A 69,199-nucleotide genomic window follows, 5' to 3' on the forward strand; every position below is an offset into this window, starting at 1 on the left:
TACCTGTGCCCCCCCCCCCCCCAAAAAAAGTACTCTTCAGTCTCTTAAATTCCTTTAACAGAACAGTTCATTCAAAAATCAAAATCCAGTCTTTATCTCCCCCACGTGTTGACGGAAAAGATGGTAAAGTTTGGTCGTCTACAAAACATTTCAGGAGCTCATCGCAGTGTTCTACTAAACAACTGAAACATGTTTTAAAATTTTAAAAAAGACAAAGAGAATAAAATGGCTCCATGCAGCTTATCCAGTGTTATCCAAGTCTACAGAAACCCCAATAACACAAAATGATTAGAAATAGACAATATTTACACCCTTAACATGTGGTGGCGCTTCTGTTAGCGTAGCATTCAGTTACGTTTTTTGGCTTTAAAAAAGGTGTAAACAACGTTTAATGGTCCTCGGGAGACTTGGATCAAGCCAGACGAGCTCTGTTGTGTTCTTCTTTGGCTTTTTTTTTTTTTATTATTTTAAAATTTATATTTAAATCAAGTGCCCAGATACCTCAGGTGTTTAAGAGAATGCTGCAACAATGTTTTTCTGTAATGCTCCAGAAATGTTTGTGCTCACCCGACTCTCTATCAGCCTGCGGGTGAGTAGATAACGACTCACTTTCATTTTTGGTTGAACTGTTCCTGTAAAGTCATGTTTTCCCAGTAGAGATAGGAAGCTATTTACACTATCTATGATCACGTTGTACTGAATTGTATTTATCATCTCCGAACAGAAGTAAGCATTCAAAGTACTCCATTGGGGAACCGCCGCTCCAGACTGACCTGTACCCCCAGCTGTCCTCTGACCCACAACCAGACCGCCTACAGGTGGTACCTATCCAAACACCTTTACAAATACTCAGAGAGTCGACACTTCACAGTCGCCACGCTCGACGTCTCCTGTGCTGTAAAAGGCCACGAGGATCTGTCCGCTGTTGGATTCTGTGAGTATGAACCAGCTTAATGTCATGAGCCTGAAGGGCTTTGAAACTATATATTTAACAATGTTTGAACAGTCAAAGCTGTCATTGTACGGAGGACCAGAGAAGCAAAACTGATCTAATTGTTTCCTCTTCTGTTTTCTTCTGATGGGGGAAAAACAGGTTCTTTATTTTTTTATTTGTCTCCGGTGGGAAAAACATTTGGGCAGGTTTTTAATTTTTGTGTGTGTGTTAGCTAGCAAGTAATTTCCTTTATTTTCACCTGTGAAAAATGGTGAAAACCAAAATTTGAGAGGACATTTTTTTTTCTTTTTTGTCTAATTGTTGCTATAATTAATTCATTTTGGCCACAAGAGGCTCACATAATGACTGTCTTTAGCTAGATAGTCTTCAATCAGCCTCTCACGCCTTTTTTCACAGATGAAAATAAGTAAATTAGCAATGTTGTCTCGGCAAAACTGAGTTGTTGTCACACTGCAATTTTTGTCTCTTTAAGGTCATGTTGATAACATTCGTATGTAGACAAATCATTTGGGTTTTTTTTTAAATAATACATCTATAGTGCTTGTAGAAAGGTGAAGAATGACAATCTCTTTTCCTTAAAAACTTTATTATGATTGTGAATTAATAATTTCACAAGGTTTGTCGAGTCTAAAATGATTTCTGACATTTTCGTTTCATTTTCTGATTTCTGTTTGTGAGCCAGTAAATATAACACTGTTGGTGTCATGTGGCGTCTGTGGATCGTCAGCTATCAACAGTCTTGGCTGTTGCCAATTGGTGGAATTTTTTGGATGTGTTTTTAATTTCTGATTTCTACAGTATGTGGCCAACATAGTGTTCGCTATTACGTTAACGTTAGCAACAAACTGGCAGCCACTTGAGGGGAAAGATGATTCGAACAACAGAGGCGTTCTGACGTGAATGCAGTGGTGGAGGGAGATGGGGTGCTGAATGTTACTGACACCTTGAAGTAACAAAGAAAGGAGATAAAACTGTTAAAATCAGGCACAGAATTTTTTTTTAAAGCTGCCATAATCCAAGAACAATTAGTCCAACAGTTAGTGTGTCAAATGGCGATGTGAAATCAACGCGACAGTGTGAAAGGGGTCGCTCGATGAACCGACAGAGAATCATCACTTGAATCTTTATGTTGCTTGATGACGATGTTCAGCTATACGGTTCTCAATTTCGCTGTGCAACATTCGGCCTTTTTGTTTTGTATTTCAGGTGGCGATGATAGCAGCTGCGACACAGAGAGCTACGTCAGCAGGAGGATCTGTGCTGTGGAAGGCTCCTCCGTGAACGTTCCCAGTGAATACCTTCCCTACAGGCAACTTGCATGTAAAAGATTGTTCAAAATGAGGAGAAGCGGAGAGGATGATGCTAAGGAGCTGGGAGACGGCGCCGGTCATCTGGAGTATCAAGACAACGTGGACGGCAGCTGCATCCTCAGGATTAAAAAGCTGAGGAAGGATGACTCAGGGGAATACACGTTCAGAAACCCAGAAAAACACAGACGATGGAAATGGTCTGATTATCCTGGAGTGACTTTGGTCGTCACAGGTGAGACTTTCATCACAGTCCGATCAGCTGAGCTGTCAGCTCCCCACTAAACGACTGGAAGCCACGTTTCAAAGATGTGTTTTTAACATTTCCTGACATGTTAAACCGTCTTTCAGGTCTTAAAGTGACGTTCAGTCCTTCTGCAGTGGTGACAGAGGGTCAGAGAGTCACACTGACCTGCAGCACCAGCTGTCCTCTGAACACAAACTACACCTGGACCTTCAGCAGGCGACCTCTGACCCTGCCGGAGAACCAGAACAACAAACACCTGGTTCTGGACCCAATAACAAGTCAGCATGCAGGAAACTACTCCTGTGCTGTGACTAGTGAGAACAGCAACATGTCTCCTGAAGCGACTCTCACTGTTCTAGGTGGGCATTTCCTTTTTCATTGTCACTGGAACGCTTTAAGATCTTCAACTCAGGCATTTTGTGAGGAAATCTCTACAACCTCATGTCTGCTTTTAATGTGTCCAAACACAAACAGAACTCTCACCGTCAATGGCAACGATTAACGCAGTGAGACTGGCGGTCGTGCCGCTGATCCCGACCCCTCTACTCGTCTTCCACCTGTGGACGAGGTAACACACTTGATATCACTCAGTTTTGTAGTTTGTCTCTCTGCACAGGAGATCTTTGAATTCTTTGAACACTTACAAACTGTTTGACGACTGAAATGGTGACAGGTGAGTAAAAAACTAGAAACTTTCTGTGTCTGTGTGTCTCCGTCATGTAAATTATTACATTTCAGGGTGAAAACTTCACGCGTCTGTGTTTCCCTCCGTCCATCATCTTCTCTGTTTATCCGCCCTGCAGATGTACTCGGCCATGAATCCTGCAGCGCGGTCAGAACCAGCAGAAAACCAGAGAGCGGGGAACACACTATGCTGTGTTCAGTGTGTGTATTGACGCGAGGTGTGCAAAAAATCTCCTCATCATCAAGTCGGCGAGAGATGACCCGAGCGCTGCAAAAGCATCTCTCACATCAGAACTATTGTGACACACAGCATGTACAGTATATTTTGTTGTTTTTAGATTTTGCAAGTGAATAATGGATTTTAATTTGTCAAGTGAACAGAAACACGGTAACACTTCATTCTACAGGTCTGGAAATGTCATGGTAAGAAGGTGATAATAACAAGTAATACAACTGAAATTCAAACAATAATCACCTGAAAGTCTTGTGACATGATTTGATTATAATATTAGTTGGAAACTTCCAACTGGTTTCTGTCTAGTTTCACTCAACAGGCCACCAAAATTCAAGTGAGTGGACTTTCCAGCTTGTTTCTACACAAGTCCCTGCAGGTCTGTAAACTGAGGCACATTTTTTAACCAGTTATTTTGACATATTCACCTGTGTGCTTCAATTCACTGACCCGTGGTTCTGCAGAAATGTGGAAATTGGGCTGCAACAACTCATTTTAATCTGAAACAAGTTGGAAATATAAGTGGCATGATCAGCAGAAGTGAAGCAGAACCAGTCCAAAGTTTTTTTAGGAAATGTATAAATAAAATTAGGAGTTATTTACTGGGACAAATAATGATAATAATATTATTTTATGATTTTAAGTCATTTTGGATACATTTTTGACGTAGTAATTATGTGATTTGGGTGTAGTCTTAAAGAGATTCTTCAAATGTGTGTTCAATTAAGTTTGTGTTTTGATGTTGTCATTGTGTTGTGCAGTTTGTCTTTCCTAGAGAGTCCAGAACAATAATGTCACTTAAAGCTAACAAGGAACTTTCTATTTTTTGTTGAATCTGGCGACCCCTGTAGACAGAAATATGATGATTCTGAAACAAAGTGTACTTTTTTGTCCTTCGACACTCCTCTGTTGAAATAGATTTACTTCTGTGACTTATACAACCCAGAACAGGCTCTAAGAAATACTATAATACCGACACAAAAGTAGCTGCACACAATCTTCTGCTGATTGACTCTTTACATTTATCATACAGGGGCTTCAATTTTAAATTGAGAACGTTTCATCACCAGCTAAAAGTTCCTTACAGGCTCGTTGTCATGTTAGAATTGTAATAAAGCTGTACAAATAAAAATGTCTTTTAAATCCAAATAAACATTTATAATAATCTTTATTGAAATCTACAGGTTGTTCAGTGTTGACCTCTTGTCGAGCCGGGTAGACATATTAATCTCATACGTCGAGTAAAGTCACATCCAGCAGAATCCATTAAGACCAAGGTTTCGTAGTGAAAAACAAGTCACGACAGGGATCTTTTATTGTATTGTACTGGGATCTTGTTGTTGTCATTGCTCTGATTGGGAATAAAGGTGCAGACCACTGGAACGAGTCATCTCGTAGGTGCATGTGGTAAATTTGATGCAACAGCCTGCAGCTAGCGAGCTTAGAATAGCATGAAGACTGAAAAAAAAACAGAGGGGGGGAAAAGAGCTCACTTGGCACAGGAAACCTAGCAGGTCGACCAACTGTGTGACAAAAACCAAAGCGTAAAAAACAGCTTTGGGCCTGAGCTGTTGCCCCGGCAACCAGCAGCGGCTGCAGGAAGTCACTGGTTTCGGCCAAGAAGCATCTCAATGTGTGAACCGTTTTGGGGGGGTCCTTACCCAACACATGTCAGAGTTGTAGGCCGTGGCATTTCTGCAGCCGTGCGGTGCTTCTTCATGATGCTGTTATGTCACACATTTACCTCTCTCAACGTAGATGCTGTGATTCTGAAAGTATTTTGATTAGTCTCGTCATCTCGCTTCGACAAATACATCATGACATCAGTATCAAGGCGTTGCTGTGTTACATGAACACACACAGGAGTGTTTGCTGCTTCCTCTTCACGGGTTTGACACCTTTCAACAGCAAACCGTCCGTTAACACACATCGTTGTCACCTTTGCAGCTCTGTGTGGACAAGACGTTTGCGGTACCTAATTATAACAATGACATCAAGAGGAAGTTCTGCATGTTCAGTGGTCCGTTCCGTCCTCCTCAGACTTTATTATATGTAGACTGCGGTTGATTTCAAGATCAGAAGCTGAGTGACTACGAAACAGCCATGTTGTCGACAGAAGTTAGATGTACGCTCATGTGGTTGATCCTCTACATCTCAGGTACGACTGTTGTTCTTTAATAATGATGAATTCACAGATTAAGTGTTACACATAATATTTAACCACAGACCGATTAAAAAAATGTTTAGCTGATGAAGGTCTCTGGGGACGAGCGAACAGCATCTGTGCCTTGAAAGGCTCGTGGGTGGATCTGCCCTGCTCTGCTGGAAAACACACCTCGGTCAAGGTCTGGTACACCGAGGAGCAGGTCGACTACCAAGTCGACCAGAAGGAGATCTCTGCTCATGGTGAACGTGTGACGTACAACACGTCTGAAGGGAGCAACTTCACTCTAACCATCAGAGATCTCACTGAGAGTGATGAGGATGTTTACTTCTGCAGAGAGAATTCAGGAGAGAGGACAGAAAACTCGCGGCCCGGAAGAGTTCAGCTCCATGTTGCAGGTACAGTGGCAGATATTCATCTTCATCTCAGGTGAACAACTGACAGCCATCATAATGAAACTCCTCCAGCTGATTACTTACATCAAGACAATTGTTTTTTGGATTATACGTCATCGAAATGAAGCATTATCTATTTGGAAATTAAAACATTTGGATACAGAAATCTGAACGGGGGGAGAAAGTCGGGGTCGGATTTCTTGTTTCGTTCAGCTGACATATTAAATTCACAGAGGGGGTTTAGGATATCTCTTTATATCACTCCATAAATCAGACAATACTGTCAACAGCAATAAAAATATAACTATTTTCACCATGTTTTCAGAAATGAAATGTGATAGAAATCAGGCTTTGATTGATATGTGAACAAACCTTTGGCAAAAGTTGGTAAGTTTATGTAAGTGCTACAGAAGTGGAGACTCTTCAGTCTGAGGAAGGATCTCAAGAAGATGGTCTGTAAAACATAGTGAACTGGGTTCATTAAAACAATTACTTTTTTTATTACACATTTTCTGAATTTCTGAATGAGGCATGATGTCGTAAAAATGCAGAAATTTGGATTTATTTTCAAGATCATCTGAAACAGTCAATGAATACTTGCTTCACCTAGTTGACGTTCATTTTGGACATCTGTTTTTATCAGCCATGAAAAAAAGCTATTTTCTTCAAGTTTCTAGGAATAAAATGTGATATAAATCAGGTTCTGAATGATATATGAACAAACCCCCTTTCGTGAAGCATCTTTTATTCTTTTCCTCCTCATCGTCTCAGACCTGCAGGTGAAGGTGATTCCCTCCACAGAGGGACACACAGTAACACTGATGTGCAGCAGCAGCTGTCCTCTGACTGAAAACCCTGCAGCCTACATCTGGTACAAGAACAGAGAGTTTCTCTATGAGGACTGGTCTCCCTGGTACCAACAGCTGGTCAGCAGTGAGGAAGCAGTCACATACTCCTGTGCTATCAAAGGCTACGAGGATCTCAGAGCCCCTCAAGTCTCAGTGGGTGAGTGACAACCAGTAACTCCTTATCATGTTAGAAAACCTTTGTCAATCATACCCTGGAGCCTTAAATTATAAACCTTTTGAACTAAAGTCGCTGCGTCTCACATGTATTTTTGTCCAGATTCTGTCACATCAGCCTGCTTCAGTGTGACCTATGCTAAAGGGAGAATGTGTTCTTATAAGCAGACATCAGTGGATGAGCCCTGCTCCATCACATATCCAACAGGTGTAGTTTCTGCAAACCTCCACAAACAAACAACTCCTCTCACACCCTGACAGAACAAATTCACTGGGCGGCCATTCTCCTCTGACATCATACTCAGGGCAGGAAGCTCAAATGTTGTGCTGCTGTGTCATGTAAACGTGGGAACTCTTACAAATTGTTAACATCTCACCACTTCCCCACTGATGGCCGCATTTCAAGCTAGTGCAAGATATCTGAAAACCCATTCAACCACTTCCTAGCTAACATTACCATTTGATTACATGCAGTGCATTTCACTCCATGGCTTAAATAAATGCGTACAAGGTGTATGTTGACATTTTAGGATAAATTGATGCCTTACGCATCATTGTCATTTCATTACTTCTTGATTGTTTGACAACAGCTAACGATAGCAGCCACGTCCTAGCACACATCACCTTATGATACGATACCAAAGGCGAAAATTAACTATTAAAAAAACAAAGAATATACATTTAATGTGTCATGTAACACTATCAAACAGTAATGTTAGCTAGGAGGTAGTTGAAGGATAGCGTTAGCTGTTGTCTCACGAAGCTAAGTGGTTATTGAATATGTCGTTTTACTTTGAAATATGGACCGATGTCCCTCCAGCGTTTCACTCTCCATTGTCTTTTCTGCTGCTTATCAATAATAATAAGAAGTGCTGAAATTAAAAATGTTTAAACGACTTTCAACCTGAAAGATTTGAGCTTCCCACCCTGAGCTGTATTCCTACAGAGAAATATGGCCGACATGTAAATATGGTCTATGCCTTTCGGAGTCACAGATTCATTTCGTCGTACAGTTTAACATGTTATAAAAATAGACTTATTGTTTTCTAACAGATGTGCACATTCGACAGACTCCAACAGAGAGCTATGTCACACTGATCTGCAGCACCAGCTGTCCTCTGATTGACCCCCAAACTGCCTACAGGTGGTACAGAGATGGAAACCTGTACAGGTACATTGAGGCTCAACATTTTTCAGTGAACACTTTCTCCGATCCAAGATTCTCCTGTGCTGTAAAAGACCACGAGGATCTGCTGTCTGATGGCATCTGTAAGCATGAACCAATCTGACAGTTATATTCATGCAAAAAGTCAGATATCTTTATTTAAGCTTCGACGTGAATTTATGAGGTTTTTTTAATCTATATTTCAGGTCTTGATGATAAGAACTGTTGGAGTGTGGATTATGTCAGCAGGAGAATCTGCGCTCTGCAAGGCTTGTCCGTGATGATTGCAAGTAAATACTCGCATCCTGACAACCAGCCGCCAAAATCCAAACTATGGTATAAAATAAGTGGGAAGGATGAAGACGGAGAGCTGATTGAGGCTGCGGGTCGCGTGGAATATCGCGACCACGTGAAGAACCGCCACGTCCTGATAATTAGAAACCTGAAGAAGAATGACTCGGCAGAATACAGATTCAGCCTCCGACGAGGTGGAAAACAAAAAAAGGCTGATTTGCCGGGAGTGACTTTGGTTGTCACAGGTACATCTTCAGACTATTATATTTTTAATAAAAGGACGTGCTGCATGTTCAGCACATATTCACCGTCCAACACAGGTGCCAGGTTAGTGAAAACGGTGGATTATGTGCCAGATTATATCTTGGACTTCGCGGAGTCTCCTCGCTGGTCGCTTGACAACAATTCTCAGCCAAGAAATAGTCCAATACACTTCTGCTTTTATACAGATATAAAAACAAAATTAACATGATTAGATAATGATGATTAGATCATTTGTATCACATTAGTGTGTCCATTAGGCTAATTTACTATTCCAAGACGTGTTTCCCCTCAACACGTTGCCATGGCATCGCATCACTAGCAAGACATTTGATTATTTGTGTTTATGTGTTCTCCCCGAACAGCCTAATTACTTTACTGAACATTTGCTTTAACCAAGCAGCACTCGCTGACGGTGAGTGTGTCCAGTGAAATGATTGCAAATAACTGAACTGGTAAGATTTAGGCACCAAACTTTACCTGGCTCGGTTTATAAAATCATCACAGTTCGGGTTGAGAAAAGTCTGTGATGTTGAGTCAGTAAGCTTAAAACAAAAGTGAAAGTAAGTCAGTGTTAGCTTTCGGTTTCACCCGGGACATGAACACTGATCTCCTGAATGAAAGTCCTGTCTGAAGAGTTAATTCTGATATGATGATGTGATCAACTGTGAATGTCTGTTGTCTTATAAATTGGAATAGATGCTGATTATTAAGACCAACTGGGGACATCTCTTATTATAATGTGTACGTGATGTGGGTCAGTTTGGTCAAATGACACAGAAAAGTTTCAAACTTCCAGTGACATCTCTTTTACACTGAGTAAGCTATCAAACCGTCTTTCAGGTCTGAAGGTGATGATCACTCCCTCTGCGGTGGTGACAGAGGGTCAGAGAGTCACACTGACCTGCAGCACCAGCTGTCCTCTGAACACAAACTACACCTGGACCTTCAACAGTCGACCTCTGAACCTGCCAGAGAACCAAAACAAACAGCTGGTTCTGGACCCAGTCGGCAGTCAGCATGCAGGAAACTACTCCTGTGCTGTCAAAACCCACATCAGCTCACGTGAAAGCACTCTCACAGTTCGAGGTGGGCATGGCCTTTTGTTTTATTAGGCGTTAACAGACATTAGAAGCACTTTTGCAATAACAACTCGGGTGTTTCAACAGGAAATAGCACACACACAACCTCCTGTCTCCTTTTTATTTGTCCAACCACTAACACAGATCTGACATCCATCTCTCTGCAGCTCGAGGGAAATCCATGGTGATAATAAACGCAGTAAGACTGACAGTTGTGCTTCTGATCCCGATTCCTTTACTACTCTTCCACCTGTGGATGAGGTAAAACATTTTCTATTTAGGAGCCTTTACCTGTACTTCCTGTAATCGACGTCTTCTTACTGGCTACATGGGTTCACAATAGTCATTTGCATTTGGATTTGTCCGTCCAAAACAAATCCAGGACGAAGACGACGCCGACCTCCACCGCCAGGTCTGATGACAGAAGAAGAAGGTGAGCACAGAATCTGGAATCTAAAAAACAGCCACGTGTGTGTTTTTCTCTGTTTTTTCCTCATCTTCGCTGTTTTCTATGCTCTGCAGATCGACTCGTCAAAGGAGGACATCTCGTTACCGGTCTTGAATCCTGTGAATGCAGCATGGAGGAAAGCTAAAGCAGCAGGAGGCAGTGGCGTGCACAGACTTTTTGAAGGGCAGGGGCGAAAAGAAGGGCACTTTAGCATGCGTTTTGGCTCCATAGAGGGCACTTTAGTGTGTGTTTTGGCTCCCAAGAGGGCACTTTAGCACGCGTTTTGGCTCCATAGAGGGCACTTTAGCGCGTGTTTTGGCTCCCAAGAGGGCACTTTAGCACGCGTTTTGGCTCCCAAGAGGGCACTTTAGCGTGTGTTTTGGCTCCCAAGAGGGCAGTTTATCATGTTTTAACCAGCCAAGGGGGTAATTTGGCATACTTTTTTGGCTCCCAAGAAGGCACTTTAGCGCACGTTTTGGCTCCCAGGAGGGCACTTTAGCGTGCGTTTTTCAACAATTGGGCCACTAGGGGGGGCCACTACCCCCCACCTTGTGCACATCACTGGCAGGAGGACTCTGAGAAATGTCCGTCTTGGTATTAATCTACAAATGGAACTGAACACTTGTTTAGGTCCCTTCTGGCAGAGAACGGTTGAAGCGCTCAAGACCTGAAGAGTCCTTGAGATGTGCAGAAAGGGGTGCAACAAAAAATTAGAAGGTTGGACAAAGTCCTAAAACTAATCACAGTCAACCATTTTTCTTTTTTACCTTCAGTTTCTTGTCGATGTTTTTGAACTTCTTGGGGTTGACTGAATACTGTACATTGTTTTTGATGGTTAGATCTGTGGATGAGCAATCACGTGTTTAAATGTTAACCACAGCGAGATGTTCATCATTTTGAGGCATTTTTTGTGGTCAGTAAGCATCTGCGTCATTGATTCACTGTCAGGTTTGTTTTGCTGAATGGTTTCTATACATGTGAAACAAATAAATAAACACATAAATACATTTGGCTATTGAATTCAAGTGAATTCTGCATAAAGTGTCCTGGTGATCTCTGCGGAGCGATGACACTGAAGATCGTGAGGAGATAACAGCGGTGACTTCAGAGCTTCCTGCCAATGGCATCAAGATTTATACAAGCAGGACCTTAAGTAAACGTTCTCAGAGACGTGTCAGTCACTCAACAGCTAAGAGAGAGGAAGGAAGAGAGATTTCAAAATTAGCCATAGCTGCCTGCTGTGCATCCACCATCTTTACTCCAACCATCCTCCTCAGCCTTCGCTCTGTTAAAAGGTGGTGAGGTGAGTTGCGTATTATAATGTATATGCACGGTATTAACACAAACTGTTGTTAAATAGACGGACGCACACTCTGTTATTGAATCAGTTTTACTGATTAGAAAACTGGAGGACAGCAGCAGCCATGCCGTCGTCAGTGGCTGTATGTGTGCTGCTGGGTTTCATCCTGCGCGCCTCAGGTAGGAGTTACTGCTTTCCCCGTCTCACGCGATGTTGAGCTGTTACCATGTGAGGTTGTTGATCTGATTATTAACTGTAGAAAACATTGCATTTCATCATATCACACTATCTCTAATGAGATTTTAACATTTCATACGTTTACTGCACAGTTTCATCATGCCAACATCAATTATTCAAAGGCATAAATCTGTCCGGATGTTTGCTCATGAAGTCTTCTGTTAAAGGGTTTCGGGGAGAAGAAAACACCACCTGTGCCTTGAGAGGTTCATCAGTGCATCTGTTCTGCTCCGCTGAAGATCCCCCTCACAGGATGAAGTGGTTCACTGTGCACAAGAACGACTCCAGCTACGTCATGAGGAGGCTCTCCACAGACCAAAGTCGTGTAACGTACAACACGTTGGACGAGAGTGACTTCACTCTAACAATCAAAGACCTGAGAGAGACCGATTCTAAAACGTATTGCTGCAAAGAGAACACAGACCAACCAGAACTCTGCTGGAAGCACAGAACTGAACTCCGTGTTGCAGGTACAGTGGCTCTGAAGAAATAACTCACAGAATGACATGACATGAATTCTTACTTTTCTTCCTCATCATCTCAGACCTGCAGGTGAAGGTGATTCCCTCCACAGAGGGACACACAGTAACACTGATGTGCAGCAGCAGCTGTCCTCTGACTGAAAACCCTGCAGCCTACATCTGGTACAAGAACAGAGAGTTTCTCTATGAGGACTGGTCTCCCTGGTACCAACAGCTGGTCAGCAGTGAGGAAGCAGTCACATACTCCTGTGCTATCAAAGGCTACGAGGATCTCAGAGCCCCTCAAGTCTCAGTGGGTGAGTGACTTTACAAAACCTCTTGCTTTACAGTTCAGACTTGTACATGTACATCATGGTGTTTGTGAAGGTGGGGAAGTAAAAAAGCAGGATTTTATCTTCATTCCATGCACTGCGGTGTCAGTTTTGCAGAATTGCATTTTTGCTTCAGTATGCACACTGACTGCATCATGTCCACGTGCAACGTCATTCCAGCGTGATTGTTCATTCGTTCCGCAGACGTTTCAGAAAATCCCTATTTAAAGAGTTTTAAACAAAAACAAACCAACTACGGGATGAATCATGAGCAAAGAATGAAGGACTACTCATCCCATAAACCACTGCAAATGATTCCCTTCAAGTGACTTTAACCCGCCTGTTTGATCACATCTCTGACAAAACGCAGCCTGTCAGAGAGGGAAGTCATGGTCTCTCTGTGGTTTGCGCGATAACAGCGAGCGCCACCAATCAGAGACCTGCGCGTAGTGCAGAGCTCCTCCATGTCGGTGCAGATAAAAACATTTTTCTTAAAATCGAGGGTGACCTTTGTGGCCTTTACAGGAGCACGCGCTGTCCTCTCTCAATCGCATGGCTCATTATAAGTCTATCTTGGATGGTTTTGACATTATGACTGATCATCAGCATCGCTGATTCAAAATATGAGGGGGATATTCATGCTTTTAATCTCTTAAAACTTCATACAGTCCAACATTTTCCTTTCAAATGAGTTAACTTCCCCTTTACTTTGCCCTCATTCATTAAGTGCCACTACAAAAAGTCATGAAGTCACTCTGGTGAGTCAAACTGGCAGGGAAATTCATAGAGAGAGCTTGAATGTTTAAATAAATATATCAATTTAGTGCCAGTGTGTTGATAATATCGTGCAGGAGAAGGTGACTCACTATGTTCCTCTATCGATTCTCCTACTTCTAAGAACATTCAACTGGACAGATCTTATGCCACGTCAAGTTGAACAATGAAGAATACTGAATTCTGCTTCTTTTTGTCCAGATTCTGTCACATCAGGCTGCTTCAGGGTGACCTACGCTAAAGGGAAAATGTGCTCTTACGCGCAGAAATCAGAGGACGAGCCCTGCTCCATCACGTATCCAACAGGTGGAGTTTCCAGAACATTTACAAACGTACAAACACAATCAAATTCATCACAGTGATGGATGAGACGTGTTTTTGTCATCTCCCAACAGAACTACGTGCTCAGAAGACTCCTGGGAAGGACTTTATCACATTGACCTGTAACACCAGCTGTCCTGAGGCGGACCCTCACACTGCCTTCAGGTGGTACTGGAACAGAGAGGCGTACGGTCACTGTGAGAATCAGGATATCACGGTTTTCGGCCCGTCTTTCCAGCGCTACCGCTGTGCTGTGAAAGGCCACGAAGATCTGCGCTCTGAGGAAGCCTGTGAGCATAAAGATCATTAGCCGTTCATATCATTAGTCTGCGTGCTCGAAGGGGGTGTCGTGAAAACAAAGCGCCCAAAAGTTGTACATGAAATATTATAGTAATTTGTTAAAACAGTTGTATCTGATGAATAAATGTAGGTAAGCATCAAAACTAATTTTGGATCAATATTCAACCTTTTTTTCTTTTGACAAATAGAATTTCTTAAGTTTCACAATAAAATGAATTAATCTAAATATCTGATGCAAAAATCTGATGCAGCGTGCGATCTGCAACGTCAGCTAGCAAATACATGTAGTGAGCAAGAAGTAAAATATCAAAACTGGACTAGAACACATGATTCAGGTTATTCTTAACATTATTTCTGAACCTTCAATGTAATGAATGTAAAACTTGTTGTTGTGACTTAAAATTGTTTTGAAAATCAACTTTGTCCACCAGTTATTGCATAGTATGTAACATTTCCGCATTTCGCTCTCAAAACGATCTTTGTTCCATATTTTGTAGAGGTCAGAATCAGAATTCCTCTATTAGTCCCGCAAACTTGTGTGTCACAGCAGCCAAATGACAGTTCAATAAAACAATAAACAATAATAAAATTGTAAAAAAATAAACAATATAATAAAAAGTTAAGAAATAGAAATAAACTTGAGTATACATTGTATGTACAAATATAAACTGTGTCACTATAAACAGTGTGAGCAGTTTATTGTTATGAATAAATAATAACTATGGGTATGAAAATTGCCCATTTAGTTGTGTAAGAAAACATTTTGTGAGTCTTTTCTTCATAGTTAATAAGCTCGTCAACCTTTACTACTTATTCATTCCAGTGTAGTGTGCCACAGAAGGGAACATTTCAAATATGAATACAAAAAAAAAAAAAAAAAGGTGAGACTGGTTAAAATCCCAGACTGCCTTATACTTTCTTTATTTCAGGTGTTGGTGAAAATGATTGCAAGAGTGTGAATTACAACACCAGGAGAAGCTGTAAACTGGAAGGCTCCTCGGTGAGCATGTCAAGTGTGGAGTCAAAATTATCTAGTTCCCTACCATGGAATAAAGTAAAGAGACGTGATGAGAAGCCTGAAATCTTGAAGGAGAAGGACGCCGGTCCTCTGGGGTTCCATGTCCACGCTGAACAACGCAGGCTGACGATCAACAACCTGACGAAGGACGACTCAGCAGAATACATATTGATACATGCATGGAGTCATAGAGATCTGTCTGGTTTATTTGGAGTGACTTTATTCGTCACAGGTAATACTTCAGCTTGAATATACATTCGCAGCATAACACTTCAATACGGTGCATACAAGTGATCTAATGGTGGTGCGCTTCCAGAAATGTTTTTTTTGCACAGTGTTCTCAAAAGTCGAGTTTATCTTAAATTCCCCTCAGCACAATTCACTTCCAAGGATAAATGCTGGTGATGCACGTTTCTGAAAAAGACATGTTGAGGGTTGATATTTGATGCATTGTAATTTTGAAGGTCCTGTTTGTGAGAAAAGCAGATTTTTGAGTCTCATTCACAACTTTTCAAGCGTCCGTACTTGACACGCTCAAAAATCAACTTTTCTTACGATTGGAACCTTTTAGTGTCTTTATGTTCCGCTTTGTGTCGTGACAAAGTTGCGCCTACGGGCTTGCATTGTGCTTTTTATATTGTTTAATTCTACAGAATACATCATGCATATTGTTTTCTCTCTGAAATAATCAGCTGTTTTAATGAGTATGTCGTTTTCATGTGGAGTAAGGAACATGTAGATGCACAACAGCTTCAACAATGTCCGTATCTTTCAAGGCGTGCAGGTGACGTTCACTCCCTCTGCGGTGGTGACAGAGGGTCAGAGAGTCACACTGACCTGCAGCACCAGCTGTCCTCTGAACACAGACTACACCTGGACCTTCAACAGTCGACCTCTGAACCTGCCAGAGAACCAGAACAACAAACACCTGGTTCTGGACCCAGTCAGGAAACAGCATGCGGGAAACTACTCTTGTACTGCCGCTGCCCCCCAAAACGTCACCTCCAGTGAAAGGACTCTCACTGTGCTGCGTGAGTATGGCTTTAAAATAGCAGTGACGTTTTTAAACAACTGGAACGGCCTCAATCTTATTAGAACTGTGTGACTTGAATCTCACCATTAACCCGCTCTTGAATCAACAGAATGTAACTTCCTGGAGAAAAGATATTTGATTGTAAAGTCTGATCCCCAGATCAAATAAAACCTGCGGATGTCACGCAAGAGTCAAATATCTTTATATATATCTCTATCTTTCTCCGGGAAGTTACATTTCGTTGCTTTAATCTGACTTTAATGACATGTATTTGTAAACTTATCTATGTTCTACTGCACAAAAATGATTTCAAAGGATCTATGTTATGCTAGAAACGCGTCAGTTTTTTCATACTGTCCACCACTGCAGCTCTGTAATTCCCCCTCTGTTTGAAAACACTTTGTTTAAGCTCCTGTCCCTTTAAGGCGCCCCCCCCCCCCCCCCAGCAGAATACCAAGCCTCCTCTGATTGGTCAGCTCACACACGCCTGAGCCAGCACTGCTAACAACATCGGCGCGGTGCCAAACTAGTCGCTTGGCATAAATTCTACAAACTATTGACATGGTGACGTAGTGTGATGTCACAAAGTCACGGAAAAGTAAAGGCGGGACGACTGACGAGGCGTTTCAGGAGCAGTGTTTTCTGTGGGAGGGAGGAGCTCCTGTCGGTGTTGGTCTTTTTTAACTTTAAAGCGCTTTTACGCGCACAAGAATTGATGTAAAACACTGAATGAAAAGTTAAAAAAAGAGTCTTACTGTTTTGTAGAATGTTAGTCTCTGTTTCTTCTTCGCTCTCTCCAGCTCTGGAAGCCGTGTTGATAATGAATGCAGTCAAACTGACTCTGTTAGCTCTGATTGTTCTATTTCTCATCTACCTGGCGATCAGGTAAAAAATTCTAAAAGTCTGACGTTTTCATATTTTCAACTTCCATTTCTCATATTCAAAGTCTTACACTGACTCAGTAAGTCAGTATTAACTTGTATAATATGACCAAAATCCAGGAAGAAGAGAACTGGGACTCCCGCTGCTGAGCTCACTGACAAAGTGCCTGAAGAGGTGAGCACAAAACCTGAGACAGAATTTAATGTGTGTATGTGTGTGTTTTTACTTTACTATCATCTACTTTCTCTGCCCTTTCAGACGGATCCGCTGTACGACAACATCGGACTCTCGGCCATGAATCCTGCAGCACAGGCAAAACCAGCGGAGCAGCAGGAAGACGCTGTGTAACATCAGGATGTTCGTTATCTCTGTTGGGTGCAGATACAACGTCTGTCATGTTCATTTAGGTTGAAATTGGCAAGACAGGTGTTTTTAGCACTGCAACTGAAGGTCACAAAAAGCATAAACATGTACAGTTATCCTTTCATATCTAGTCCCTGCTCCAGCAAACACCGGCGGTCGGACGCAAGGATCTTATCTAGCGCAGCTGAATAACACAGTCATGAAGGCCTGAAGCCAATGTTTGTCAGATGATCTTATTAACTTCCTGTGAAACAAATTAGAGAATTGTTGCTCACTCTTGCGACCGTTAGAAAAAACAATCCTCGCGGTTGTTTTTTTGTCATGATCATGTATTTTTCTTGCTATATTTTATATGTTTTAATGGTGTGTTTATCTTGTGATTCTAATTTGTTTTGTCTTTTTCTGATATAATTAAAGTTTTCATATATTTTTATATAGTAGGACTTTGTACAGTGCTTGCTTGCTACCTTACTCCCCTGTATCTCTTTTACCATAATGTTTCAAAAACACACTTTAATATTAAATCAAACAGTGATTTCTTTCTTTGACTTTTTTTTTTTAACTCTCGGCCACTAAAGCTGTGACATCTGTGAGGTTAGACTGACTGTACTGTATATACGACAACTATCTGTACCAAGAGGGGCAGAAGAAAGGCTGAGATGTGAACCTCCAAAAGCGTTTTTTAGTTAGAAGTGCTCAAGTATTATTGACAACTGATCCCGCAAAAAACTGGGCTTTCTTTTTCCGTCCATTACCGATCAAAAAGAACCAATAATGGTCAAAAAGAACACCTAAAACTAAGTACTTACACACTCACAAACACACACATACCACAGACAAAAGGCAGCATGACAGCACATGCTTGTGTTAGACTGGATGACACACACCCTCTGCTACACCGTTCAATCCAGAGTGCTAGATTTGTACACTGTGTTCCCAGAGAGCAAATAACTAATTTACTAACTAGCTTATTGTTTAGATTGAAAAGGCTATTAACAGAAAGAACTGACAATCATATCTTCAGCTGTCAGGAAGCATTCCCCCTGTTACAAAGGCAGTAGTTTAATGACAAAGAACAAATTGTAAATAAAAACAAATGCATGAAGGTTTTTGTAAGACTACAATTTTTTTTTGTACCTTTTCTCAGTGGTGAAAAACATCATATATCATATATATCACAAAAAATAAAAAATATTATCAATACAACAAGGTGTGTTTATGGTCCAATGAAATCAGTTATGTCAGCAAGGACATATTGTTCCAGCAGTCTGCAATGTTCAAAATGAAAACTCATAAATATATGATACTTGGCCTTTGTGGTAGAAGTAAGTAACAGTAACCTAATTATTCTATGGAAAATCATTTCTGCCAAAAATATGGATGAATAAAAACAGGAATGAAAAATAGGAATCCCTTCGAAAAGTCATACTTATGAGATAAAAAGTAAAGTTATACAAAAAGTCAAAATCGTGAGATAATAAATCATAATTCTTAGATTAAAAAAGTTATGATAATGAGTTTAAAAAGTTAGAATATTAGATAAATGTCTTTTTAATTTTCAATCTCATGGTTTTGACTGCTTATCTTATAATCATGACTTTCAGCTATGAATGTAGAGCTTTTTATGTCATTATTTCATAATATTCCGTAATTATGATTATTAATGTCATAACTCGGACTTTCTATTTCGTGATTGTGATTATATATCTTGTAATAATTACTTTGAGGATATAATTTGGACTGTTTTTAATATCATAATTTTTTTATCTAAAGTTTTGACTTTTTTAAAATAATATTTATGACATAGCAAGGGATTTTAATTTTTTTTTAATTTCTATTTATTGATTTATTGATTTTTCTTGTCTTTGATGGCATTAATGAGCTTCCATACTCAAAAAATCTTATTGAAAATCAGTGGCATGATCACGAGCACAGCGTCCCACAGGCGGGCTTTTTCGTGAACGTGCACTTCCGTTGCTGTCTGGAGGGGGGCGGGGCTTAGAGGGAGGCAGAGCTCGCAGTGGAAACAGAGCTCGACACAACACCGGAGCCACCGCTGCTTTCTGCGATCGGATCGTTTCAACAGCGCCCTAATAAACCATGGACGGCAGAGGCTACGGTTCAGGTAGCTATACACTAACTACTTCTCATCGTACTGATGTTTTATACCCTCACCTATGCTGCAAATACAGTAACCATGGCTTCCGTTAATGGTCAGAAATTCCAATTTAGCCACATGCTTTATTAGCGTGAAACATAGGCCCAGTGTGTTAGCTGTTAGCTAGTTCAGGTAGCTAACGTTAGCTTCCCCGTAACGCATAGCCGGCTGTAGCTTGCAACTAGTAAGTGTTAGGTAGTTGACTACACTGTCCTTGTTATCATATATACTGTGTAGGTAATTTCAGTGCAAACTAAGAAAGAAGTAATTGCACGTCAAGCCCGTTTGCTAATAACAACGAACTATAGCTAGCTGGGTTAGCCGTTTCGCCACCAGGCTTTTCCATTGCTAACATGCTAGCATAGCACACTGGGAGGCCCATTGTTTCGGTTGTTAAAGGGCGTGTTAAATGCTTTGCATAAGTTGGCTTCCCAATTCTGTTAAAATGGAGGCAGCGTGGCATTAGCAGACTTTTAATGCAGGTTAATAAAATGGCCGCCTCAACAAATATGCTTCCAAAACTTACGTCGGTTGAACATTAACGTTACCTTCACAAACAAACATAGTTGTGAAATTAGCATCAACATCAAGTGTAGCCAGTAGAACAGATGCACTGACTGAATCTTAAGTTGGAGAAATACCAGCCAGCTTACTATTGAAGAATTGAACACTCATTTGAAATCGTTCACTCATCATTAACCTGCATGTTCAATGGACTCTTCTTGCTATTTCTGAGGAAAATGGTCAAAATCGGCTGTTTGAATAGTTTGAACACCAGCTTCTGTTACACCCCAGGCCGCTTGTACCAATGCATTCTCTCCTTTTGTAGGTTACTCCAGTTGGGGAGGTGGAGGAGGAGGAGGAGGAGGAGGATCAGGCAGCAGAGGTGAGGAAAGACCGAATATTCTCCTGCACTGCACAATGATAAAATGACACCCCACTTTTATGCTCTATTGCAGGGCTGCAGCCAGCACAATGTTGTTGTTGTAATTTCAAGTGAAACCAGAGCTAAGTGATACTGAGTTAAACATGTGACAGTAATTTGGGCCTATTTAAAGCACAGAGGGATAAAACGGTCTTGCTGTGAGGGGACAAAAGAAGAAAATAAACATTGGGGAGATGATGATCAGACACTTTTCTCTTCAGTCACTGTGCAGATTAGCACTTAATAAATTCTGTTCTATTATGAGCAGATGAATTGCTAATTTTTTTAATCTTTCAGATGTTGATTTAATAAGTGTTGGTTTTACTATGATCTGTTACTATAGTTAGTAAGTGATCTGATAGTGATAAGTTTCACATCTTTTAATTTCCCACTTAACCAGGTTCTGGTGGTTTTGACCTGTATGGAGGAGGTTACAAGGACTCGATGTCCGGGCTCGGGGGCTATGGAGGAGGAGGAGGAGGTGGCGGCCACATGAAGAGAGGTCTGTCTGGAGGTTCCCTGTTGTCCTCAACAGGCACACATGCAGATGCAGTCATTGCCAAGATTAACCAGCGCCTGGACATGCTCACTCAGTTGGAGGCTGGAAAAGGGTCTCGGGGTGACAGGTAATAACGTTATATCTTTTACAATTCATCAGTCAGATACAACATCCACACGTCCATGTCAGTGCAAGTGCTACATTTACTAGTAACGTCCTTTCATTCAAAAAGAAATAGTAGGGGTGTCACAATTCTCCAAATCCCCAATCCAAATTGTTATTTTTAATTGTAAGGTCATAGTTTGTTTCAGTTTAAACTTTTTTTTCTCAACCCTGAAGACTATGCCTTTTGTTTATCACATCTGGATTATATTGTAAAAATACTGTTAACCAAAATAAAGATTTGAGGGTTCAACAAAAATACCACCCTTCAGGAATTCAACAAATAAACCAAAAGATTGAAATTTAGTTCTTCACCTGGTCAGGTTTCTCAAATCTGTCTCAGGTAAACACTCTTCCCAAACAGATAACTGCATCTCTAGATAAAATACACCCAGTTATTCAGACGAGAACGATCTGTGCAGCTGCAGGTCACCAGTGTTTGTTTGTACAGCTAGGTTTGGGTGGAAAGGGGGAAAATACTTGCAGAATTACCGATCATGCTTTTGATTTCGATAACTTAAATACAAAACTCATTTTAGATCAGTTTTCAAGTTGGAATTGAAATCGTGACACCCCTAGTAACACAACATCTTATTTGTGGCATGTAGTTGGTTGAGAACATTGGTTGATAAAGTAGCTGTATGCCCGAATAATATCCAACCAATTAAATGTTGTATTTAGAGTCCTCTCAAAAGGTATTGCTGTAAATGTTGATTCATATTTTCGTGTGATATAAAAGATGCTCAGGCCTTTGCATGCTAAAGGTGATTTAAAGTCAAACATGTCTTGAATAGTAGTAGATGGTTCTGTAAAGTACATGTAAACAAAGAGTATAGCGTATGTCCACGTGGTTGGAAACTCAGTATTTGTTTTAGACTTGTCAGGTTGCTAGAGTGAGTTGGACAGTTTTTTTTTAGCCTGCTGTGGCATTAACTTGCACCTACACTCGGCATTGGTGGATATGAGTATGCCTTTATGTCCTGTTTGATGAAAAGGGTGTGAGTTGCTCACCGGCTGCATTTGAATGCCCCAGCATCCGAGGAAGCTTTCATTTGTGCCCATTTGCCATGTTGTGGTTTGTCCAATTGCTGGGAAGAAAATGTTGTTGTGATTCTTCAAAGCCCAAGGCGTCGTGAAAATGCATGGCCACTCATTGGAGGCGTAGACCGACTTTTCCATTCGTAACAGATCGACATCCTTGCGCATGAAGCCAGTCCATCTTTACCCAACACTCGCTGAACGTTGCCTTTGTCTTGACTTGTTTTATTTGTTCATACCACTTTGTTTCTCTCATCCTCCATGTGACCTAACCCTGTGTTCTGGCTTTAGGTTATGCAAGAGAGATGAGTTTGCAGGTGTAAGCTTGATATTACCTTCAAGCCAAACTGTTAATTGAAGGCTGCCTGTGGTATCTGCAAAAAACACTCAATGAAAAAAGGCCCAATTTATGTTTCATCCCCTTTCTAAAGTATTTACCATAATTCAGTCACATCCCAAGATGTTTCACCTCTTGCGTCTGTCTCAAGACATCACTGGTTCCGATGGACCACGCTCATGTCTCAGGTTTCACAGCCCAAGAAACTGCATTTCTTCTAATCTGCAGAACACTGTTTGACCTCCAACAGAGAATGTGGTTGGAAGAGATTCTGTAATAACTTAAAATGATAAGAAAAAATCATGATTTATAAAAGACCACACGCGGGGTGTAAACTTGTTTTGGATCATTCATTTCTGATCTAATGTGGTTTCTGAAATAAAGCTGGGAGTGACAAGAAAAAATGAAAGGAGAAAGCGAGACCATGGAGGAGAAGGAAAAGCAGGTGGAGAAATCCAATCCTGACTGCCCTCCCTGCCTCCCCTGCTCTCTGCTCTTCTCTATCAACCCTCTCCCTCCCTCCCACAGGTATGACCAGTACGAGTCATTCGACTCGCGCTCCTCCGCTCTCACCTCCTCCCGAGATCTCTACAGATCTGGCGGCAGTAGCTATGGTTATGGCGATGGCCGTGGGGACAACATGCTGCTGGGTCAGCGAGGAGGCTCGGGCTTCGGAGGGGGAATTGGGCTAGGGGGAGGAGGAGGCTTTGACAGCCCCTCCTCTTCCTATGGAGTCGCTAAGATGCGACAGAATATCAGGGACTCCTTCAGCAGTGCCCAGGGAGGAGGTTCTGGAGGTGGAGGTGGAGGATGGGCTGGAGCCGGCCGACGTTCCCCCAGAAGGGGTGGAAGTACCGGGGGCCGAGGAGCTGGAGGAGGTTTTGGAAGCCGCAGGTCTGACCCCACTCCATTAGGCGGAGGTGGGCGGGGAAGTGGTAGTGGTGGCCAGTCCCACCGCGGCCACTCTCCAGGAGGTGGTAGAGGCAAGCTCCCATCCCTCCTGTCCAACCGCATGTACCCTGAGAGTGGGGGCTTCCATCAGGGTTCCATTCAAGGGCCTCACGACTTTCCTGGGAGGCATTTTGGAGGGGGCCCACGGGCTGGCCGCCAGCGAGGCCGAAAGAGACCCCTCAACAAAGTAAGTACCTCCAGCCAAATAAGACCTCCTCAGACACTGGGCACACGTTTAGCCCTTTCTGATTCCCTCCTTTTGTGTTTTCAGCCAACTGGCAAGTCAGCCTTAAGTGCTAGTGCCTGCTATGTGCCATTTATAGCAGTTTGTGACAAATATTCCCCAACACATCATACACATATCTTGCCCCTCTTACTCCGCCCAGCCCTTATTTGATGTGGTCAGAAATGCCACCTGGAACTGCCCTTTTTCTACAGTAATGGCAAGTGACAACCCTCCCTGCCCAGCTCTTTGTCTTTGTCTCTTTTTTTTTTTTTTTACCTGTCGGGTTGTTGAATGGTTTCACACCGTGGATTTTATTTTGATTTCTTTTTCTTTTGCCCCAGTCCTGGGTAGTCTTAAGATGAGGCTTACACTACTGATGAGTATACGCCCAGAGAAGGAGGATAATAAGCATTAAGTTTAAAGTTCACTCACATGTTAAGTTCTCGTGTTTTTGTCAGAAAATGTGTTTGAGTGCAAATTGATTTTGTGGACTGTAGCAGGTGAAACCACAACGTGATGTCCAGAAGAAGAGAAAGCAAACACCAACTGCAGGTGATGAGCCAGAGTCAAAGATGAACAAGACTGAAAGTTCAGGTTCAGAAGCTACCCAAGGTACTTAAACAAATTCTTTGTTGTCAGTGGGGGGGGGGGGGACAACATTTCTATGTCTGTCTTGGTCTGATTTGATTGTGTTCTGTTTCCATAGAACAAGCAGAGAAGAATGGCGACAGCAGTGAAACGAAGCCTGATGCTGCTGTAAGTATATCGAGCTCATTGGCAGGAACTCTTGATTTTCTTTTTTATCTGGCCTATGACGTCTTATTTGTGCCCATATTTGGCTACATTATCTCTTTCCCCATGAATAAACCACTTGATTTAATCAAACAGCACTATCTCCTCAAATGTATTCAATGAGTGTTATTTAAATGGAAATGCAAGTAAGGGTGACATCATATTGTTCTGTAACTGCAGCAGTTGTCTAAAAGACTCGCTGACAGAGAAGGCTGAAATAAATACTGTTGTGTGTTTTCCTGTAAAAGGGCGTTTTTCATTTTCAGTCGTTGCTTTGCACAGATTTGACAGGCACAGTCACGATGATTACGTCCAACAGAGGTGCCAACTTAAATGGTAGCCAAGGTTTATGCTGGGATTGATGTGATTGTAGAAACCAGCAAGAGCAAGCTAAATTTGGAAATATCTAACTGAAAAAAAAAATCCCACCCCCTCTCTTCAGGCCTCCCGCCAATGCCACTCTTCCAAATCAAACATGCACACTGCTCCGCTACATTGACTGCCCCGTGGCTCTCACTGGCCAGCTGGGAGATGTTTGCTATGTTTAACAATCTCTTAGAATTACTAGTTTCATAAATGCATAAATAAGAAGTCTGTTAAATGCCTCAATGACATAAATGCAAACAAAACAGCTATCTTGAACGTACCTCAGCTCAAAAAGGTTTTCCACCTTAAACAACATTAACGCGAACTACTAACATGGCTTTTTTTATTCTCACCGATTTCAAGCTAGCATTGTTAGCTTGGGAAACTTTTCAATTCATGTTTGACTACCACGGGGAGAATGCACACAGGTACAGAAAGGTGGGCCATCGAGTCATGTCACACAGGCCAAATAAAATGAGTGGATAGTAATTATAAGAAACCTGTGATAAGATTTTTTTACAAATATATAAAAAAAAAATGCGTCTAAAATATAATATTAAACCAACCACCAGCTTTAATGGCAGAAAACGTGTTGACTCTGTTTCAGGTCTAAGCTGGAGTTAGTCATGTCATTACGCTTGGACAGACGTATCCAAGCATCACCTGTTTTTCATAGTTGATTGGAATATTTTGTTAAAACCAAATAAGAAAGAAATATAACACAATTTTTAGTCCCCAAGAAAATTTAAGAAAAGTTGAGCACCCTTTTCTCAATAACGCAAGTAATTGGATACTTTCTTTTACAGGAGACGAAACCTGCTGCAGATGGAGATAAAGGTAAGCTTAAATACAGTTGCTCTTCTCTAATTTCTTATTTCTTTTTTCTCCTTTCATAACACACTGCTTTGTAAGTCTACCTCACTATTATCCTCCCATGAAAATCTTAGCATACCTAACATTTTCTTCTGTGCTTGTGTTTAGTGTCACCCAAACAGGATGAGAAGAAAAGTCCACAGGGCAAACAGACGCCAACCCAAGGTCAGGACAAGCACCCAAAAATGAGGAAGAGGAGGGGCTTCCTGGAAAGGTGAGAGGAGATTACCCAGATCAAGATTTACTGCAACATCTCATCTCTCTGTCTTGCTTTCTTAATGTTTGTCAGAGCACTTTATTGCCTTTTGTTTTAAAGTGTTCCACGGTGCATTTCATTGTAACTGAGCTCTAACGGAGTAATCAAGTTAGTTTTATATGTAATAGCAGCACCACAATTCCCTATTTTCCCCACGGGGTTCTTCAATCTTGCAGCAGTTATTTGGATTATTTATTATCAGATTGTGTTTCATACACTGATGTTGCACAGTGCTTCTTTCTAATGTGCGTTTTTCTTTTCAGGGTGATGTTTGCCTGCTCTGTGTGCAAGTTCCGTTCGTTCTACAAGGAAGAAATGGAAACTCACCTTGAGAGTCGCTTCCACAAGGACCACTTTAAGTTCCTTTCAGGCCAACTGTCCAAGCCCACTACAGACTTCCTACAGGTGACTTATCACACTTGGACATTCAGTCTATAGATGCATGGGATATGTGTTCTGTCAGTGGAATATGAAATCAAGAAAACGCAAACTGTCAGTCGTATGCTTTTGGACACTTTGTATTTTATAATTTGGGGTTAAATCTCAATGGGTGTGCTCATTGTTAACGCACTGAAATAAGAGTGTAGTTCTTTATGTAACGGGGCTTTACCAAAGTCTTGAATTTCAAGGACAAATCTGATTCAATTTCACTATAATCTTTGTTTATTTGTTCCTTTCTTGTTAATATCGTGCAGCCTTGCTTTTGAGTCTTAAAAGAAATAAGAACATGTTCACAATGGTAGTTTTCTTTCCAGGTTATTGTATAAATTGCATGATATTTTCCATTTTTGTCTTTTTTTACTGCAAAAGCAAACAATATAACTCCTCAGATTGAAGGAGACAAGAGCTGCCCACACAGGCAAAACTGGTTTTAACAGTTCATGTGTGAAATTTAGAGGTTGTGTTTATTTTTACAAGCGCAGCAGGGTCGCCATAGTTACTAATGAAACATTTGTTGCATAAAGTGTGAACCAATAAAAACGTTATGGTTTTGCTTTTTTTTAGGAATATTTGCAGAACAAGTTCAAGAAGACAGATCAGAGGGTTAGCCAGTTGGAGAACCACAGCGCTGCCATCTGCCAGATGTACAAAGAACAGGACCTCACCAGGGGTAAGAAGCAGCCGCAACAGGTGTGTGTAGTAAGAAAAGAGTTAATCTTGTCTTAGTGATCGCTTATCGCTGTTCCTGCTCTTTTCCTTGTGAAGATCTTGGCATGGAGCACTTCATGAGGAAGGTGGAAGCCGCCCACTGCGCAGCGTGTGACCTTTTCATTCCCATGCAGCCCCACCTGATACAGAAGCACATAAAGTCCCCTGACCATAACTACAACCGCAAGGTATGGCAGATAACCCAGAAATATAAAACTAAATGCACTGACATGAGAACCCTCCTCAGCAGTACAAGCAACCTGCCATGTTTTTTTTTCTAAATACATGTTTTGAGTGTGTTTGGCACCAAGTAATGTTGTTTGAGACATCCAGGCCTGGATGTGTAAACATTTGGAGTTTAAAGTGCATCACTGGTTAAAAAACTAATTGCCGTCAGATATTCCTTAAAATGTTGAGCCCTACATTAAACAGTGGCTCGTCAGCTGTGATTCTTTCTGTTAAAATGAAGACGCGTTGTAATTTAATGCTGTCGGGATAAAAACCTGACTTATTACAACATCACCATGTGTCCAATGCTGGATGACTTCCAATAACGATGGTTGGTTGTTGGCTGTTTTGCACTCTGTCCTGTGTTTGACCTGAAACCGTTCTCTCTCTCTGTGTTTCTGTCTCTCAAGGGTATAATGGAGCAGTCGAAGAGGGCCAGTCTTTCAGTTGCTCGCAGCATCCTCAACCACAAACTCATTGGCAAGAAGCTGGAGAGCTACCTCAAGGTATGTACACTGTTTTGTATCTAACCTTGGGCTTTGCAAATCGAAGGAACAGAGTCTGTGGTCACGTTGTAATTGCATGTGTGTAACCACAGTACAAGTGAGACCAGTAAACGCACCATCTTTGAAAGTCATCCTCAGTCGTTCACAAGTATGAATCGGGTCGGATAGGAGGTTCAACAGTTTGTGACCCGCATGATTGTATTTTTTTTTTATTTGGGGTTGTTAATGTTTCAAGGGATCATCAAGTGACAAGTAGAGATGAGCTTTTTGTGCAAAGAACCGTCTGAGACATTCATATGTAGAGACTTAAATCTAGCCGATTTTACTCCAACTGATCATTTAAAACAAAAACAGACAAATGTACTTAGAAATGTTCTCTTTATTGTCAGGGTGAAAACCCATTCACTGGTAACCAAGACGACCAGGATCCAGAGGACTCCATGGTGATGGACGTGTCTGAGCTGGAGTTGACCAGTGAGACGGCAGACAACCAGACGGACGCGAATGCAGACGCAGATGCAGATGCAGACGCAGACGCAGATGCAGATGCAGATGCAGATGCAGACGCAGACGCAGATGCACCAGTCAAGGATGAGCCAGTGGCTGAGGGAGAGACAGGCCAGGAGGCAGTAGAGGGTGAAGCAGCAGCAGAAGCAGAAGCGGTAGCAGCATCAGAGGAGGAGAAGATGGAGGAGGAGCCAGGCATGGAGGGAGAGGAGGAGGAGCAGGAGAATCATGAAGAGGAGGAAGGTTTTGAAGTTGGAGAAGAGGAGGAGGAAGAAGAGGGATATGTGGTGCGTGATGAGATCAACGAAGAGGGATTACAGGCTGAGCTGGATGAGGAGGAGGAGGAGGAGGAGGGAGTGGAGGTAGCAGAGGCTGAGGAGGAAGACAAGAATGATGAATGACTTTTGCACCCCCCGTGTGTGTGACACCTCATCCATAACATCTGTCCGGACCAGTCAGTGACCCCCACAGTCCCATGAACCCCTTTTTCATTTTCAGGCAAACTAAGAAATGTCCATACTTGCTCCCACCATTTTTACTGTTAAATGACTGAGTTTGTATAATTTAATTTTTTTGTTAAAGGAATAGCATTTTGTGATCTTTCTTGCCAAGAGCTACATGTGAAAACTGTTAAAAAGTAGTTGCACTAAGTAACTGTCTTATGACCTGTCTTTGGAGGTTTTGATGGACTTATTTTTGAACTTTGGAGAGAGTCTGTTTGTAGTCTTAATGCCAAGCTAATCACCTCCGTGCTCCAGCTCCATTCTTATTGCAGACATGAGCGATATCGATCTTCTCATTAAAAGTCTGCAAGGCAGCAATTCAGTATTTCCCACAATTTAGAAAAAATTAAAACTATTCCTCTTGATACTTTATTTCTTGTGCCTTTGTTCAAAGTATTCTTGGTTTAGATGAATTTGTTCACAATTGTTTAAGAAATCTTAAGTATTGTTAAGTTGAGAGATATTGTGTACTTATCAGTGCATCAGTCCATTGCCAGTGTTGATGGTGAATGGATGATTTTCCAACCCTTTGGTAAAGTCTGAAAGTTGGTGGGCTTTTATTCTACAGCTGGGGTAATTAAGGGGACTATCTGTAGAATAAGTATGAAATATTCATATCAGTCATGTAACAGTCTTGTTTCACTGAGTATGAAATAAATTTGTTGAATAAATCACTGTTTCGTTGTTTTGTGTTGATTAAAGTCAGTGTAAGAAGAGTTAAAACTGTAGTTTGACTGACCACCAATGATAAAGTCACTGTCTAAATGACAAAAGACAGAAGTTCAGAGCTTGGCTGAATTATAACTAAACACTCTCATTATGTTTAAAAACAGTTTGAACTTAGAAAGGTGGCAGGGTCCGCCAGATATAAGAATGAAATTGGTTTGTCTTTTAAGGCCATTTTATTTATTAAGTTTACTCAGTCCTGAAAACAAGACCATCTGTTTATTCAGTTGGTTCATGCATAGAGCCAGATATTTCCCTTCTGATTAAAATTCCTTCTCCAAAACTACATCGTGCACCTTCAAGTAAATTTAATATCAGATTCTTTAAAACTTAATCTCAAGTACTATTTGTGTGGGTGAAAAAAGTACAATTTAAACACATATTTAATATCTTTACTTCTGCTCATGTATCACCCCTGGATACTTTGTACAACACTGGTTTTATGTGCGTAAATATTAACTGAGGTTAGTTAAGAATTTGGGGATATGGGTTTATACATGCATGTGCATGGATATGCAATGAAAGTCCAATTAAATGTTTTGCATTTTTTTTGTGGACCAAAATTATTCACACAACACAAAATAAAAATTCAGATTAAACAATCAAGTGAAACAATAAAATATGCCAATATTCCTATCTAATTTTGAGCAGTGTGTATTCATCAGCAACATTTTTTTTTCTGCTTTCTGTAAAGAGTGTCAGCAGTAATAAAAAAATAACAATGGAAACTAATAGGAAGGCTGCAAAGTAAAGACGGGCTTTATTGACATTCTTTGTTATACTATTTATTTGTTAAAATAAATAATTTATTCTGATAGTCTTCCCATTTCCTCTTTCCCTTTCGTTCTGAGGACTGTGCAACATTTATACCACACCACACTTATGTGGATAAAAAACATGCGTAAGGACTGAAATTCCTGAATATTTACACGGTTATTCATTTAAAAGCTCTTTATTTGAACAAATGGGTCAAAACCAGACTTCGCCCGATCAACAACGACCTGTTTAATGGTTGAAATCGTTACAAAGTATTGCATGATATCACCCCAGGGGAAAGGGGCGGAGCTCCGGCTGACATTTCGCCTGACAGACTTCGGCCGTCCTCCGTGCGTCTGACGTCATCGACGTCGAACGGGACTGTTTGTTCTGGATTTGGGGCGAGGAAGGTCCGCGAGCGCTGACAACCAACTGAACAAGGTAAAAATAGCATTTTATGCCTCTGTGTGGATGACATTAGTATACCAAACGAAAGCATACACTTCCGAGGATCCGATAAAAGCTTTACAACGGACATCGGGGGCGTATTTCCCGCGCTGTCAGTGTGCGCTTCGGCAAGAGGAGCATGAGCTGTCTTCGCAGGCCTTGCACCGGTTCGGGCACACGAGATAGATGATTTTTTGTCTTTTAAATAAGCGCGATTTGGTGTTTTTGTGCGTATTCCGTGTTGTATTTTTCTTATCTTCGTACTTGTGTTCACGTCGTTTTCGTAGCATAAGGCACTCCGTGTTGTCAGGGTGCACGTTAGCTGCAGGTCGCTCTCATGCTAGCAAGTTAGCTGCTAGGCTGTTTGTTTGTAGCCCCGTAGGCCGTATTCGTGACATAAGTTACGTCCTCTCGGCAGCGTAGTTTACGCACAGTGGCGCAGGAGCTCATGCGAAGTGCGACGTACGTCACTTCAAGAATATCAACCCCGTCCAAGTTGTATTCTGAAAGCCCGTTTACGTGCAGAGCTGTCACTTGCTCTCAGTGGACATGGCGATGCACTGACATTAAAGGTTAGCACGGCGAATGTGTGGCACAAAGTTGTTTTTTGAGTCAGCTGTGTCTTTCAGTTGGCGATAAGTAACGTTATTCACGACCGTTAGCGCCGTTAGCTCCGTTGCTCACCTCACACAATGTCAGGTTACCGGCAGTATGAAGAAGCTAGCTACGTGATGCGAAATAGCAGCAAAATGGCTGATATATTTTGTAGAATTATTGATGTAGGTGTCAAATTACGTTTATTCGCTTCACTGTCTTCACGTTTGGTCTTTTTTTAGTCTAACCTGTTAGCTGCGACGTTGCCTTTAGCCTCATGCTAACTGTATGCTTTGCGAACGCGATTGCACAGTGTAAAGACAGAATAGCTTAGGTTTTTTACGTAGATTTTCGCGATATGGTTGTGTGTTATAAGCCTCAAACATCATACACGGTAGGCTGGTGAGTTAGATTAGATGTAGCATATCTTAATGGCAACGTAGATTGACAGCTAACAATGTAAAATGGCATAAAACACAACACTGTACGTAGTTTATTAAGTCATTTGTTCCCACAGTCCACTTGATTCATTGATGTCTGGAAGCATGTTGTAGTTTTGGTTTCAGTTTAGGAGAAGGTCACAAACATAATGCAGCTGGAAAGCTTTTTAACAGTCCTGTAACATTAAACGAGCACTTGTCTTACTATATTTACCAAGCATTGTATAGATGTATTGTACAACACAAGCTTGGATGAGATAATCGATCTGATTTAAATTTTGCTATGGAAATTTAGGTCTTTGGTGGAAGAAATTAAACAGTTATCGAGGCACAAAACTTGTCTCACAGAGAAACTTCAGAAAGGACCTCAAAGTGCTGCAACATCCACTATCAGCTTACATCTAACAGCTGTCAAAGTTCAAGGTCAGGTCGTCAAAGTCACTGAAACATAAATCCACACAAGATAAACGAAAGCACAAAACCTTTAAATAACAACAAGTCGTTGACGTGAACATGTTGAAATGTGACACACAGGAATTAAAAAACAGTCAAACACTCAAAACTGCTCATTGTACTGTCTAGTTCCCTGAGGAATGAAGAAGAGAATATACCAATACAGTTGATATTAATTGACCATAATGTATGCATGTAGTCCTCTTTATGGAGGAATAAAGTTCTGGAAGACTTGGATTGTCGGCGGAGTAAAAAAAAAAATAAAAATAAATCTGATTAATTAATGGGTGTCTTGCTTGCGGTGCAGATAAATGATGCGCTCACAGGAGGGTAGAAACACTGGAAAGGAAGTAAGGTGAAGGTGTATGCCTGCTCAAAAACCTTTAGTTAAAGGTGTAATGAACTAGGACTAATAGTTGGGCGCTATGTGTATTGTGTAAGATAATTCTGGACAGTTGTATATTGTTATTGTTGTTGTTATTATTATTATTATTATTATTATTATTATTATTATTATTCTATTGCACAGGAGGAATTATCTAAACAGATGCAGCTCCAGATGAAGTGGTTTGATAAAGAGGTGCAGGTGGCATCAAAGAGCCATCAGCACGTCATGAAGGAATGCAGCACTTCTTTGTGCTATTTCTGTCTTTTTTCCAAAAACACAGTTGATTTCTTTCCTGTATTATGGGCAAACGTGTGCCTAGCAGCGCATTTCAACGTATATGGAAACAGCCCGCACGTGGTGACCTTAATTTTGATCAGGCATTCCCCTTTTATGTCTTTCTCTCTCAGGTGTGACATCTGTGTGTTGTGGTTTCCTTGCCCCCCACAGCCTTGTCACAGATAATCCTCCGGTGTTACCTCAGGAAATCGCCGCCTCACCAACTGAGATATGATCACACAATTGGATTAGATAACAGCTGCACGGCAACAAACATGTGAGTCCTCAGAAAATAAATTGTCTTCTTAATATTTAGATTTGTCAGAATGAACCTTCTTTTTTGGTCCATCAGAAACATTGAGCTCCCCAATGACAATATTTTGATCCTTCCTCACCTTTTAGCCAGACACATATATAAGGGTTTGGCTTTAGATATAACAGAATTTTGGCAATATAGAGCAATTACTGCACATTTGTTTTAAATAGCCATGTGACAAGATAAGATAACTTTATTTATCCAAGGAAATTCTTGATGATCTCCTCGGATTTTTCCTACCTGCTCTCTCACAAATGGTGCAGAACATTTTGTTCCATCCACCTTTTTGTGGCTCAGTGGCATGCGTGGTACGCCCGTGGAGCAGGGCAGCGTGCGCACACTGTCTGGTGCAAGATGTGACATCAATGAGAGGTGTCACTCCTAGAACCTCGCTGGAAAGCGGAGAATATTTTAACTTTTATGCACGCCAAAAAACGTGATGTGTACCACGGGGGAAAATAGTTTTTCTGGTGATGCATTTCTAGGAATGCGACCTTGGCGTGATCAGCAGCCAGTTTGAACCTCTCTTCCATTCTGATTTAAAACATATTTATTTTTTAGAGTGTATTTATTTATGTGTCTTTGGGCTGTTCTCGCGTCTACCATTTCTAGAGGAAAAGGAGCTCGACGCTGATGTTTTTTGTGCATCCATAATTGAGCAGGTTGGTTCATTTTGTGTTGGGAATGGTTGATATGAATAGTATTGCAATTCAACAGCAAACACAGGCTTTGACTTTACATGAAAAAACTAAAACTCATTTCCTCTGGTAGTGCCATACCAACATTATTGAACGTTTCTTTACCCTAAATTGTGAAAAGGATTTGTATATCAACAGTATCAGTATATTACCACCTTATTTCTAATAGCTGCTTCAGATTAGCTGTGAACCTTGAGTCAACTATTGACCTACAATACTGCTTCTTGTAGTCAGAATATTTTATTTATTTTGTATTTTGAAAGCTTCACACTGTACCCAGCGTCTCATAGCTTGATTAAATGCTGACCGGGGCTATTTTAAGTGCATAAATCTCTAACGTGTTTACAGCTACCAAGATGAGGCAGAAAGGCTGCAGGCAAACGCTCTTCATTTGATTTGAAGCCATGACTCAATATTTAATATTTAAAGATGTAACAAGTTGTAGCTGGTCTGGATTGCAGATATTAGTATGCGCATTTAAAAGACATCATGCATGATCCCTGCCTTACACAGACCATTTGTTAAGACACACGACAACAAAGGAGAGAATAACAAATGAAGGCCAATTTGATGGCTGTCGGAGCAGTTAGCTGTCAGTGCCAAAGATGAGATGATGCCTTGCCAAGCTGTTGCCCTCTCACACACCGATGCCATTGAAGCCGCTGCTATAGAGCAACGTGCAGACACAGTGGACTGACACCGAGACAGAGGGGGAAGGAAAGTGCTTGATATTGAGTTGGTTTGACAGTACGTTGGTTTCAGATTTGAGGTTTGATAACGACGCTGACTGCATCCTGAGAAAGTTGAATCAGAGTTGAGCTAAATTAAAAGCACGGGAACGGCGACATTAGTGGAGCGATTCATTCTTTAGTGATCGAAAGAAATTACTGTATCGATGATCGATTAATCGCTTCAGACATTTTTCAAGAAAAAATGTCAAACATTTGTTGGTTTCAGCTTCTTAAATCTGAGGATTTGCTTGACAGTTATGATATTGAATGAAACATCGTGGATCACTGGCTGGATAAAATGATTCATTTGAAAACATCACTTTCAGCTTTGGAAAATTGTGATGAGCCTTTTTCACAATATTTTGACATTTTAAGGACTAAACGCTTTATCGCGAAAATAGTCGTATGAATACTGAATATTAAAAATGGTAGTTGCAGCCCGAAACTGTCGCGGCAGCTGTGATGACGCTTTTCTCGATCGTCCCTCCAGAGAGTCGAGTGGGGAGTGTAATGGCCTGAGGGGGCTTCCCCCGGTCCCGCCTGCCCCTGCCAGGTCCAATCTGCATAAACTGTCTGCTCAGCCACTGCAACGCACCTCCGCGATGGGAGACGGACTGGAGGCAGGCAGCAGCCAGAACCCTCCCTCTGCCCCACCGCCTCTCCCCTTCAACCCTCCACCCCCTGAAACATGGAACCCCAACAGGCCCAAACGACAGACCAACCAGCTACAGGTACAGGCGGGTCTCTGTTTGTTTGATCGTATGTCTGAACTGTTTCTGGTGTTTTGGACGTCAGTTTGATTGATTTTTTATGTGATGTTTCTCTTTTTCAGTACCTGCTTAAAGAGGTGTTGAAGCCATTATGGAAACACCACTTTGCATGGCCCTTCCAAGCTCCTGTAGATGCCATCAAACTCAATTTGCCTGTGAGTCACATGTTTGTGTGTGTTCGGGTGCCAGACATAAAAGTGAATAGTCCAAAATAAATCAACAGCATCCAGATAGCTGAAGTATTTATTTAAAGGAACACAGTGTTGCTTTGGGGAAGAAATACATAAATAAAGGTCTTCATTGACTGATTTTTATTGACAAACTAAATAAACAAACTCACCTAGTTTTCATGACTGAATAACCGCAAAAAAACGATTTTAAACCGTTTCACTTTGTTTATATGTGGCGGACCCTGCCACCTCTCTGCCTAGAAACAGTCTCCTGGACCTTATTTTCCTCTGACATCAGCTTTTGACTTCCTCTTTTGGCACAGTGTTATGGCTGATTTGACTTCTTCAGTCAAATGCAAAACACTACTGATTATCGCAGTCAAAGAGGAGAACCTCGCTGAGGTGGAAAATACTTGGTGCTGTAGTCCCATTGGTCTCCGTAGTCCGTCTTTGGTCGTTTATTGTTTATTTATTTGTATCCCCCATTAGTTGTAACCAGAACAGCAGCTAGTCTTCTGAGGTAAACAGTTTGGCTTTTCAGGGGATGAATGTGAAAGTGAAACAACACGCAGAACACTCCAGATTCACTTTGTATGCTCTGAGCTATGTGTCTTTTCATTTTGTGTTTGTGTTTTTCATCATCCTATTAAAGGAAATGGCGTGCGATATGTTGTATTTTAACTGGATTTGGTGCACTAGTAAATATTTACAGCAGTAGAACAACATGTAGAATCGATCTAAAGGGACAGTTCACCCAAAGATCAAAAATTCAAATGTTTCCTCTTACCTGTAGTGCTGTTTATCCATCTAGTTGATTTTGGTTGGAGTTGCAGGTTGCAGGGTTTGGAGATATCAGACATAGAGATGTTCGCCCCCTCTTGAATATAACGGAGCAAGACGGCACTCAGATTGTGGTGCTTAAAGCGCCAAAAGAAAATACATTTGAAAAACTCTGTCTGTTTCCAGAAATCATGACCCGATTAATCAAGATAGTCCCCAGTCCTTGTAGTGAGCATTTTCACGTAGGAACTATTTCTTCCGACCGAACTACACCCACGAACCGTATCAAAGCAGCCTGCGTCTGCTCATGGACGTGAGACTCGTGCTCATGACAGCGCAGGACGTAAACATTAATGGCATCTTCCTCGGCTTACACTAGCTTGTGTATGGCGTTTCTTTAATTAGCTACACGGAGAATTCTTGTTAGTAGAATAAAGTCATTCTTGGTTTTGATTTGATTTATACATTTTCTGGATAACGAGGGTTATTTTAATGTTGACTAATGGCGCAGTTAATATGAATCTTTTTTTGGGGACTGATGAAAGAGGATGAGAGTCATACATACAGTGTCTCTTTGCCTGCTTTTGCTTATAGTGGATACTGATCTAATACTGCTCCCTGTCTCCCTGAAGGACTACTATAAGATCATCAAGACCCCTATGGACATGGGCACGATAAAAAAACGCCTGGAGAACAACTACTACTGGAATGCCCAGGAGTGTATCCAAGACTTCAACACGATGTTCACAAACTGCTACATCTACAACAAGGTCAGCCACTGCGTGGTGTCACTTGAAGTTCAGGTGGAAAAGCCTCCTTCCAAAGAGCGTATGCCTTCTAAACATGTGGGTGTTTGTGTGTTTAGCCTGGAGATGACATCGTCCTAATGGCGGAGGCCTTGGAGAAGCACTTTCTCCAGATGATCACACAGATGCCGCAGGAGGAGACGGAGATTGCTGTTGTCACCAAGGGACGACGAGGGGGCAGACGTGAGCCAGGTATGAATCTCAGATGTTTTATGATGCTGCTTTTGTTACCGCTAGAGCCTCCGTCTTCCTTTCAGTAGCAATGTTGTTTATGTGTGTCCTTCGCGAGACTGTAATCAGGAGGTGCCGTGACTTAATTGCAATGACGAGTAAACTGTACTAACCTAACCAGTCGAGCTTGTAGTTCTTCTTTTGTCTGTTCTGGTTGTTCCTCTTCATCAGCTACACCTATCACGGAGCATTTATTGTTAAATCAAATCTCAATTGCTTCATGCCCGTGGGTGAATCATTCATAATCTGTCCGACAGGTTTAAGTTCCTTCCTGGACACGACAGCACTGTTTTTTTGTTTTTTTTTTATCCTTGATTTAATATTTGTGATCTTCATGTGTTTATTTTTTTTCTTCCAGGTCTGATCAAGTCAGATTCAGGCCATGAGTCATCGTCCCCCTCCACCACCCCGCACACACGAGGCTTCTCGTCCCCTTCGACCACCCCGCAGACCCGCGCTGCACCTGTCCCTCAAGGCCCTCCCGCCCTGTCTCTGGGCCAGCCTCCGCCCCCACGTGTGCCTCCCACACCACCCTCACATGCACCCTTACACGCACCCTCACACGCACCATCACACGCACCCTTACACGCACCCTCACACGCACCCTCCCATGCACCCTCCCATGCACCCTCCCACGCACCCTCCCACGCACCCTCCCACGCACCATCCCACGCACCCTCCCACGCACCCCATCTGGGACCTGCGTTTCCCCTCTCAACACCTGACATCCTGGCCCAGGGCATGACCTCTGTTCCCCCTCCAGCCCCAACGCACCAAGGCCTCCATCCCGCCCCGATGCTGCAGAGCAGCCCTTCCCTCATCAAGGTGAGGAGAAGGCAGCAGGCACTCTTATTAAGGGCGTCTGTAGTTCTTTTACAATGTTTTCAAATATCTCATACTAAAAAGTCACACAATAGTCTTACATTTGAATTTGTGAGATCTTGATGGCCACATTTGGTCTGATTGGATTCATCTCAGCTTTTAATTTTTAGTCAAGCTCCTCTTCGTGAAACATTTCTGATGGTTCATCTTAAATTTGATAACCTTGAAGGGTCTTTGAAAGCATGAAAACTCGCGATAACTGTTGACGCCTTGTTAATGATCACAAGTTGATTTGTTGTCATTTTCTAACCTCTGATCTGTGACGCACCAGCAGCAAAGGAAGAGCCAGAAGAGGAAAGCAGACACCACCACACCCACGGCCAACGACCAGCTCAGTGAATCATCTCCGGTCTCTGCCGAGACTCGGCCGCGCCGAGAGAGCAGTCGTCCGTCTAAGCAACCCAAAAAAGAACCTTTGCAGCCGGACTCTCAGCATCACCTGGGAGGCGGTTTGGAGACGGGAGGGACGGTGACGCAGAAGCGGCAGGATCAGCTGCGTTTCTGCGCGCGCCTCGTCAGAGAAATGCTGTCCAAGAAACACGTATCATACGCCTGGCCCTTCTACAAGCCTGTTGACGTAAGAGCTCTTGGCCTCCACGACTACCACGACATCATCAAGCACCCCATGGATCTCAGCTCTATCAAGGTGATTTCACAAGGATTCGGTAACATGTGTAATTGATCTCGTGTGGCCGCTAATGCAACACCTGGTCTGTATTATATATTGTATGTAAATGATTTGATTTGCTTTACAACAAACCTTTTTGTTTTTTAACAAAATAACTTTCCCATGTGAAATCTTAACCTAAAATGTATCATTTAAAAGAGGTAAAGAAAAACAAGAGTTTCATTAACATTTGTTTATATTAGAATAAAGAATCTGTTTCACTTTTCTGTACTTGTTAGCTCCGAATATTTGTTTTATGAATATAGTGTGGTTGGTACAAATAAAATGGTTTGAAAACTCGCCATTCGCTATACACTAAAACATAAAGAAGGTGATAAAAGTAAAAGAATTTGGATGGGTTCTGATCCAGGCGGTTTAATTGTTTGTCTCCTTCAGAAAAAGATGGACAACAGACAGTACAGAGACGCTCAAGAGTTTGCAGCAGACGTCCGGTTGATGTTCTCTAACTGTTACAAGTACAATCCCCCAGACCACGATGTGGTTGGCATGGCGCGCAAATTACAGGTAAGCAACATAATGATCGGCATGATGATCCACAATACGCAACACCTTGTTGACCGACTTGTTTCTCCCACACTATTGTTTAAGTCTTTAAAAGAATTTTACCCGGGGCCCTTCAACAAGCTATGATAATAATGCAGTTACTTTTATTATTTCAGTGTATTATGTCCTTTAGTTGTGCATACAATCCAAATGTATATGGAGATTTAAAGGATAAATTCATCCAGACAGGAGAATTCAGTCACTATCTGCTCACTCTCATGCTGATGGGAAGTCGGGTGAAGCTTCATTTTTCTTAAATCATTTGTGGAACTTCACACAGCAAACCAGCATTGCACCATTCTCCTAAACAAACAGTAGACAAGTAGATTAGGTTAACTTCAAAACAACAACAGAAAAACACTGAGTGGTTCCATAAAGATCATCCTGCGCAATAGAAAATCTCCATAATCTGCAAAATCCCAAATTGGTTTTTAAAAAGATGCTATTTACACCCCTTCTTCGCTGAAATATTCACTGTAGCTGCTACCCTTTAGCTTTAGTAATAGCTTTAGCATTAGCTTTAGCATTAGCAACACCCCGTCCGAAGTGGGTGCACGAGCTCGACTGCATGCACTGGGTGTAAATAACTTACTTTCTAATCAGTTTATGATCTCAGGTATTCTGGAGATTCATGGTTATGCCAGACGAACTGTATGTAGCCATTTACTTACTTATTCTAAGTCCCCATCTGCTTCAGTTGTTTAGGAGAATTCTGCAACATTGTTTTGCGATGAGGCTCTACAAATGTTTCCTGGACTATAAAACCTCACCCACATATCAATCAGCATGAGGGTGACTGAATTAAACATTTTGGGTGAACTTATCCTTCAAGGGAATCCTTCCCGGCAGGATGGAGGCAGCAGATTGATGCCTGTTATTTAGAAGTAAGATGTTAAACAAGCTCACGTGGGTGTAATGTCGACATAATGTCAGTGGTTTGGCGCTGTTACCTGGCACCATGTGAGATCCAGCTCAGAGTCAGCAAACACCCGAGTTTGTTATTCCCCATGTTAAACAAATCTATCTTTGTTTCTCCCTCTGTTTGTTCACGTGGCCGATAACACAGCCGTTCAGTGTGTTTACTGACTTCTCACAATGCAGAACCGATAAAGTAAAACTCAGTATTGTTGCAACGTCGTGTCAGCTAATGCAGTTTATGATATATGGTGAAAATGCACTTTGTGCACTGTGTGTCAGAAGATATTTGAAAGCAGTTTTGCACAATTTATTGATTTATAGCTTTATTTAAATGTTTTTACATGAAGTTTACTTTTACTAATTTGCTATTGTTTCTATTATTATAATTTGTAGTAGTTGTAGTCATAATAGTAGTAAATGTTTATTAAAAACATGTAATGAGTCTCTTATTTACAAGTATTCAGTTTCAGTCAATGAAACATGGTTAACGTCTCCATGTAGATGCACAAGACTCACGGCTAGACCTTTAAAATATATAAAATATTTAATATGTATGAAGACAAACATTCTGAATGTCATGTTTGTTGTTGCTCTTTGGCGCTGTTTGTGCCTTATGTGGTTTGTGGTTCCGTTTCCTGACATCCTCTGTCCCGACAGGACGTGTTTGAGATGCGTTTTGCCAAAATGCCTGATGAGCCAGAGGAGCCCGTCCCTGTTCCCACCCCGTCGTCGGCCCTCCACCCTGCCCCCTCCAATCGACAAGCCCCGCCTCTTTCTGCTGTCTCGGAAGACGATAGCTCCAGTACCTCCGAGTCGGAGTCCTCCGCGGGAGACTCAGAACACGAAAGGCAACAGCGATTGGCTGAGTTACAGGAACAGGTTAGAGGATGGAAAATGAAGGGGGAGGGAGGCTTATGAGACACGACAGGTGGGTGGGCCACGCAGAACAGCTTTACCGAACGTGGGTGAATGCTGAAACACGGAGAGACAAATGTCCAAGCTGCTGTCTTTCCATCTCCTAAGACCACAACTGTGTGTGTGTTTGTGTCCTGTAGCTCAAAGCTGTCCATGAGCAGCTCGCAGCACTCTCGCAGCCCCAAGCCAGCAAGCCCAAGAAGAAAGAGAGGGACAAGAAGGAGAAGGAGAAGAAGAAAGAAAAGCACAAGAAGAAGATGGGAGCAGAGGAAGCTGTGGAGACACCTCCAACTGTCGTGCTTCAGACTTCTAAGAAAAACAAGAGCAGCAAGGAGCTGAACATTGTTAAGAAGGAGAGGAAGAAGCCCGGGTAGGTGTTGGAGAGGTCATAAGATAAATGATGTTATTGTGGCTGCAATAACTGGAGCTAATCTGAACATTTGTCAATCACAGTAAGAAAGAAGGAGTTAAAAATAGCCGCCCACCTCTGCCGCCTCAGCCTGGGCCAACTCCTCTCGTCCCCTCCGCCTCTCTGGAAGCAGAGGATGACATGGGTATGTATGAGAGAGACATGTTGAGCAGGATTTATTTTCTTTGTTTGAAAGCGGCCCTCCATATCAACCTTCCGACCTGATTTCCTCCTCAGATGCTTTCGGGGGCGTGTCCACTGAGAGGGGCAAGCCGATGTCGTACGAGGAGAAGCGCCAGCTGAGCCTGGACATCAACAAGCTGCCCGGCGACAAACTGGGCCGCGTCGTGCACATAATCCAAACGCGCGAGCCCTCGCTGAAGAACTCCAACCCGGATGAGATCGAGATCGACTTTGAGACTCTGAAGCCCTCCACGCTGAGAGAGCTGGAGAAATACGTGTCCAGCTGCCTCAAGAAGAAGAAAAAGCCATCAGGTGGGTTGTTCGTGTGTGTTCATCCACGCCTCTTTTTAAGGATTGTCATATGACTTTCCAGTAGTGCTGTTGTCCCTGAGTCACAGCACTTGTACAGGATGGTCTTGTTCTGCCACTCGGGATTAAATAATGCGTTTAACCTTTCCTACTGTACATACTGTGTGTCAGTTTTAAAAGTGTCAGTAACAGATAACAGTTGATTTCAGATAATCTCAGTTTTGCTACATTGCATGTAAATATCATGTTTGTTATATTGCGATTAGGACTGCACGATATGAGGAAAATCTGTGATGCTCGAGGTGCATGCATGGAGCATGTAAACAAAATGATTTTTGTTATTTATCCCGTGTCAGGCAGTCTTTTCCGATGTGTTCATCGCACATGTTCATATTGCGATGTCAATGAAAATTCAACTTATCGGGCAGCCCTAATTGTGATACTCAGTGTGTTGATAATATGAAAGGAATAATTCAGTATTTAGCTAAATCGGCTTGTTTGCTTTCTGGCAAGCGAGTTGGATGATACAATCATATATGTCCGTCAAAATCGAGATGAAAAATGTCCCAATCATTTTAGATCACATCCCCAGCCATATTGTCCACCTTTTAAACTATATAAAAAAATCATCCGATTTCAACCAACAATATCGACATCTACTCATCTAGATACTCTCAAAAATGCTGTTTTATCTGGACTTAGCTTAGCATAATGATGTCTTCCACAAGACACTGCAAGCTTGGCTCTGTACAATTGTAAGATAACCAGGCTGCTATAGCCTTTTTATTTGCACATCATGAATCTTCTCGTGTAGTTCTCCACAAGCGTGTTTTTAAAAAACGTTTGCGTTAGTATCACATCCCTGTTTGCAAGTCATCAGGTACATTGTCAAACGTGCAGCTCATTGTTGCTTTTTTTCCCTTCATACTGGCACCATTATTTGTGCCTACACATGTGAGACAGAAGCTGTCAGTCCATCACTTTCTGAATGTTGTTTGTGTGTTTTGTCGCAGCAGAGAAGCCTCTGGAAACAACAAATGTGACAAAGATGAAGACAGGATCCTCATCTTCAGACAGCAGCGACTCCTCTGATAGTGAAGACTCTGAGAATGGTAACGTTAACACACAACAGCTGTCAGCATGTCTTATTTTGGGAAACATAGCTGTAGTTCTTTATAACATCAGCTTTCCTCGTATTTCTACCATGAATTTCATAAACCGTTTGTCTATCAGGGCTGGTTCCCAAGCAGCAGAAGAAGACCTTGTCTAACAAGGACACCAAGAGACCCCACCAGCCCCTCAGTAGCGGAGCGGGCCCAGTCGCTCCTCAGCCTCAGATTCCGCCTCAAGTGGTCCAGTCCAAACCACCCTATGTCCCGCCTCCGCCTGTCCACGTCCCTGTCCCGTCTCTGGACTCGTCCCAGCTGTTGAGCTCTGGATTTGATCCTCTGGCTCAGTTCATGAACCCTCACATGACGCAGTCGAACACAGAGCCAAATCCAACCATTACTACTGTCGGTGCTCCTGTCGTGCCCGGCCTCCTCAACGCGAACACACCCACCGGCCAGACGCCCACTGAGACGCATCCTTTCCTAAACCAACATCCCATCTTACCTTCACCAGGTGTGTATACTTCAGGTATCACATTACAACTTGCATCTTTTGATTATTTTCTTTATCAATCATCGTCAGTGAGCAAATCCTCACGTCTCAGAAGCTCGAAGAGGTACATTTTTGTCAATAAACTGCTAGATAGTCACTTAAAGAATTGTGATCATCAAAATTGCTGTAGATTAAACTTCTACCAGTCAATTGATCAATAAATCAGCTTACTGTGTCAGCGCAAATGTTTTTCATATGTGTAAACTTCTGATCCCAGTACTCATTTTTTTGTTTTTGGGTCTTTTGTTCATCACGTCGTCAAAAAACTTCAAGACAAAGTTGCAGCAAAGATCTTTTGTTTTCTATAAAAATGGAAAAAACTATAACACTGTTTTTTTCTGTTCTCTTCCATCCCTCTCCTCGTACCGTCTGCAGCGATCCACAATGCTCTACCCCAGCAACCTTCGAGACCGAGCAACCGAGCAGCACCACTTCCTCCAAAAATCCTACAGCCTCCCCCGTCCTCACTCCCCACCCTGCCTCCATCCTCCTCACCCCAGCTTCAGCCCTCGCTTCCACTCACCCTCCCCCAGCCTGTCCCGCGCCCCCGCGTCCCTTCACCCCCGTCGCATGGCATTTTGGGCACCCTCTCGGCGCAACCCCCACAAGCCCTGCTGGAGGACGACGAGGAGCCGACGCCCACCAGTGCTGAAATCACGCCCCTCAGTCAAGTTCACACCTTCTTGCAGTCGCTCCAGCCTCGACCCACCCCGCAGACCCAGCCGCTACACGGGCACACCCATTCGCCTGCGCAGGTCGCCTCTCAGCTGGTGCCGTCGCTGCACACGCAGGCTGTGACCACGCCCACCCCGCCCCTGACACAGCGACACAGCTCAGGCCACGCGCACATGCGGCAGCCGTTCCCACATACGCACACGTCGGCGCCGCAGCAGCAGCAGAAGGGGGTGGCCCTGCAGCAGAAGGTACAACAGATGCAACAACATCAACAACATCAACAGCAGCCGTCACCGCGCAGCAAGACGGAGCCTTTCTCAACAGGTAAGATATGTTTTAACTCAACGCTGTGGTGCGCCCAGGCTCTGACCTAATTGGAAAGTGGCAATACAACAGTGGCTTCACAAATTGAGTAAGCCATTCACTGTTGTGCATTCAGATTTGAAACCACTGTAAAAAATTCAGTTATCAAGACAAAAATCTGAAAATACACATGTTGCAGCATGGAGATGTTGGTAATTTGTTTTTAAAAATGATTGATTTGCTCCATAAGTGAATAACTGATGTTTAAAAATGCTGCTTGCATTGACTGCAATTATTCACGAGAGCAGAATTCAAAATGTTCTCAAAAATTCATTTTTTTAGGTAAAATTCTGATATTTGCCAAACATCATCTACCATGACTCTAAAAAATGTTAAATTTTTTCATGAACATTGAAGATTTATTTATCAATTTGCAGGTATATGTTTACAGTAGTGTTCACAGTCAAACATTTTCATGCACTGTGGGCAAAAATTGTGGGAGGAGATAGGTTTTTATAAGTTTTACAGTTTAAAAAAAACAGAGTGATGGACTTCATCATTTTTAATAGGTTTACATGTACAAAAGTTTCTTTAGTATTGGAGTTTCCTGTGTAGCCAGGATATTTGATTTCCGATCAGCGCAGTCTGATTACCAGCTTACTGAATTTGTCATTCAGAACCTTTTGTCATCAGATGATGTCATGGCTGGGTATCACCAGGTACCTCGCGATACGATAGTATCACAATATTTTGCCCACGATGACGATAGTATCACGATACAGCGATTCAGCAATAATCGATATATTGCAAGAAATTTCATCCACGATACATCACGATATCTGTGTCACTGAAGAAATTCAGAATTTATTGACTGCACTGAATCCATTTCACAGGAATTACAAAACATTGTCAATCAATTTCACATGAATGACAGCCAAGTAAAACAAAGTGTATACTGCACAGTGGCTCTTCTTAACACACACACTGACCGCAACTTAAATATTATTAAATATCGATATTTGGTGCCAATGTATCGATAACGTACCTCAAGACGAAATATCGCGATATATCGTAGTATCGATATTTTGGTACACCCCTAGATGATGTGGTGGGTTTCAAGACTGCATCATTTCGGCAATGAGTTCCGCCTTTTGCTCTCCACACAGACTGTTTACCTGCACATAGATTAAAAGCTGCTGGAACATGATTGGTCAGCAGTTGTCAGACTACAGACAGAAACCAGAACACGTCCAATACCACAAGATTCTGCATCCATAAGCAGGTAGCTGTTACCATAGATTACTCGTTCCTAAATTGAGGGTCCAGAAAGAAAAAACATATATTTTTGTTGCACAAAATTAAGTTATAATCACTGCAAAAAGAAAGTACAGTTAGGTCTTCAAAACCAAACCAACAATAAGTCAGAAAATAATATGTTTTTAAAACCCATAATCACAATGGAAACAGGCAAATTAAACAGCAGCTTTGCTTAAAAGGGTCAAAGAAAGTTAACTAATTTTAGTCAAGTCAGACCAGGAATTCAACACAGGAATGTGTTTGTCCTTTTTCATCATCAGTGGGCTGCAGCTAACAGTTATGTTAACCTTCAATTAATCTGTAGATTATTTTATAGATTATATGATTAATTTTACAAATTATAAAATGACAGTCAATAGTGAAACATGTCCATCACAGTCTCAAGTCTGAGGTGATATCTTTAAATGTCCTGTTAATTTAGGTTAAAACCACCGATATTCAGTTTGATATGATAAAAAACAGAGAAAAGCAGGAAATATCCATATTGTCATATGGGACTTGTGCTGAATAGACTGCTCCAATTACATACTGAATTACTGCAATCTGCTGAGCGGTGTTACTTTCAAATCACTCTGATTATTGCGATACTTGTAGTCTGACATTGAGATCATTTTTATGTAGAAAATGTAGCTTTAGACTTGGGAACCACCACACATTAAATATTGTAAACGTTACTGCACATTTGAGTGAAATTCTGTGCTGAATTGAAGACTGAAGAAAAAGCAATATTTCCTCTCCTGTATTTCTAGGTTGCCTGCGTGAGAGCCCCTCTCCCCTGATGATGCACTCTCCTCAGATGCCTCAGTTCCATCCAATGGGACAACAGTCACCCTCACAGACCAAGAAACATGTGAGTCATCCACCTACCTCTGTGCTGTGTGTCTGTGTGTGTCAGCAAAACAAGATATTAAAAAGAAAACTCATCTGTTTTAAGGCTAAAAGACGTTGTGATTCTTGATAAAAGACTCTTTGCATGTCATTGTGACGTGTCTGCCTGTAGGAGCAGAGGTCCAACCTGGTGGCCGTCAAAGAAGAGAAGCCCTCCCAGTCTCCAGTTCTGCCGCCCTCGCCCTTCAGCCCTGCCATGCGTCACGACTCACACAAACCGGACAGCAAACACAGTGAGTACCCTTTTTTTTTTTTTTGGTCAAAGCTGGAGCGGTGTCCGAATCTTAAACAGCAGGATCTCTGTTCCTGCCTGCAGTCACAGCCATGTTATTCCTTCTGTGACTCTGAGTTCAGACAGATTTTGTGCGTCTGTCTCCATCTCATCTCAGGATCCTCTGCCTGGTTATTTAAGTTGTAAATGTGTGTCTCCTGCAGGGTTGGATCTCAAGTCAATGGATGGTTCTCGCCCTGGTTCTCGCCTCCCAGACTCTCCAGCGCCCCCCTGCACCCAGCAAGACATCAAAATCAAACAAGAGCCCAAAACTCCCATTGCTCCCAAGAAAACACAGGTGTGCGAAGAGACGACGGTGCTTTTAGAAACATTACAGCCACACCGCACTTTTGTTTGGTTTGTCTATGATCTCTCCTCTTCCATTTAACCATTTTCTTAACCCCCTCTCTTGTCTTCTCCCAGGATGTGAAGTTAAAGAACATGGGTTCTTGGGCCAGCCTCGCTCAGAGGTCCCAGTCGACGCCGGCCTCCGCCGTGCGCTCCTCCAGCGACAGCTTCGAACAGTTCAGGCGGGCCGCCAGGGAGAAGGAGGAGAGAGAGAGACAGCTGAAAGCTCAGGCAGAGCAGGCGAGGAGGGAGCAGGAAAAGCTTCGGTAGGTGTGAGGAAGATGGAGACGTTCGTAACAGGGAAAGCTGAAGTTAATGTAATGGCAGACACAGAGGGATGTAATGAGGAGTTATTAAAGGTTGTAGAATCGTATTATGTTCTTACTGCATGTTAAATACATTATAGCCTTTGATCAGTGGATGTTAGAGCTCACAGACCTGCTGAAGACACAGAACCCTGAAATTTTTAATTTTTTTTCCAGGAGCCGCGACGATGATGACACCATCGAGCAGGCGCGTCGAGCACAAGAAGACGCCCGCCGTCGCCAGGAGCAACAGTCACCGCTTGCTCCGACACCTCCGGCTTCCACCCCTCCCACTCACTCCCCACAGGCCCCACCTGTACAGCAACAGGCCCCGCCCCCGCCCTCCGCGGCTGCACAGAACACTCCCGACCAGCAGAGGGAGATGGCCCGCCGCCGCGAGCAGGAGAGGCGCAGGAGAGAGGCGGTACGCACCAAACTACCTATTAAAAGAAACGCCGATTTCTGTTTCGTGACGACTCTCTTTAACGCTCCTCGTTGTTCTCGTCTCCTCTGCAGATGGCCGACACCATCGACATCAACTTCCAGAGCGACCTGATGGCCATCTTTGAAGAGAATCTGTTCTGAGAGGGAAAAAGCAGACGACGGGAGTGAGAGAGGGACCTATAGACACACATACACAGTTTAACACAAGCATATAAACCACAAAGCTCTGATGCACCTGGTCGCTGCTCACACACACACACACACAAACATAAATAAACACACACACACACACACACACGACTTGATAGTAACTGTCCCTTTCTCTCAGTAGTTGAAACAGCTGGCTTGTGTCATGTGAATGAGAGGGGGGAGTTAAATTAATGCCCTCTTTTCCTCCAACATCAGATACGTTTTGGTGTCTGGTTTGGTGTTTATGGTTGTTTCCACGGACGGCAGGTCGGAAAAAAAAAAAAAAGGACAGTGAAATGATAAGTCGGCTCCCTCGAGGAAAAACGAGAAAGACGGGATAAGAACTTTTACATTTAAAAAGAAAAAAAAAAAAGGAAAAATAATGTCGGTGAAGAGGTTGAATTTTAATTTAAGAAATTAAGTGACAAACCTTATTCTCTAATGTCCTGAGAGGAGAGAAGATGGTTTAAAAGGCAACGGGTGAACAAATTACAAATGGACAGATCACTTTTTTTTTCTTTTTTTTTTTTCCTCTCTTTTAAGTATGTCTCTTAAAAAAAAAAAAAAAAAAAAAAGAAGATATTTGAAGCTGGATTTTAGCTGCGAGGGGTGGGCTGGTGTGGTCTAGTTCAGTCCGGCCCAGCGGGTCATCTGAGAGTCGTTCGTTTTCCTCAGGACACAGTGGGAACGCAACAGCCCCGGCCACATTTACACTCTTTTCTAAGACACCCTCCCTCCCTCCCTTCACTTCCTTCCTTCTAATTCTCTCTGCAGTCACTAATTGGAGAGGTGGAGGCTTCAGGTGGTGCTCGGTCTGCGTGAACATCCGAGGGCGACGAGGAAGGAACATTTTAAAAAAGTCTCCGAGTGTGTCCTTTGCCTTAGCGCTCTGGCCTGTAAACTAACAATCATACCCTGCAAATTATACATGTTATATATATAAATAGATACATGAATATATATTATATACGACGAAAAGTCACCGAAAAAGAACATGAGAGGAATTTGGATTTCGGGGGAGCAAAGCTCGTCTCTGTGTTCATCTCTGAGCTCTGGTTTTGATTTTGTAGAATTTACTGTAAAGAAGAAAAAAAAAACTAAAAAAAAACTTTTTTATGATTCTATTGAGAGGATTGTTTCGTCGGTCTTATTCTCTCTCATAACTTTTTTCTGTTCGTTTTTTTTTTTTTTTTTTTTTTTCTCGACTCTATGCCAAAACCGATCTATTGAGTGCTGAAAGTTCATTCACATTTTTTTTTTACATGTAAAATGCATCTTCTTTTCACTTTATATTAAAGGCTATGTTTTTATTGCTATTTAATTTTCCTTTTACCCCGTTTTTAAAATCCGAAGTCATGCAGCAGTTTTTGCTCTGTAATAGCTTGAAGAAGCGGTTCCAAAATCACTGTACGCCCCCGTCATTCTGTAGGTGTTCGATATCTGCACTTAACTACTTCTTTACTCGCATCTTTTTAATTATTTCCTTACATCATGTACATGTTTTTGTTTTGTTTTTTTAGCCTCTCTTAGCCGTCGTGTCCTCCACTATCTCCCTCACAGCTTCTACAGTCTGTATAATAGGTTTTTTGTTTTTGTTTTGTCTTTTTAGTTTTTATTTTTGAGAAATGATTTCATCGTCCGTGGTAACTCTTTCGGGATGTCGTGTGCCATTATGTGTTTCTGGAGGCAGGAGGTTTTCCTGGTTTCCTTAGATTGGCCCAGAGATCTGTGAGTGTTTTCGATTCTATAATCACTTTTTTCTTTTTTCTTTTTTTTTCTAAATGTTTCATTCATTTCTTTTTTTCTTTTTTCTCCCTTTCATATTTGATTGTTTCTGAGTTTACCGGTATTCTGTTTTTCTTTTTTTTGCTTTCTCTGATTTTATTTTACCCAGAACAACCTGTCGGTATGTTGGTGAGTGAGACATTGAGGTCAATAGATTCATCTTGTTCAGATTATGGAGTACAACATCTTTTTTTAAGAAAAGTATTAAAATAATATTTAAAAAACAAACAAACATGTAAGAACCTTGTGTTTGTCTTCTGTCTTCCACACTGTGAGTTGCTCTTGCTGTTGTTCACTGTTTAAATCATGAACCTGCTGTAGTTAGCTCGTTTTAGCCACATGGGGGCGCTGTGAAGAAGAGAAGAGGTCAGGTGAAGATGGAGCTCTGATTCACTGGTGTGTACTTAACATACCCTATAAAGTCAAAAGTATGTGGACGCCCCCCATCCATGCACTTCTGCTAACTTTTAGACAACAGCTGTTTTTCATGCTTTGGGCTCCATGCAGCGTATTTTAGAGACTCTTTGGCAGCAGTTGTTTAAGTTCACTCGCCACAACAAACAGCAAAGTCTCAAAGTATCTGACATTAAATGTACTCGAGTAACAAAAGTAAATTATAAACACATTTACATGCGTGTATACACAAGATCAACCAATATATTTGGGTTTTTTTTTTAAATGTTGGTATAGTTTTTGTGAGGAATTAATCTAAATATGTGCTCTGTAATCTACCAAGTAACAGAAGTTTTCAAATAGATGTAGCGGAGGAGAATATTTTGTAGTAGAGTGGAAGTTTAAAAGTGGCAGAAAAATGTAAATACTTGAGTATTTGTAACTTTTTAAAAATGTGTGCAGTGCCTGAGTAAGTGTACTTTGCACAGTAGCCCTTAACCACAAACCCCAGCCTACACCTCTTGGTAAAAACTGAAACGCTGAATGTGAATTAGACTTAATAACCAACATCGGCTGGTGAACCGCACTGATGCTGTTGTGGCTGAACAGGAGTGAGTCCCTGCAGCCGGGCTCCAAAACCTGGTGGACAAAAACAAAACAGAGGAGGTGTAACAGTAGCAGACTGGAATATAATGTCCAACTTCTTATTTTTTATTTTAGAAGCATTTTAATGAACATTTTACAACTTGTTTCAAAATGTAGACTGCCATTAAGAGACATGAAATGGCTCGAATTGGTTTGAAGCTGCACATCGAGGGTGTAAATAACGTCTTTTCAAATGAATTTGGGATCTTGATGCTTCGATTACGCCAGATGAGCCGTACGGAGCCATTTTGTGCTTCAGGCCGGTTGTTTCATTTTAAAAACCTTGTCCCCGCTCATTTCAGTTGTTGGTGGGGACGAGAAACGACTTGAATTTTAATTTTTTGGGACAAACTGCCCCTTTAAGGTTGAGCTCATCACATACTATCGGCTAGTTTAATCTACAGCAGCGATCCCCATCCTATAAGATCCTACACGTGTCCTCTGAGAAACCACGTGTCCCTTTAAGAAGTTTCACCATTATCCTCCAGCTTTTACCACAAAGTCTCAAACTGCCACATTTGGAGACGTGATCACTAAACGTAGCGGAGTAGAGGTGCAAAAACTGTCAAACATGGAAATACTCGAGTAAAGTGACTCGAATTTGGACTTGTATGGCGTCAAATGAAGCGTGACAGCGACAGGAAACAAACAAACAAACAGAAAGGAAGTGAAATTAAAGTGGAGTCTAAAGTTAAGTGGACACAAGGTTTCACAAGGTGCTGGGGGAGATCTGGTCCGGTGTGCAGGATGTAGTTAAAAAAAAAAAAACAGAGGATGTTGTGGTTGAGACCAGTTCAGACCAGCTGTCGGCAGACGGGAGTTAAAACGGATCCCAGAAGCGAGCTCGGATGTCGCAGCTTTGCATTTGGTTGCCTCGACCCTCAAGTCCCGCGCATCTGCAGCCTCGGCTCGAAACTATGTAGACTGTTGTGCTGAACTGTATCCTAAACACTGTGTCTGCTGTGGCCTTGAGCGCTGATAACCCTGCTGCTGCCGAGAGGATCTGTTCTCTCCAAACGCTCTTTATCTTCACTCAGCGAGCAGAAAAGCTCCCCTCCCCTCCCCCCGTCCATCGCCTTTTGACTTTCAAATGAGAGCCCTTGTGTTTTTGTTTTTTTTCTCTCCCTTTTTTAAAAGTCAAACAAGGGCGTGACGGAAACTTACTGCGTGTCCAAAAACCCCCACCTGGAGGAGAGGTGAGCGAAACTAAAATGTGGGGAAAACTGCCAAGCGGGGCCCTGAATTTATCAGGTGAGGATGAGAAGGGGGCCAACGTTAAGATAAGGGATGCCGGCTCGCTTCTCCCTCGTCTAGATAAGAAGGGCAAAATGTCTACAGGACGCAGAGCGAACGGTGTTTTAATGTGAAGGAATAAAAAAAAACAGAGTGAGAGTTATCTGGAAGTGAGATTTAGAAACGTTTTCAGGGAACCAGGGAGCGTTTGCGGCTTAATGAATAAAGAAGTGAGAGTGTGACGGGCGGAGCGGTGAATGAATAGCAGAGAAGGAATGAGAAACATTACTAACAACTGCGTGTGGCAACAGATACTCGAGAGCAGCGAAGTGTTCGCCGAGCGGTCATGTGATCCTCTCATGGAGGCAGAGAGGCAGATCTGCACTCTGACAGCCTCCTCTGTTCATCAGAGAGGAGAGAGGTACATCTGTTCATCATGTGTTCAAGCACAGTTTTATACGTTTCATTTGTGTTGTCCTGTTTTGTTAGATGTAGGCCAAATACATAGTTTGTCTCGTGAGTTTCAGAGGGAAGCCCTCGCAGGAAAAGGCTTTTCTTGGTTCCTGATCCTTTAATACAAAGCAAAGTCGACTTGTTACATCATGTCCGCGGTTGCATGTGAGCACTGGCTGTGACCGATCACACCAAAAACATGTTTTATGTTTGATTTTAAGACGCCTAAAGAGGACTATTATTATAATCATCAAGAAGATAAACATCGTTTTGTGTCGCAGAATCGGGTTAACTACCTCCCGACAGGTTAAATCAGTTTATTTTCTGATCCTTGGCAGGTTTTGACACCCTCGTTTGGAGACACCGGTTAACCAGGTAACACTTTCCTCCACAAGAAACAAGCGTGATGTTGAGGAAATGAAATATCACACAAATTAGTTTCTCTCCGTTCTCGTTTTGTTATAGTAGACGGCCTTAACGCAACAGAAGAAACAAGAAGAGAAAGCCGCAGTTAAAGACTTTGCAGCTGCTCACTGATTTACTACTTCTGTGCAAAATCATGTGGAAGACAAGAAAGTCCTCTCTGGCTACACTCAACCTCCGCCCACTCGTATGTTCATTTAACAAAAAGACAGACAGTAAACAAAGATGAGAAGAGAAGGATCTGGTCCACAGATCGGCTCTTAAGATGCTGAATGCTCCACTTTGTTTACTTGCTCGTCGCCGACTTTGTCTTTTCTGCTTTGTCAGTAATAAACGACTTCCTGTTGTGTCTGGATATGAGGTGGCCTGTGTCGGGGGAACCGAAACCGAAAAGTCTTTTGTGAGCTGAAAGACGCTAAAATGCCCCGAAACAGCTGCACCTCATGATCTCATCGACACGTTTCAAGTTGAACCAATTCAGCAAACGAAACTCCAGAAAGTCCCACATTCCCCCCCGGTGCTGTGAGTGGCAGGACCACATGGACGGCTGCATCCCGCTCATTTACATTTCTCGGGAACCGTGATGTCAGCAAAGTATGTGTGCATTCGTGTGTGGCGGGGTCAGGAGGGGGATTTTTCGTAATCAGCACGGCACCGCAGGCCAGCGGCTTGTTCTGCACATGTACGACTTCCCGTCCGCACTCAGATTGAGTAAGAGACCCGCTGCTGTCTTCCTGTTAATGGCATTAAGAGCGGGGTGGGAGTTGTTGTTTGGGGGTTGTGGGGGTGGAAATGGAAATCACTGATGAGGGCAATCACTGGGACATCAAGGCCCTCCCGCAATCAATGCCAGATGACATTAAGCGGCTCCATGTGGGATTTATGCGCACGCCAGAAACACATTAAGTCACAATTCTGACTCGAACAACGTTGCACAAGACCCCACATAACTCCGGCAAACGCACGCCTGCTGACACACGCCGCTGCTCACACGCGACGCGCTCTCGGGGCTCTGGGATCTCGTGCGTTTTACGGCGCACGTGGTCGCCCGCGGGAGTCGGTCTGGCTGTCATTGAGTTGTTGACTCGCACAGGTCGAGAGCGTCGACGCCCCCCTCGTCAGTAAATCACTCCGAGGCGCTCGGCTCTTCCTCCGTCGTTGTCTTGGGATGCACGCAGCGCTTCCCTTTCCTCCCTTTTCTGCTTCCTGATCTAAAACGGAGCTTTCTTTTGTCTGTTCTGACTCTTTTTTTGTTTTTTTTTAGTAACACAGCATTCTTTTTTAAATAACCTCTTGACTTTACTTTTGCATTGTTATGTTCATGACCACCGTATGAACCCCCCCCCCCGAGTATATAAATAGCATCAACACGTTACGGAGAATATTGAGGCCTGTGAGCCGATCACAGAGACTTCCTGTCTTTCTTCTTACATGTTTCACAGCAGCTTCTGGCTACCGCAGCGACGGGTACCTGCATCCTCGGGGCTTCTGCAGGAAGATTGTGAGGAAGCGAATCAAAAATATATCTAATATTTGAAACAACACATCCGGATTCAAAATCGTTGCGATGCACATCTTACAACCTACGCACGTTTTTCTGCAAACCACAGATATGTCGCGACTCAGCGTTTCTTTAAGTCCAAAGTCAAGTTTTATGTTATGACGACACGGCGTTTATGATCTGGTTCAGTTCAGGCACAAAAACAACTAGGTCAGGTTTAGGAGAAGATCATGTTTTGCCTTAAAATGCCTGTTTTATCGCCACAAACACGGCTGGAAATTGTCTCGTGCCCACTTTTAAGAAAACAGCCGTCACCGGCCCGCCCAAACCCCTCATGATGATGGAAAGTCACAGTGAAATGGAAAGTAGAAGAGGACTTAGCATGTCACCTCCTCCCTCTCTCCCTGTTGCCTTTGACTCCTCACTTCTTTCACTGAAGCAAGGGACAAAAAATACTCATTGAAAAAGTGAAATTTTCTCCAGCTGAGTTCCCAGATTGAATTGAGATTACAATATAAACACAGCGGTCTGCCTTGTGCACCCACTTCAGACGCTAACGCTTTTAGCTTAGCGGCTACACTGAAGATTTCGGCTGTAAAAAGGATGTATGGCTTTAGCGTGGAGCCATCTTTAGTTACGTGGGTCCACATCGTCCACATTGAGTGTTTAACAGACATGAGGTTGAGCAGATAGCGATTGAATCTCTACATTTTCAGGTCAACTGTTCCTTCGAGGCTGTTCCGGTGTCGCGTTCTGGTGCAACACCTCGCCGAGACAAACCTGTCATATTGTTCTCGGTTGCGGTCGCCGTTGTGACTTTTGCAGGCTTGTTTTCAAAGCAAGCAATGAAGCGGACGATTCAAAAGAATACCGAGCGAGCCTTGCAGGTCTCTGACGTCTTTGTTGTGGTTTTCTGGTGTGCAAGTGAAAGCACGCACAGTTGAAAGCGTGCAAACTCTCCTCCAGTTAGTCAGAAAAGCTGAAGAGGCCTCCCGGGTGAGAGTTGAAACAACTCCAGGAAACTGAAACAATTACCAGTTTCTACAACGACCAGCACCTGGATGACTCAGAACCTTCCATCAACGGAGTGAGAGCAACGCTGTCGTCGCACACGTGAAAAACTTCATGTCGAGTGAAATTACTTTAGCTTGCTGCAACTTCTTAACACTGCCGGTCCAAAGCCAAATTAACGCTGATTCGAGGAAATCACCCGACATCCTGTCCTGTCATTTTCCTCCATCGGCTCCGAATGAGCCTTAATTGATCAAGATGGCGACCCAACTCGCCGCGTAGCAGCTGTTTAATGTGCGCTCGCACAAACAAACCTGCCATAAAACACAACTCATGGTGCAATAACGGCACATTTCAGACCTTATTATTAACATTACATCTCTGTCCTGCCGGTGACCCCCCTGGCCCGCTGGGTATTACGCCCTGACATGCCACATTCGTTTGGCCGTGTTTCGATGACAAACAGGTGTGCGCGGCGTGGAGGAGGTGGGCGGTGAGCATCTTCATTGCCATGGCGACGGGAGGCAGCTGTCGGGGACGCCTCAATGCCACAACATGGAAACTGTGACCGCTGGAACACACTGCGGCCGAGCGCTCAGACACACGCCAGCCGCCCGGCGAGGACGGCAGTATGTACATGTTGAACAAACACGGCTGTCACATCTCTCACGCGCTAACCTCCACGCCGCTGGGCCCTTTTTGTATAAACAGGAAAGACTCTTCCACTCCTTCCTCGCCCCTGCTTCTTCACTCTCCCTCCATCTCTGTCTGTCGTGCCTCGGTCCTGTTTTTTACTCCTTATCTTTCTCCCTCCCTTTCTCCGCTCGTTGTCATTATGAGACAGCCGTCTGAGGGCTCCATAAACCTTATTATTAACCTTATTGCAGCAATATCAAGTGCAAACACGCTCATGCTAAACAAAGATAAGCAGCTTCTTTCGGCTCCTGACGCGATGCAGTGACAGGCTCTCTGGATTGTGCTGCCCTGTCACCGGGGTGGTGAACTGGGTCGCCCGCGGGCCCTCGTGCCCTCGCCTCCTGAATTAAACATGAGCCTGAGAGCCTATTGTTGCTGGAGGATGGCGGCGGTGTTGTTTCTGTGGCTCGCATTGTGAGTATTGTACTATAATGAGAGGACGAGGTCAGGAGGCCTGATGAATCGGAGGTAAAGATGTTAGACCTTCAGTGTTTTGAATTTTTCCCCTTCGGCATCGAACATGGCACCGATATTTTTCAAGGTACCGTATCGAAGTTAGAATATCCAGTATCGTGAAAACACCAGGTTATATGCAGAAGGATCTGAAGGATTGGATGTTAGAACTTCAGTAGGTAAAGCAACACAATCTCTGTTATGTGTCTGCAGTTCCACCCAGCGAGTGTATCTGCTCATCAGTTATACGGCTTCTGATCAGAGGGTTGTCCGATTATCGGGGCCGGTTTCGAACGTTTTCCCATTAACTGTATCTGTGATTTTTCTGTCAGATTGCCGATAAAATACGCTAGTTTACAAATGTGCTACTTTCGATGCAGCATCTTCTCACACAGTGTCGCCCACAACAACATCTGATCTCTATTAATAGTTTATTAACACTGAATAATCTGAATCTGCAGAGGAACCAGTGACTGATCGTTTCGGGTAATGTGGGAGGGAAGTCGCAGAAAATAGAGATGACTCAGGTGAAGTGGTTGTTTCCAGATATCTGTTCCAAATATCTCTTTTCAGCCTTCTTGATTTCTAATAATTGGTATCAGTATCGGCCCTGAAAGAAGCCGTGTCGGTCGACCTCTGAGATCCCAAAGTAACATCAGCAACCACCTCGATTTCTGTTTTTCCAGAAATGTGACAGAGAAACAAGTAAAACCAAAGATTCAGCTAAAACCCGCAGAGGGAGAACACTGTATTTGCATAAGGACGATGCGCTGAATTGCGTTTATTAATTAATTTATGCGACGCAGAGAACTGAAGAGGCTCGAACCGTGAAATGGATTAGTTGAGCTCTGTGACAAAAGGACAGCAGCCGATGCAGCTGCTCTGTGGAGGTTTACAGAAAACCTGTAATGGACGGTGGTGGAAAAAAACCCACACGGCTTAATTATAATTCTGTGGTGTGGGTACTCTCAGTGGTTGTTTTGGTGCTCCGAAGACTTCACTCACCCATCTCTGTTGGTTTATTTTAAGGCCGCTGCGTCACGTTAAAGTATTCGAGCTATTTCCCTTCATTCACAAGTGGACAATTAAAAAGGTGACAGGAAACAGAGGGGAGAGACAGAAACAATGTCCAGGTCAGACGCCTCGGGCTGCTTCCCTCGAAGTCTTTTCGCTTTATGTCATGTGTTTGTCTCTGGATTACAATTATTACGACTCCCATACTTACAGGACGTAATGAGCAATAATTAGACCGACAGCCCAATTTCCAAGTCAAAAAAAGACTCTCGGTTTATTGGAAATAAAGTAAAGTTTCACCTAGTTTTGTGTCAAACCTCTCGGGGAACTACATCCACTCGCTCGACGCACATCAGCGACGCCAACACGTCCGCCGACAATGAACAATGAAAATCCCATTAAATCTGCTGATATACAGGAGCAGCTCTGCAGTGTTTAAACAGCGGGTCTTATATTTCATTAGTTTTCCTGAAAAATTATCTTTTAAATTGTAGTAATATTGTTCGTCTCCGCTCACTGTCATACAAATCTATCCTGATATAAGGTCCCATGAGTGACTTCGGCTCTCTGTAGGGTGCAAAATCATGAATATAATCATTAAACGTTAAACTTAAAATTTAAGTTTTAAGTTTGGATATAAAGGCCTCGATCGAGTCTGATGTCAGCAGATGGAAGGAAGCGTCCCTGCAGCCAGCGGACAGTCAGGAGGAAAGAGTCCTGAGAGCGTAACGCGCGACGCGGAAGTAAAACGTTTAATGAGGTGAGACGGGTATGAAGCCAGGCAAACCTGTTCTCAGTTTTGCATCAGCAGCATCTCAGCGCTCTGATCTGACGTGAATAGGAAGCCAGTGAAGCGAGGAGCGGATTGGTGCGACCTTGATCAAACCTCCTTGTTCGAGATCCGACTCGAGCTGCAGCGTTCGGACCCATTTGAGACCGTCAGACCCCGAAAAATAAAACGTTGCAACGATCCAGGTTCAGGGTCTTGTTTTGTGTCTGTGTCGAGCAGAGCCAATGAAAAACATCTCAGGTTTATCTGACCAATCGTGGGTCACCAGGAGCGACGGATCCGTCTGATCTGACGTGAATAGGACGGCAAGGATCGGTGTTACGTAGACAGTTTGATCGTCAGCGTAGAAGTGGACATGTGTTTCATAACTGTGGGCGATTGGATGACGATGTCCTCTTGTTACCTTTTTCAGCATCAAAATGGTCAAATGGGATCCACACAAAGGTGACACAGCATATTTTAAATGTACTTGTATCAGATGTTCTCTATGATATTCATGAACTGTGTTTGTTGCTCTGTTCCGTAGAGACCGATCCCTCCTCTGAGGCTCCTCCAGAGCTTTTCTTCCCCCGTTAAAGGACCTTATTTGTAAGAAAAGTAGATTTCTGAGTCTTATCCGAATTGTCTAGTAACGACACTCGGGTCACCAAAACCTGACAAAAGCTTCTGTACGACAGCCCCGCAGTCAGTCCTGTCATGGTGAAGCTTGTGCCGTTCAGCTCCTGTTGACACTGTTGACTCAACTCTACTAAAGTTTATCCGAGGCTGTAAATCGTGGTGGCTTTGTGCTGAACTGCAGTAAATCTCCACTTTTCTGTGCGCGCGCAAGTGGGCAGAGAAACAATGAGGCAGCTAGTGATTATTATCGTTATTGCTCGGTTTATAAAACAAGAAAAAATAGCTCGTTGTGTCTTCAGGTTGTGTTTTTTTGTAAGATCAAAAGTCCTGAATTTGAAAATATACAGAGATGAGAGGTGAATCATCATGAGGAGAATCTGAAACCAGCATGTTTTTCAGGCATTTGTGCTTCAGAAGTTTCAGCTCCACATCTCTGTCATCTCTCCTGTGATACAGTCTGAGGGCCAGAGGTGGTAATTCAAACATTTTCCATTGTTTAGTTTATAGAAAGTTTGAAAATAGTGAAAAATAGCTCATCAAATCTTCAAATTGCATTTTTCTTTGTACAATCAACCTCCAAAAATACAGAAATTGTCTAGAGAAAAGTGACAAATCCTCATGAGGAGAATCTGAAACCAGCATGTTTTATAGATAAGACCTTAGTGCTTCAGAAACTAGTTAACAGGCTGAATAATAGTTAGTTTTCTCAGCTGACTGATCGTTTGTTCAGCTAAATGTTTCAGCTCCACATCTCTGTCATCTCTCCTGTGGTACATTCTGAGGGTCAGAGGTGGTAATTCAAACCTTTTCCATTGTTTAGTTTATAGAAGGTTCGAAAATAGTGAAAAATAGCTCATCAAATCTTCAAATTGCATTTTTTTTTTTTTGTACAATCAACCTTCAAAATACAAAATGTCTAGAGAAAAGTGACAAATCCTCATGAGGAGAATCTGAAACCAGCTGTTTTTTTGGGCATTTGTGTTTTAAAAAGTTAGTTAAACTGTTAATTAATTAGTAATATTTGTAAGAAAAGCAGATGAGTCTCATCAGAGCTCACTGGCACATCCCAATTCTTCAAAAACTGGGAGCGACAAATTGGGAGTAAGACTCAAAAACCCTTCTTCTTCTTCTTCTACTTCTTCTTCAACAAATCGTCACCCTTTGAAAGTTATTTGTCACCACGCCATGTTCTTCCTCTCTTGGATGGAGGCTCTGAGGACAGCGGATGTTGTGCAGCCTTCTGTGGTTTTTGGCCACGTTCATAAATCTGATCACCTGTGGTTTGATCATGACACTTCACTGATAGCACGGTGACCTCCGGCTAACCTTGGCCATAAATCATTCACCTCACCGCCGCTGTCACAATCATATGAACCCGCCTGGAGAACATCACAGCTGCTCTCTGATTGGCTGCTCCGCGCTCCTCGTCAGCCGGCAGGGGGGCCGCTGTGGGCGGTGCGCGGCCGCTCAGGTTGGCAGCAGCGGCGGAGCAGAGAGATCCAGGCCGCTCCTTTGTGACAGAGAGGCGGCAGCAGCAGCAGCAGCAGCAGAAAGAGGAGGAGGACCGTACCGTGCCGTGCCGTGCCGCGCCGCGCCCTTTGTGCTCCTCCTGGGATTCACCCGCGCGGATCACTGCGCACAGGTAACAACCGGAAGAGTAAGGAAGAAGTCCCAAACACAGGTGACTGCTCATCGAGTTTTTCTTGGGAGGAGGAGGAGAAAGCAGCCGGAGTGGATCCTCAGTGGAAACACAGAGAAGACGATCAGTGCGCTGGAAATCTCGCAAGCCGCGCGTTTTTTTGTTTTTTTTTATTGTTTGTTCCACCTTGTGCGCAAGAGCGTGGCGCAGGACGCGAGCGCAGGTACCGACGGCGCATTGTTCTCAGCTCGGCGAGGACTCCGACCTGGATTTACCTGACAAACGAGTTCCCAGATAGAAGAAGAAGAAGAAGAAGAAGAAGAAGAAGGTGAGTCCAGTTTTTTATTCTGCTCTCCACTCTGCGTTATGTCTCCATGTGCGAGATTCCTCTACTGTGAGTGTGTTCGTGCGTCTTTTTCGTTTTTTTCGTTCCTGTGTTTTTTGGGGGAGTCCGGGCTTTTCCATCAGCGTGCTGAGGCATCTGAAGTGTGTGTGTGTGTGTGTGTGTGTGTGTGTGTGGAGTCTGGACTTCATTATCAGCCTTGAACATCTCCAACACCGTCAGTCTGACCGTTCCCTGTTCCCAGAAGCGATAACGCAACCGGGCCACTTCTTGTCCCGTCTTCTGAGAATATTTCACACACATCCTGCTTTCTCCTGTCGGCTGGGTGTAACCACAGCACTCCATCCATGGTGACACACACACACACACACACACACTCAAGTTATAAAGCAGTTATGTGTCCAAATACCATGATAAGCTTTTATTCACCTGTACAGCCCCCCTGCAGTAAACCCTGTCACGGTGAAGGTTGTTCAGTTCAGCTCCTGTTGACACTGTGTCACACACTGTTGACTCAACTCTATGGCAGTTTTTTTTCTTCTTTTTTTTCTCAGGCTGTAAATAGTGGTGGCTTTGTGCTGAGCTGCAGTAAATCCAAACCTTCCCCACTTGTATTTACGCTCCAAAGTGAAACAATGCGGTGACTAACGATTATCGTCCTTATTGCCTGGTTTATAAACCAAGAAGAAGTAGCTCGCTACGCCTCAGAAATTGAGTTTTTTCTAGTCTAGAATCCAAAAATATAGAGAAATAAATCACAAATCCTCAGTAGGAGAACCTGAAACTGGCATTTTCTTTTGCCATTTGTGCTTCAGATGTAAAATGGTTTAATAATTATCACACTAGTTGGTGGTTTCATTGTTCGACCGATGACTAATCGCTTGTTCGACTACCTGTTTCAGCTCCACATCTCTTCAACTCTCATGTGATGCAGTCTGGTATAAGTACACACATTCTGTACTCAGGTAGAAGTACAGATAGGCTACTTGAAACGTCTGCTGTGCGTGAACTTCAGCCCCGTGATGGAAGAAAAACAATCGATGATTCACCTCAGATGGATTCACAGTAAAGAAACGAGATTGTTTCGGAAGTGTGTGAGGAGAGGAAAGTGCAGACGTTTGTGTTTTTTTAAAAATGCAGGGAGGAAAAGTAAAAACACACAAGTAGAGAATAGATGGCTGCAAACAAAAATGAGAGTACAGTAATTTAAGTATTTGTACTTTAACAATACTTTGGCACAAGCCGGTGCACCTTTTAGTGGGAAACGGGTTTAGTTTCTTTTAATCCTGGTTTCTTTTTCTTCCGTCGAAGCTCTGTCGAAGTTCTGGTGTGTGGGCGCGAAGAACGCTGGCTTCTTTTGTCTGGAATGAAAGATGTAGAAGGACGCCGACAGATGGAGTCAGTTTGATATCTGTTAAAGTCAGAGATCAGAAGCTCCCAGAGCCTCAACATGTCACGTCTTTTTTAAACAACTGCTTGTTTTGTCCGATCAGACAGCCGAAAACTCAAAAGATAAATGTGTAAACCTTCACATTTGAGAAGCTGGAACTGCAGAATCGTCTTTAAAGAAACTGATTATCAAAGCTGTATACACTTCTAGTAAATCAACAGGAAATTGATATTTCCTGTTGATTTACTAGAAGTGGAGGTCGTAAAGTGAACTGATGAGCGATAAAGAGACGGTATCAAATGTCACCTGTGAGAGGACGAGGGAAACTCCTGACATTAAGTTAGCTGCAAAACTCATTGTAATATTATTTTAATTGCTTCAGGTAAACCGCCTGCAGTCAAAGTTTCATTCTGAATGACCGGATCGTCGGTGTCAGGGACTTTCTCTATGCAAAGGTACCCAGAGCATGCTGTCGTCAGATTAAAAAGAGGTTTGAAAACACAACTCAGACGGCTGCTGCAGGATCAGATTTGAGGTCATTCATTTAAAATGCTCCCCTAATGAAGGTCGATCAGGTGAATAGCAACTAAACGCATGTTGTTGTTGTTGCCGTCGTTGTTGTTGTCTGTTCACTCTGCGGTTGTTCCGATGCTCCACATCGCTTCCTGATATAAAACCCTCTCTCTCCGGTGGATCGACCACATTGATGTCCCACGGAGAGGAAGTGTCTGTGTGATTAAACGGTAATCATTGTGCGGACGACGCCCGGTCAAGTCCCACCGGTCGCATGTCCAGACTTCACAGCTGGGCGGACGCGCTTTCAGGCGGAAGCGGTCGATTAAATCAAACGCATGCGGGGAGAGTTCTCCCGCCGAGATGAGCCGAATTTGTGCCTCTACCTGGAATCAGAGGTCACAAACAGCCGCTCGCAGTCCACCACCTCCACCGCTGCATTGGGTTAAGTCCCAGCTGTGTGTGTGTGTGTGTGTGTGTGTGTGTGTGTTTGTAAATCTTTCCTGTTGCTGGCTGAAGCCGATGTGCTGAGGCTCTACTTTCAGAGAGGGGAAAGGAGGGAGAAGAAGAAGAAGAAGAAGAAGAGGCTCGGGTGTGGCTGCTCTTGGTAATGACCGGTTTGCGTTTCAAACCGGTGTTTACTGATTCAGCCCGGGTCCATTCACACACAAACACAGAATCACGATGCATGAAAAACACACAGTCATGCAAATGCAAAGTCTTCCCGGAGCCACACAGAGTGAAAGCACCGCCGTGAACTCTCGGCGTCCAGAGTCGGGGGCGGTTGGGGGGGGAAGACGATACTCTGTCAGCTTCTTCTAGGAGGGACGCACAGTGAGGTCAGAGTTAGTCATGGATCCAGAAATGTGCTGCGCTGGTAAGATGCTCGAATTAGACGTAAGCGGACCCTTTTTGATACCGCGGGTAAAACCTGACGCAACATCGAGGGCGTTTAGATGAAAGGTTTATTATTAAAAGTAATTCAACATGATGACAAAATACAAATATGCTTGGCAGTAGGGGTGGGCGGATCGATCCAAATATCGATAGTATAGATGCCAAGGTGAGTATTGGTATCGGATCGATACTAGCGTGATGAGATTGATATTTTTGTTGTAGTTTCTCTTCTATAAATTCAGCAAAGCACTCGTATTTCTTCACAGAGTTTGTGTGAAGTCAGCGTTCCTCTTCACTTCTCTCACTCCGCTCACTCAGGTGCTTTTGTGTACCTGTTGAAGGAACATCAGTATTTCTATTTAGGCTACATGCAGATGGGTTACAGATTTAATTAAGTTAAATATAATTTTCTTATTTGGTTAAAATCTTTGTCCTGTGTTTTGTCGTTATCATAATCATGGTCAGCTAATTAAAGGCAAATCACTCAATGATCAGGAATCAGAAAAGTCAAAAGTATCAGTATCGGTATCGGCAATACTGGCACTGTAATTACTTGGTATCAGATCGATTTCAAAATTTGCAGTATCACCCACCCCTACTTGGCAGTAGCAGAGAACAGCAGACGGACTGTAGATAACGATAGACATCACACCTTTTTTTTTTTTTAAAGAAACATGAGCTGGTTCCTCTTCAGATAAGCCCTTTTTTTTTTTTTAAACTTGTATGTATGAAAATAAGCATTGAAAAAAAACTCTCACTCGGCACCGATAATTTGAAACATTATGGAAGTCGTTTCGTGGCTGTGTGTGATATCCAGATTGCAGAAGCTGCTATTTTCTTATCTGAAAACAACATTATGAAGAGGTGCCGATTCGCGCAGAGACGCTCTGGTCGATAATTCTTGTTCTCTGGATGGAAACTCGATACCAACAAATGTCACTTCATCGTGATTACTTTCGCTGCGTCACTCCGCCCCCCCCCGGGCTTTACGCGTTGAACTCATGAGTCTGATCAGTGAAGTCTGCTCAGTGGTGCGTGAAGCTAAAAACTCACCTGGGTCGTCCTCATTTTGTGCGGCTGAGCGGCTAACGTTTTGGTGTCGCCCTCCGCTAACTTGAATGGAAGTAAAAAAAACATTTAACAGCCCAACTCTGCGAGACTTTCGCACGAAATGGCTCAAATTCGGAGTCATTTTGCACGGGGGCTGTCTCTGTCTCGATCAAACCCAGATCTCCTCTGGTTTTCAGGCGACGTCTCGAAGCCCTTTTGTGCTGGTTATCAGCGGCTTCTGCTGCAGTTTCAGACTGAACACAACCAACAACCAACAAGGTGAAATGCTCCGGCTGAAGGCTGTGAGAGCGGCTTCCTGTGGTTTGCCTTTTAGATCATTCGCACAACCCAAACTTGCACATACACCTCACCACCCTTGACGAAATTACCGTCTGTGGCTTCACGCCAAGATTGAGACGAGGGGGGGTTTGTAACGCACGAAACAGGAAAGCAACCTTAACTCGTTCAGAAATAACTCCTCACCCGCATATGTCCATATAGGAACTTATGTTACGTGTCCCAGATAGCATTCGAGGTCTATAGGTGATGCAAAGAACGTCTCATGTGTCGGCATCATTAAGATGAAGTGGTAGTGTCTGGTAAGTGCATTGTGACAATGTGTTTATCTTCTTTGACAGCAGTCATTCATCTCGTAGCTCCGTTTCAGTCTCCACCAGCGTATAAGGTAAACATCTGTCTCTTTAGTTCAATATGCTCGGCCGTCTGGATTAACCGTCGTGAGGTTTGTCTGCTGTGGAGGTGTTGCACAGATGGAAGCAGATGTGATGAGAGCAGGTTTCTGGTGGTTTTGACATCCTGTGACTGCAGCTGCGAGTGTGCCGAACCTGCGGCTGCAAATCCTGCGTTTTTTTATTTAGGATTTATTAGGTGTGTACGTCCAGGTGAGCAGTGTGCAGGTCGCTCCCGTATCTTCAGCCTGCGAAAGCTCTCCCTCGTTTTGAGCGGCGTCAAACTCTTCGGCCTCTATCTTTATATGCTCTTTATTGTGGCAGCTCAAAGTCTGCGTTTTTTTTGTGACCTTTGGCACAAAAGTTGCACAAAGTGGCGCTGACCCGACAGCTGCGCAGCTGCTTTTAATTGTCTGTTTGCAAAGTGCATCCAAACAGACGATCGCAGCCCGTGTTTGAGACTCTGGGGGAACACTGAGGTGCAACTACTGCAAAGTCAGCACCCGATTAGCAACAAAAGCCGACATTTAAACATGTTGAATGTCGGCTCATGTTGCTAATCGTTGCTAATTGGCTTGTGTGATTTAAAAGAAGAGCGACTGAGGTTCTTCAGCCCGCCTGTGGAAAACACACGTGCCAAAGGATCAAAATCTGTTTTGATTACATGCCTTTTTCTTACTTGAGATGCATGCATTACCCACAATGCACCTTGACCGCCAACACTTCGGTCGGAGAATGTGTTATGCCAGTAGCAGCTGATGTCATCCAGAGCTGCTATTTTCATGCAGAAACGAGGAACCTGCTGCAGAGTGTTAACCTCAGTAGTTCTGCACTCCGTCGCCTTGAGCCAGAAGTGACACCGACTCTGATGGCATCACCGGGCTCCAAACGCCTCCAAGTGTGTTACGGCTGCACGACATAGGAAAAAAAACAACTGATACTGCTATATTTGGTTTTCTGAGATGAGTCATACAACATGAAACATCCAGGAGTTATTACCAGATAATGGTCGTCGATTTCCAGTGTGGAAACTTTTTTTTTCTGTGGTCGTCACCAGCTGTGACTGTCACATTGTAAAACATGGTGGTTCGACCTCTGAGGTTTCCGCTGTGCTGCTCTGCCAGCCTCTACGAAACAGTCGGCTTAGTCTCAGACGAAGAGAAACAAAGAGTTTGAGGTAGCTGCCATTGTCTTTACTCTGTGGAACAACAGGTATATTAGGACTTCAACGTAACGTCAGTGAAAGTTTTGTTATTAATCAGATATGATGTCGTTTAGATGAATTAGTAACACTTTGATGTTGCATTTAAGACGGTTAAATGAAGGTAAGCTAAAGCGTGATGCCCCAGAAGTCGTTGAGAACCAACAAACATTGTGATTTGATCTCTCCAGAAAGAATTTATCATTCTAGAAGATTTGAGGTTTGAGTTGCCTTACTCGACATTGCACGCAGTGGCGGTTCTAGACCAGTTTTAATAGGGGAGCCAGGTTGGGGCCGGCTTTTTTGTTAGGGTGCACATGCAACCCGTAAAAAAGGATAAATCCCTCATTCTGACAAAGCAGTGTTTACAATTTCATCAAATTTGATTGGGTAGTAAACTGCTGACACACTTTATTTCTGCCTTTCCCTTCAGAACAAAATCATAGCAAGAAATCTGTCATTGTATTATTAATGCAGACTCCCTGTCAGGGGGGCCACAGGGGGGTCCAGACTCAGAGTTACGGGGGCACTGACCCCTGTTGGCCCCCCCCCCCAGAACCGCCCCTGATTGCACGCGACTATTTGCCGTTGTTGCAAACTTTAAGCCGGTGCGCAAACACAAGGCGGTGACATAACAGAGGCGCGAAGACGAGCGAGTAGCTCACAGGTGTTGTGCGTCCTGCTGCAGGTAGGAAACGGAGCAGCTGCGTGCACATGACTTTGCTCTGAGCGGTCAAAGATCAACTAGTGTTTGACGGATGGCTCGTGTTTCCGACAGAGGCATGCGAGGGAAAACCTTCCAGCCCAGAATGAGTCTCTCACTTCCTGTCTGCACTCCACACGGATGAGAACGCCAGCCAGTCACACATTTGCCCGCGCAGACGCACCGCAAACGCTTTATTATCAGTGCGAGGCGTTTCTGCTCTCCTGCACTGAAAGTTTGTTCTCTTGCTGCGTTTGTATTTTTCCCACCTCCCTGAACTGTTCTGCGCCGTTTCCTCAATCGAACCCCTTTCTTGCGGCCGCGTCTCATCCATCATTTCATTCCGAAGCCTCTAAAGTTCCCACTCTCTCCACATTTTTCTGTTTTGGATTTGGCGTCTCTCTCCACACACCCTTGGTAGGAGAGAGAGTGGGTCACTGAGGCTCCCTCCCTCTGCCTGCGAGTGTGTGTGTGTGTGTGTGTGTGTTGTGCATGTTTGGATTGAGATTGAGTTACATAGCTGGATTGTGTAATTGTGAGGTGTGTCTCTGCTGTAGGGAGCCGCTCTGCTGTTTCCATTGTTGGTGAGAGTTGAACTTGGAGCCGGCGGTGCAGTGCGCGTCGTCGTCGTCGTGCTGCGCTGGCTCCTCGCAGGGTAAAATGGAGAACGTGTGAGGGAGTGTTGTTGACTCAAAACGCACCATGAGGCTCGTACAAGTTTACCGTAAATAGAGGATTAAAGCACGTTGTTGTTGGCCACGCTTGTCTCAGAGCGGAGGCTGCGTTCTTCCCCGAGCTCGTGGTTGGTTTTAATTACAGCTTCACCGCGGCCATAAAGCCTCGCTCGTTCCTGTCGTGGCTTGTCAGCCTGCACAGGTCGGTTGTCTCTGAGCTCAGGAGCAATATGACGGTGAGGATGACTGCTGCTGCTGATCAAGTTTTTCTCGTTTCGGATCAAGATTCTCCAACACGTCAGCTTTTACTTTCTGCACAAAAACTTAAAACCTGTTTTTTTTTTTAATATTTAGCAAACGGAAACAAAAAACTGGAAAAGTCGTCTTTGTCACGCGGCGTTTGCTCTGTTTGTGTGTTCAGGCTCAGTTTGTGCTCGTGTGTGCTCGGGGCCATGAGACAGAATATTCTGTAGCAGGGTTATAAAGTTGACACAGTTTAAT

General features: G+C 43.1%; 6 protein-coding genes across 11 annotated transcripts in view; all 6 read left to right on the forward strand.

The window, feature by feature from the left end:
* The first annotated feature begins 2,281 nt into the window (after positions 1-2,281).
* LOC115578754 (carcinoembryonic antigen-related cell adhesion molecule 21-like) lies at positions 2,282-4,506 on the forward strand. Its single transcript, XM_030411884.1, has 4 exons — positions 2,282-2,497; positions 2,614-2,868; positions 2,984-3,077; positions 3,313-4,506. The coding sequence occupies exons 1-4, from the start codon at positions 2,293-2,295 to the stop codon at positions 3,326-3,328; spliced, it is 570 nt and encodes a 189-aa protein (XP_030267744.1). The 5' UTR covers positions 2,282-2,292; the 3' UTR covers positions 3,329-4,506.
* Positions 4,507-5,413: 907 nt separating this feature from the next.
* Positions 5,414-10,444, forward strand: LOC115578746 (uncharacterized). Its single transcript, XM_030411871.1, has 10 exons — positions 5,414-5,583; positions 5,673-5,987; positions 6,756-6,989; positions 7,110-7,214; positions 8,060-8,275; positions 8,378-8,710; positions 9,570-9,815; positions 9,976-10,069; positions 10,191-10,241; positions 10,331-10,444. The coding sequence occupies exons 1-10, from the start codon at positions 5,529-5,531 to the stop codon at positions 10,368-10,370; spliced, it is 1,689 nt and encodes a 562-aa protein (XP_030267731.1). The 5' UTR covers positions 5,414-5,528; the 3' UTR covers positions 10,371-10,444.
* A 1,234-nt stretch (positions 10,445-11,678) lies between these two features.
* Positions 11,679-17,802, forward strand: LOC115578740 (uncharacterized). The gene is made up of 10 exons (XM_030411858.1): positions 11,679-11,735; positions 11,961-12,263; positions 12,338-12,571; positions 13,562-13,666; positions 13,756-13,971; positions 14,911-15,231; positions 15,776-16,030; positions 16,833-16,917; positions 17,034-17,088; positions 17,173-17,802. The coding sequence occupies exons 1-10, from the start codon at positions 11,681-11,683 to the stop codon at positions 17,260-17,262; spliced, it is 1,719 nt and encodes a 572-aa protein (XP_030267718.1). The 5' UTR covers positions 11,679-11,680; the 3' UTR covers positions 17,263-17,802.
* A 1,448-nt stretch (positions 17,803-19,250) lies between these two features.
* On the forward strand, positions 19,251-29,424 carry akap8l (A kinase (PRKA) anchor protein 8-like). The gene is made up of 13 exons (XM_030423861.1): positions 19,251-19,402; positions 20,265-20,321; positions 20,761-20,986; positions 22,925-23,534; positions 24,071-24,185; positions 24,280-24,329; positions 25,538-25,568; positions 25,713-25,818; positions 26,124-26,265; positions 26,866-26,971; positions 27,067-27,197; positions 27,648-27,743; positions 28,133-29,424. Exons 1-13 carry the CDS (start codon positions 19,378-19,380, stop codon positions 28,649-28,651), a joined length of 2,214 nt encoding a protein of 737 aa, XP_030279721.1. The 5' UTR covers positions 19,251-19,377; the 3' UTR covers positions 28,652-29,424.
* Positions 29,425-30,570: 1,146 nt separating this feature from the next.
* On the forward strand, positions 30,571-50,601 carry LOC115588258 (bromodomain-containing protein 4-like). 5 transcript variants are annotated; one of them, XM_030428732.1, is made up of 22 exons: positions 30,594-30,676; positions 32,965-33,110; positions 35,069-35,309; positions 35,411-35,503; positions 36,931-37,068; positions 37,164-37,296; positions 37,694-38,160; positions 38,489-38,863; positions 39,281-39,409; positions 41,024-41,245; positions 41,422-41,651; positions 41,735-41,835; positions 41,928-42,185; positions 43,196-43,294; positions 43,416-43,805; positions 44,220-44,843; positions 46,889-46,989; positions 47,140-47,260; positions 47,463-47,596; positions 47,722-47,912; positions 48,129-48,375; positions 48,468-50,601. In XM_030428732.1, exons 3-22 carry the CDS (start codon positions 35,181-35,183, stop codon positions 48,534-48,536), a joined length of 4,251 nt encoding a protein of 1,416 aa, XP_030284592.1. In that variant the 5' UTR covers positions 30,594-30,676; positions 32,965-33,110; positions 35,069-35,180; the 3' UTR covers positions 48,537-50,601. The 5 variants fall into 5 exon arrangements, with proteins under 5 accessions (XP_030284611.1, XP_030284592.1, XP_030284625.1 ...); XM_030428765.1 differs by having other exon boundaries at positions 43,199-43,294; XM_030428758.1 differs by having other exon boundaries at positions 38,492-38,863.
* Positions 50,602-61,101: 10,500 nt separating this feature from the next.
* LOC115586685 (lysophosphatidic acid receptor 2-like) overlaps positions 61,102-69,199 on the forward strand; it is an 18,463-nt gene continuing 10,365 nt past the window's right edge. The window contains exon 1 of one of the 2 annotated variants that reach the window (XM_030425937.1): positions 61,102-61,566. The gene's annotated coding sequence lies outside the window, so the exon portion shown is untranslated. Of the gene's footprint in view, positions 61,567-68,634; positions 68,935-69,199 lie in introns of those variants that run through there. The other variant, XM_030425947.1, reaches the window with a different exon arrangement.

Source organism: Sparus aurata, chromosome 1 (genome assembly GCF_900880675.1).
Source record: "Sparus aurata chromosome 1, fSpaAur1.1, whole genome shotgun sequence".
NCBI lineage: Eukaryota > Metazoa > Chordata > Actinopteri > Spariformes > Sparidae > Sparus > Sparus aurata.

Excerpts from the sequence above, each read along its gene's own strand:
- LOC115578754 (XM_030411884.1), top strand. The coding sequence starts at position 2,293 with ATGAGGAGAAGCGGAGAGGATGATGCTAAGGAGCTGGGAGACGGCGCC. Across the intron at positions 2,498-2,613 it reads AGTGACTTTGGTCGTCACAG|GTCTTAAAGTGACGTTCAGT; the intron begins GTGAGACTTTCA and ends ACCGTCTTTCAG. Across the intron at positions 2,869-2,983 it reads AGCGACTCTCACTGTTCTAG|AACTCTCACCGTCAATGGCA; the intron begins GTGGGCATTTCC and ends AAACACAAACAG.
- LOC115578746 (XM_030411871.1), top strand. The coding sequence starts at position 5,529 with ATGTTGTCGACAGAAGTTAGATGTACGCTCATGTGGTTGATCCTCTAC. Across the intron at positions 5,988-6,755 it reads AGTTCAGCTCCATGTTGCAG|ACCTGCAGGTGAAGGTGATT; the intron begins GTACAGTGGCAG and ends TCATCGTCTCAG. Across the intron at positions 8,711-9,569 it reads AGTGACTTTGGTTGTCACAG|GTCTGAAGGTGATGATCACT; the intron begins GTACATCTTCAG and ends ACCGTCTTTCAG.
- LOC115588258 (XM_030428751.1), top strand. The coding sequence starts at position 35,181 with ATGGGAGACGGACTGGAGGCAGGCAGCAGCCAGAACCCTCCCTCTGCC. Across the intron at positions 35,310-35,410 it reads GACAGACCAACCAGCTACAG|TACCTGCTTAAAGAGGTGTT; the intron begins GTACAGGCGGGT and ends TCTCTTTTTCAG. Across the intron at positions 43,806-44,219 it reads TCCCATCTTACCTTCACCAG|CGATCCACAATGCTCTACCC; the intron begins GTGTGTATACTT and ends TACCGTCTGCAG.
- akap8l (XM_030423861.1), top strand. The coding sequence starts at position 19,378 with ATGGACGGCAGAGGCTACGGTTCAG. Across the intron at positions 24,186-24,279 it reads AGGTTCAGAAGCTACCCAAG|AACAAGCAGAGAAGAATGGC; the intron begins GTACTTAAACAA and ends CTGTTTCCATAG. Across the intron at positions 27,198-27,647 it reads ACCATAACTACAACCGCAAG|GGTATAATGGAGCAGTCGAA; the intron begins GTATGGCAGATA and ends CTGTCTCTCAAG.
- LOC115578740 (XM_030411858.1), top strand. The coding sequence starts at position 11,681 with ATGCCGTCGTCAGTGGCTGTATGTGTGCTGCTGGGTTTCATCCTGCGC. Across the intron at positions 13,667-13,755 it reads CTCCATCACGTATCCAACAG|AACTACGTGCTCAGAAGACT; the intron begins GTGGAGTTTCCA and ends ATCTCCCAACAG. Across the intron at positions 15,232-15,775 it reads AGTGACTTTATTCGTCACAG|GCGTGCAGGTGACGTTCACT; the intron begins GTAATACTTCAG and ends GTATCTTTCAAG.